The 72089-nt window shown below is 48.0% G+C and overlaps 1 protein-coding gene across 1 annotated transcript; it reads right to left on the reverse strand.

Annotated features, from left to right (window-relative positions):
• Nucleotides 1-1723: 1723 nt before the first annotated feature.
• On the reverse strand, nt 1724-41599 carry Lpin1 (lipin 1). Its single transcript, NM_001244017.1, is given in 20 exon segments — nt 1724-1923; nt 5383-5486; nt 6449-6563; nt 9311-9463; nt 11321-11407; nt 12024-12172; nt 13446-13572; nt 18471-18550; nt 21646-21738; nt 23252-23321; nt 24492-24585; nt 26492-26682; nt 27508-27601; nt 28387-28693; nt 28780-28909; nt 31400-31516; nt 34486-34611; nt 36966-37273; nt 40639-40734; nt 41408-41599. Coding segments are annotated over 20 exon segments (2793 nt in total). The 3' UTR covers nt 1724-1763.
• Nucleotides 41600-72089: the final 30490 nt, after the last annotated feature.

Below are 72089 nucleotides of genomic sequence, written 5' to 3' on the forward strand. Positions count from 1 at the left end.
GTGAAGGGAGATTCCAAGTTTCTCCCAGGCATGAGGAGAGGCCTTCGAGCCTCTGCGGACCAATGAGTTCCTCTCAATCCACAGCAATCCAAATGCACTCAAAACACCCCAGTGGCAGGACTAACTTGGCCTCTGAAGGTCACCAGAGGACAAGCCATGAGCTCACTGTGGCAGGACTATGCTTACTTACTTCCTTCGCTCCCAGAAGGGAACCTGCACACTCAAGCCCATGTTCCTCCACCCGTCTGTGATCCACAGCAGGTGTGCTTTCCTTGTCCATTCCTATGACTTGTGAGAACCACATCCAACCGTAACAGAACCCAACAACTGCAACAGCAGTAGTGACTCTAGGTTTTCTTTCACGGAAAGAGTAACAGTCCATTTTTTTCCACCCTCTTTCTTTTTTTTCCTTTTTCATTTTTCTTTCTTTTTTTTCCTTTTGTCTCTTGACTCTTTTTTTCTTCTGACTCAAACAATGAAATTTAAATAGGAAGATCTTTCAGGAGAAAAGCACTCTTTAAAAATATAAAACTTCCAAAAGTAAAGCAAAAATCTTTTACCAAAATACTTCTTTCCTTTTTTTTTCACATTTTTCTGAGACAGTTCAACAACTACCCTCTATCAACTTAAAGAACATCACTCAAATTCCTATTTTTTTTTCTTGCCCTTAGACTGAATGGAAAAAGCTAAGGAAAATTAATGGTTCAGAATTCCAGAAGAACATTGTGTGACATAGACAGAATAAGGCTCTTTGGATTGTCTAGCACACTTAACTTTTAATGTACTCATAACAGCTGCAATCCTAAGGACGTGGCTAGGATGAGCACAACAGCAGCCTGGTGAGATCAAAGTAATAAATAATATCTGCAAAGAAAATAATTTAACTTCTGGAGACTACATTTCTTAAGCCAACCAGTTTCTTCAGGGGCATCATTCTCGTCTGGCCTAGGTGCTGCTCTAGTCCTCATTAGTGGTGCTTCCTGGCTGATGGCTGGTGGGATGCAGACATGAGATGCTGTGCAGATGCTGCCTCAGGGACTATCATTTTAACGTAAGGCATCACAGTTATGGAGAACTAAACAGTGCACTCGAAGCAAATGCCTGCTGCAGGTGTGTTAAGGCATAAACAGCCCAGCCTTGAGCTATGAGGGATAATAGGGAGAGATGCACCAGTGACACAGGCCATCTTTAACCAGAGCAATTAGAGAACATATAACACCTACAGTGAGACCAAGTCAGTGATACCGCAAGGGACCATCTATAAAGTCAAAGCCTGAGGGCTGGGACCTAGCGAGGCCCAGGTTCCCTTCAGACCACTCAGACTCGGAAAAGAGCCCATCCCTATGTGTGGAGGCAGCAAGGATGTCACTGTCATGGAAATGTGCCTCTTAGGCTACCAAAAACTGCCCATCAGAGTTCCTGGGGGTGAGGGCGCACTGACACTGAGACAGCTCTCAGATGGCTGGCCCACTTCTGTAAGGGGTCACCACCCACACTGCACACTAATTTCTGGCATGGGCTGAAGAGAGCAGCACTGTGTATGCTAAACCAGACGGAGGACTGCTTCGCACACTACTAGTACACCCAATCCTCACGCAGCCTATGGGATGAGATGCAGCCTCCATCCGACCTCCATGCTGAGAAAGTCACCCCAGGGTGGGTGGGTCCAGGGAGAAATGCTTCTCTCCTAGGCAGATGGCCACACATCAGCCTTCCCAGCAGCTCCAGGGTTCCCACAACCTATCCTTTAATGCTTGGTCGTATCAAGCTGAGGCTGAATGTACGTCCTGGTTTTCAAAGGGTGGCAGTGGCTCTCTCCAAAAGGTGAAGTTACTGAAAGTGTCTGAACAGGGGAAGTCGGAGGAATGGCTTCTCTTCAGCAATGGGAAGACATGGTCAACCACTTCACAGAGCCTCACATACCTGCCAGGTAAAAAGGACAGTTGGTTCATTACCCACGGAGCCACACCCAGACACACGAAGGGCTGGGGAGGAATATACTATCCTGACCCCTGTAAGCAGCCATCTACCCTGCTTCACTGGAGCCATTCTAGCCTCATGAATTAAGTGGAAGTGAGAGGGGAGACAGAATAGGCAAACATGAGAAAGCTCCCAAGAGCAGACAACCTGACTATGCATGAAGAGCAGATAATAGGAGCAGAGAGGTACCAGGGATGGACAGAGGGAGACCAGCACCATCAGGGGTATTGGCCTGCCATGAGACCACATGTGGGGTGCCTGCTATGGTAGCCATAATTGGAGTACCTGCCATGGTGGCCGCAAGTGGGGTGTTAGGAGAGGAACCATAAACAATGCACATCTATAGAGCGCTGAGACTACCACATTCACAGTGAAAAGATACAGGGCCATGGGCTTATCAAAACACAGATTTGGCATGAATCCTGCCCAGTGCCAGCTGTGTGATCTCAGGCAAAGGCATTTGCCTTTTTACAACCTGACTCCCTCTACTACCGTAAAGGAAGGAAAATGAAAACTGCCACTTGCTTAGCATCAGAAACAGAATCGCGTGGGCAATGATTGAGTATCCTGTACTGGAAACTCATCATTCAGTGGCAGATCACCTGCACAGGAAAACGTCCCAGGCCACAGGTCAGCAAGCTTGAGGCCTCCTCTAGCCTTACGTACTCTGTGACTCTGGGCAAGCGTCTTGTCCTCCCTGAGCTTCAACCCCTTCATCCTCACAGTATGTGGGGCTGGACCACACAGGAGTTTCTAGCACTCCCTACCTCAGGGCTTTTCCTCCATCGCCAGGAAGATGTTGCCTAGCCACAGCCTGCACTACAGAAAGAAGGCAGCTACATGAATTGACCTGGAAGACCTCCAGGCTCCTCCACACAGGGCTTTGGACAAGCACAACTCTCTCCCACATAGCCTAGACTCCTGTGTGACAGGCCCTGGGCCCCTCTCCACACCCTTGTGCCGAGAACCAAAAGGGGCTTTCAAAATCCAAACTCCAGGAATTAGCATGTTCTGAGGCATGAAATGACTTATTCAATAAGGCTGCGTGTGTGTTTAATAAAGGGCCTCCAACGGACTCGTGAGAAACAGTGTACTTGCACAGAGCAGGGAAACCTCTCTCAGCAATACGCTAAGAATTATGTCTTTCCTGGGGATTAAAACAAACAAACAAATTTTTTAAATACCTCCTGACTTGAAGGCCTATTAGCCTGAGGTTTGTGGCTATGGGAGGTGGGAGGAGAGAGCTGTCCCCTGCCAGGCGGTGGAAGCCACCAGAACCAAGCTGGCAAGGCTCACATGCCCTGGCAGCAGTGCCTGCTCCATCTGGGTGGCCCATTCCACCCTCCAGGCATGGGGCTCCCTAGAGCAAGGACAGGACATTCCCTGACTATAAAGGGGGGACCTGAACTCGGTCCCCCACCCAGTGGGGCTTCACTACATAACGACAGTCCACAGAACATCCCAGACTCCAAGGGACAAGACAAGCACCTGCTTGGCTAGAAATGGTCATACCCAGGGGCCTGCAAGATGGCTCAGCAGGAAAAGAAGTGCTTGTCTGAAAAATCTGGAAGCCTAAATTCAAAACCTGGAAGCCACATAAAGGCAGAAGGAGCAAACAGCCTCCACTCTGACCTCCACATGCACACTATGGCACATGCATGTACTTGCTTGTGCACGCGCGCGCACACACACACAGACAAATACACATATGTACACACAAACATGCATTCACACACACAAAAATGCATACACACAAACATGCACACACATAAACACACACAAATTAATAATTAAAAAAAAACATCATTCCAAGTTCTGGGCTTTGGTATACCTGCTCCCTGAAGACAGAGAATTCACCTCAGAGCACCTGTCTCAACACCACACAGATGAAAGGATCCCAACTGACTGCTGCAGGATAGGAAGCCACAGGCTCCATCTTCTTCTCTTCCCACACCTACAGAGCTGTCAGGCCTGCCCTCTCTATGAAGCCAGGAAGCCAGGGCTCCCTCACATCTGGAACTGCTCTAGTCAAGCTGGACCCTAGTCCAGCTGCAAAAAAAAAAAGACCATCTTCAAAGTGAGAAACTGCTCTGGTGGTCTCATCTGGAAATCCAGACTGGCCTGAAACTTGCTATGCAGCCTACAGCTGGCCTCAAACCAATGGCAATCCTCCTGCCTCTGCTTTCCCAGGGTGCTGGGATTACAGGTGTGAGTCATGACCATGACCAGCTCAAAAACCATGGGAGGTGCTTGCAAACATCAAGAGGACTCTGACAGCCAACTCCCCAGATCCAACTCTCCAGTTTATGGCAGTGTTGCCATCACTCAAGCCAGAAGCTATTTTCCAGTTTGGTACAGATCACAAGAGGAGCTACGCAGCCTCTGCAGTGGAGGAGGCAGAGGCAGAGTGTCTGCCTGGGCTGATGTACCCAGTAGGGCTGACATGAGAGACCCATGTGAGGCGAGGCAGAGGCAAGAGTGACACTACATGTACCACAATGCCTCATTCAATACAGCAAACCAGATGGGTGTCGTGGCACAACCCAGCACTGGGAAGAATGAAGGAGGAATGCAAAGTTCAAAGCCAACCTGGACTCCATGGCAAGATCCTGTCTCAAACAAAGCAAACAGCAGTAGGCTGTGGACAGGGAAGGGCTCTGTAGTGCAGTGCTCCCCTAGCATGGCCAAGGCCCTGGGCTCCGTCCCCAGTACCATGCAGAACAAAGTGTGACTTCCCATGGCACCTGGGCTACATCCGTAAGTGACAGTCTATCTCTGCCAATTGAAGGTCTAGTTTCTGAACTCATTCAACTCCACTCCACAGATGACTGTAGCCTCTAGTTGGGGCTTTACACCCTGAGGGAACTGTCCCAAAACTAAGCTGGAGACTAAAGACATGGAGTTGAGCTCCATTTTTAGAAGAATTAAAGATTACAACAGGGGCTGGAAAGATGGCTTGGCAATAAATTGCCTTCCCTAAAGAAATGAGAACTTGAGTTGAGATTCTCAATGCCCACATAAAAAGTCAGGTATCATACAAGCCTGCAACCCCAGTGCTGGGTCATTGGACACAGGAAACTCCCTGCAGCTTGCGGGCCAGCCAGGCTAGCCCAATGGGTAAGCCTCAAGTTCAATGAGAAATGCTGTCTCAAAAATTAAGGGGAGAGTAATTGAGGAAGATGCATGACATTGACCTCTGACCTCACAGATATGAACACATACAAGTATGTGTACTGCATACATGCACGTGTACACACACACACACACACACACACACACACACACACACACACACACAGATGAAAACAAAGGTAGCAATAGCTAAAAGTGGCTGCAATAGATGGTGATGCTGGCTTTGGGACAGGGAGGGGGATCCAGTTCCTGGGAGGCTGATATACTCACGAGCTGATGTTGGTCTTGGCGTGCTCCTGCACCAGCTCTCCCTTGGGGTTGACAGTGAAGATCCTGTTCAGTGACACTCCCACTTGCTTATAGGAATACACATCCTGTGTACAGAAAAGGTGATTTGACATGTCAGGTAGGGCGGGAGGGGAGTTCACTGTACAAACAAGCACACAGCACCTTTCACTGAATGTCACCTTATCCAGTTTTCACGAATGGGCGCTGCACCTCAGGGAAACAAGGACACATTCAGCTAGCTTTCCTCCCTGAGCCTCAGTTCTTCCAACTCCTCAGGAACTAAGCTACCCTCCTCCATCCCCTGCCACACTGGCTGATATTCCTCAGGCTTGTTTTCTAACCCATTTTCTCATTGCATAATAATCTGCCGCACATTTTAAAAGCAGAATTTTCTCTTTTTTCAACTTTTTTATTTGAATTAGAAACAGGATTGTTTTACATGACAATCCCAGTTCCCTTCTCCCTCCCGTCCTCCCCTACCACCCTACCCAATTAAAAACCTATCTATCACATATCTTATCTTAAAAGCAGAGTTTTCCAGTTGACTAGTGAATACCCAGCTACATTCTACAGGATACAGAACCTTCTAGCAAGAGTGGATCGAGTACACAACATCTCTACACCTTCCAGTCACCCTAGATGTCTTTGCTGCAGGCTTCAAACTGAACCTTCCGAAAAGCTTGGGTCACACACACCATCTCCACTCATTTCCTTCAGCCAGGGAGATCTCACTGCATGCTTCAGGCTGGAGGCACTGGACCCAACACTGCCATCAGGCAGGGCTAGCATGGTGGGCCTATCTCTCGGGAAGGACCCAGTACCTCAGAGCCCTGTTTTACTCATTTAATGAGTAATGCACAATTGCAAGTTTGTGGTCCAGGTCACCAGCTTCAAACTTAAAGACGACCAGAGGCCACGTCTGACATGATCTTTAACCTCTTTGCCTTAGAAGGACATTCACTTTACAAATACTCCTTGAACAGCCCTTGTGAAAACTGCTAGCACCAAGGGCAAAGTCTGAGGCTCCATGGACCCCTCAGGTACTTACAGCAGGACGGTTCCCAAAAGCAGCGTAGAAGGGTTCTGCGTTCGGGAAAAACAGGTTTTTGATATCTGTCAAACACTGGACTTTGAACTTTTCTGGCTTCTTTTCAATCACTTCTCTATTAAAATAAATAAATAACTGGTGAGCATAGGAGGACTTAAATTTGCATTAAAGTGGTGTGAGGGCCACAGAAGCTGCATAGTGGGCAATGAGGCAGGTTAGAAGGAGGGAAGTGACCCCTGCATGCTGCCCTCTGACTTATACACACACACACACACACCAAGCTCACTGGTGAGCACACAGGCCAAGTTCCAAGGACATCTGCAAATGAAAGGGAGACAGTGTAGAGGACTAGGGTCATTACAGGAAGTCAGGAGTCATGTGACATTTCAAACTGATCCCTGCAACAATATGTCACACATAATGAGATAAGAGAAAGGAGGTCACCTCCGATACAAAGACACTGGACACTGTTCGACATCTAGTTAGGGTGAAACTCTTTTTTAAAATTTATTGTTACTTGTATGTATGTGTGTCCATGTGCCAAGTGTGTGTGGGTGGCCTCTACAGAGAAATAGGTGATGTCCAATCCCCTGGGGCTAAAGTTACAGGTGGCTGTGAGCCATCCAGTATGGGTGCTGAGACTCAAATTCTGAATCTCTGCAAGAACAGGAAGTGCTCTTCTTAATTGCTGAGCCATTTCTCTAGCCCCAGGATAAAAATTCTTAGATCAAAAATAGAAAGAGGAAAAAAAAAAACTACTACAAAAAATCTGGTTGTGGTGGCAACATGTAATCCCAGAACTAGAGAGGTAGAGGCATGGGGATGCCCAAAAATGCAGGAATTAGCGTGATCTACCGACTGAGTCCCAGGTCAAGACAGGGCTACAAAGCGAGACCCCTCCAGAAGGCCCTTCTGAAAACCTCCTATGGGGAGTAAAACAATGGTCTCCAGTAACATTGAGGTTTGGTGCTGTGCTTTGGGTGCTAGCCAGAGAACAAAGTAAGAAAAGGTAAATAAAAGCTATAAAACTTAGAAAGAATTTAGGGGTCAAAAGGATACAATGTGCCTTCTTGATGCTAAAAACTCAGGGCTGGAGAGATGACTCATCGGAGAAGAAAACTGGCTGCTCTTCCAGAGGACGGGGGTTCAATTCCCAGCACCCACAAGGCAGCTTGTAACTGTCTGTAACTTCAGTTTCAGAGGATATGACACCTTCACACAGACATACATGCAAGCAAAAACATGAATGCCCATGAAATAAAAAAGTAAATAAATTATTAAAAAATAATAAAAACTCACTGAAATGGGCAAGAAAAAACTAAATAAAATAGACAGCCCAGATTCTTGAATTGGATGATTCAATATTATATTGAGCTATTAATTCTCTCTAAACTGGCCTCTAGTTTCATTGCATTTTTAATCAAATCATAATAGACCTTTGGATGCTTTAATGAAACTTGGTTCTGAAAGCCACATGGCAGAGCAGCGGGCCCGACACAGCTTAGACACTACTGAGTATGGGATACAAGCAGCACTGGGACCATGGATACTCGTCAGAAGAGACCAGCTAAGAGGACTCTGTGTGTGTGTGTGTGTGCGCGCGTGCGTGCGTGCGTGCGTGCACACATATGCATCTGTGTGGATGCATGCACAAGTGCAGAGGCCAGTGGTCAGTCTCCGGTGTCATTTCTCAGGTGCTGTCCCCTCTTCTGTTTTTTAGACAAGCTTTCTCACTGGTCTAGAATTCACCAAACAGGCAGGCTGACTGGCCAGTGAGGTCCAGGGATACACCTGTCTCTGCCACCACACCCATTATATCTAAAGCGCCTGAAACTTGTGCCAGACATCACAGTCAGAGTTAATAACACATCATGAGGTCACAAGACTCAAGACTGCCACCCTACTGTGTGCTCGCCTGTTTGTTTGACCTGCTTTTAAGAGAACAATGTAATATCAACCTTAATTGCCTTGGAGTTCCCATGTGATCAGTTTTTACAACCTAAGCTAATGGATAGCTGCAATCTTAATTTAGGGACTCTTCCATGCTCCTGACCCAAAGTAGCACATGTATGTTTGTGTGTTGTGATAATAATTTACTGAAAACAGCAAAAACAGAGGTTAGAAGCAATCTTATAAATTGAATATCCACTATAAGTGTTGAGCACGATGACATTTGGATACTGTTTGGTAAGCCATTGTGTTTGTTATCTGGGTCAGTCAGGGTCAGTTGGAGTCAGTGACTTAATACCTTGTGAAATTCTGTTTCTGTAAAGTGTCTTCCACATACACACACAGGGACAGACACAGACATATACACAGGGACAGACATGGGGACAGATTCACAAACCAGGTAGGACAGATTCAGACATGCAATAGACAGACAAGAGGACAGAGCACAAATAGAGAAGAAAGTAGAGAATTCAAATCTAGGCTCATTCTTGGTTAGATGACACCAAGAGGAAGTGTCACACTGAAGTGTGACACCAAGGGGAAGTCTTTCATTAGTGTGATACTGGTGCATTATTGGTGACTTGAGTTTATTATTAATGCATTCAAAGAGACTGTATTTTGGTACATTGTGCAAGGAATCAGTAATGCATTTAACACGCACACACACACACACACACACACACACACACACACACACACAGACACGCAGGTTCTATGGCTCAAATTTCTCTTCACACTTGCAAGGCAAGGGCATTTATCAATGGAGCCACCTCTCCAGTCCAACAGTCTACTCTTTCTACAAAACTTGCAATGAGGAAGAGAGAACAGGGCTGGCCAGCAGGTCAGCATATGGGGGTTGGCTGGTAGGACAGTACCTGTGCAGGGCATGGGGATAGGACAGCAGGGCAGTACCTGTGCAGGGCAGAGAAGAGGCTGCTTGGGCTGAGCAGAAGTGGTCCCTGTGGCAGCACCGTGCCCCTCTCATTGACCCAGTGCAGGTAGCCTCTTGTCATGTCTGCCATCCCAATGGCACGCGCAGAACAGTAGAGAAACTTGTAGCCGTTCCTGAAAGACATAAAACATCCACTTTGAATAGCATTGTGGGTTGGAACTTTGCAGCATCCCAAACCCTTACCTCCATCTGCCCTATGAAGAAAGGCATGGTTGCAAGGCCCCACATGTGAACACTATATTCTATAAAATGTTATTTCCAGTTGACAATGAGCCTGAACGCCTCTCACTGCATCATAGACAAGCTCTCTGAGTCCGAGCTAGAGTAGCTTTCTGTTATGATAAGCCACCATTCACCTCTTCTGCATACCAGACCACACCATGCTTCCCATAACTGGATGGGCAGTGGTTGCAGAACCCTTGGTAAGCATGAGAATGGAGGGACACTTCTGGGGGTAGGGTAGGGTGATAAGACTCATCCACCACTGAGAAGACTGTCCCGCCCATGTCTCTGCATAGTCTGAGGCTCTCCCTATCATTCCTCAGCCACAGCAGCGTGGGGTACAGGGAGATGGGGAAAGATGCACAGTACGCCATCTGCTCTTGGTGTCTGGAAAACACTAGAGCAAAGCATGGAAAAGCATCCTGGGCCCAGGTTTCTCATTCTGCCCCAATCTCTACAGCCTGCTTTATTAAACAATGCAGGGGGTGGAGAAATGGCTCTAACAGTGGAAGCCTGACTACCTACAATACACCCAGAACCCATAGAGACTGATGCTCTGGCACCCATCTGCAGTCCAGCACTCCCATGGTGAGATGGAAGGCATAGACAGGAGAATCAGGCCAGCTAGCTGGAGTACACAACAGTAGCAGAGACGAGAGAGACCTTGCCTCAGTGAGGTAGGGGGTAAGAACCAACTTCTGAAAGCTGTCTGTCCTCCACAATCTGTGGCATGCCACACACACAAACACACATGCACAAACACATGCATACATATGCACACACACACACAAACACACATGCACACACACACAAACACACATGCATACATATGCACACACACAAACACACATGCATACATATGCACACACACACACACAAACACACATGCATACACACACACATACATAAATATGCACACACAAACACACATGCATACATATGCACACACACAAACACACATGCATACACACACATGCATACATATGCACACAAACACACATGCATACATATGCACACACACAAACACGCATGCACACACATACATGCACACATACACACACAAACACACAAATGCACCCACACATGCAAACACATACGCACACATACATATACACACATGCACACACACACACACACACATACAATAAAAAATAAAAAATTTCAAAGCCCACAACCCAGACAAACTTAAATAGTATTGAATGGTTTACCACCATCAAATTTTCCAAGATAAGCTTTTAGACTGGGGTTCTCAGCACAGCTATCTTGGAGAAGGTAGCTGTAAGACGCCTACAGTGATGCACTGTGAGACACAGCATCCCCAGCTTCCACCCACCAGGTACCCATAGCACACAGTAATCATGACAATCAAAAAAGCCTTAAAGCACGGTCTCTCATGCCCAAAATCCTTGTGCTTGGGAGACAAAAGCAGAGAGTTCCAAGCCAGTCTGGGTTAGATAGTTACCCTGTCTCAAAATTAAGTCTCTAGGCACGCACTACTGTATATTCAAAAGAGGGGAGAGTAAAGGGAAACCCCAAAGCTACCCTCAGTTGAGGGTCACTGTTGTGGAGAGAAGGGATTCTGGCCTCATTTGTAATCCCAGTGGAAAGACAATCTTACTCACCACCCTAAGGAAGCAAATTCTATGTCTTTGTAAATTACTCCAGGCTCAGAGGGAGAGATTCTGTATACAAAGTGTGGGGCCGCAAACTGGCAGTTACTAGACGGCAGTCGGACCCTCTATACTTACTGGCTTACTTTATGGTACAGCTTTGCAATGCCCTGGTGGGTCCAATCCTTTCCCAGCGTGGGCAAAATATGACCAAGGGTATCCGATCTAGATAAAGATGAGAAATACATACATAAGCCAAAAGTTACTATAAGAGGAGAACAGAAAAATGTCCAGTTGGCTTAGATATACTGTTCAAGACCCATAAAAATACTATCAGTAAGAGTTGGCAAGATAGCTCAGAGGGTAAAGGTGATCGGTGCCAGGCCTGATGGCTCGAGTTTGATCCCAGGCACCCACATGGCAGAAGGAGAGAACAGACTGCACCCAGGTTAACCCTTGAGGTCCACACTCATGTGCATGCATGTACACCCACAAAAATGTGTGGAAAAAATAAAACTAAAAGAAATAATAGTATGAGTAAGATCCATGGCCTTCTCAATATAAAGCCCCAGCTCACAGAATCAAGTGAGGACACTAAGGGGAGCTGTGGTGAGTCACCATGATGACGGTTTGCCAAACCCAAGTGAGGGGCTACTAACTATTCCAGAACAGCATTCTCCAAAAATCACCAGGCTGGAGAGATAGTACCCAAACAAAAACAAGTCAAGGAGCTTCCCCTATCTGCATAGTTCCAAATACACCAGAAACTGTGCTCCAGTTCCCATATGCTACCCAGAGTTAAGATGGAAGCCAGCTCAGACCACCCTGCAGTCAGACCCACCTCGTGATGGTCCCATCGATATCTGAGATAATGACTTTATCATCCCAGTTCCACAGGTAGATGGTGCCTTCACAACGACAGGTGCCCTGGTACTGTGTAGTGACACTAAAAACCACATCATTGGGGCCATTCTTCAATTTCAAGCTTTTCTGAAAAAACATGAACCATTTGTGTGCTTGACAAGGGGGTCCAGATTCAGGGGTTGTTTGGTCTCTGTAGGCTTTAAAATCAAACCATTTCCCCGGGCTACTGTGAAGTTTTCACTTCTGTTTCTCAATCTAGCTCTTTCCAGGGCTGGACGGGCAACCTAAGTCAGACTCGGTTTGGCCCCACTGGTGAAACAGTCACCACTCTTTACAAAGCAATCTTCTTCTAAAAGCAATGCTAACTTGATCCAAAGCTTAAGAGAGTGTGTACATGGAGTTAAGTGACTGGCTACCAGGCTTCCCCCAAGTCACACCAATACACAGGAAATGTGAAGGGTCTTGGAGTGAGAACACAAATGTAAGTCAGACAAAAATGTTTCCCTCAGTATTGTTTTTATCCATTTTATAATGACACAGAATGGAAAAAGAGGCCTTGAGTCCATAAAAACATAGAACAGGCCCAAACACATCATTCCAAATTCAGAAAACAAAACTTGGTCAGTCTTCACTCTTTGCTGGTATATTCCAAGACACAGCAGCTAAGCTGCACAGACCCACAAGATTGACTTGAAGTGTCCCCCAGGGCCCTATAAGTGGCTAACTTGGGGTTATCTTTTCCCATTAAATACCATCCTATCAAAACCTGCTCCCCATAAGTTCTTACAATAGATACACAAGGCTTTATTTATAGAAAAGCAGAGATACCTACACTGATGACCTTGATTTCAAGTAAGTCTGGGGTTGGAAAGGCCTCATTAAAACTACACACACACACACACACACACACACACACACACACACACACACACACACACAGAGGAAGTGGGCTCCTTTTTTTCCTAAAATACTCTAAACCCCATCACACCTGCTTGATCTCCACCAATTTTATAGATGCTTTTGAGTTAACAAGCATCTCTCTCAAATCAAAAACACTCAGGAGAGACATTCCAAAGACTCTTGACCACTGATAATGAGGATAAACGGGCTCAGGCAAAGCCGCCTCCTCCTCCTAGGTCAGAAAAAAAGCAACTCAAGAGTGCAAAAGTCATGTAGCAGGTCCATCCTAACAGATACAAGGTCAGTTTGGAAACACAGGGTACCGAGGTGAGGGTGTGAGGTCATCAAAAGGCATGCTGGCATAAGAAAGGCCCTAGAGGAAGGTCTAAGTGAGCAAAATAGTAGAAGGAACCCTCAGAACTTCAAGAAAGCCCCACAGCTCTATCTGGTCACAACCTGAGGACTAAAAATGCAGCTGTACTGAAAGCATGGGACTCACCAACTGCTCTGACGTGAGCCGCAGGGTCTTTTTGTAGCTGACATTCGACAAGAGAGAGATGTGGCTTGAGCTCGACGGCTTGGCAGATGCGTGTTCTTCATCACTGGAGGATGACTCATGCTTTATTCTGGAACACATGGTGATGTGATTAGGAAACGCATCTGGGCAACCATTAAAAATGCATTAGGACGGAATCAATGACTCCGTCAATCAGGTCTCCTGGGTGGTCATTTGCCATATGGCTTTAGATTTATCAATGAACTCTCCTATGTCCCCATTCATACATGGCTTCACTGATGAGGGGGAGGGACTGCCTCTCCTCATTCACTCCCCCATTTACCAACTCTCATCACTCACTTTTAACTAGTATGATTCAACTCCTGATGAGTAGGGCTACACCCATTCTGGCCCAGAAAGACAGACACACACACTCATCTGCCTCTTTTCTCTTTCCACTGGAGGCTGTGGGCCAAGCCCTATGAGTCCAAATGTCTACAGTCCAAACAACACCAGTTGTCTCCGATCCAGTTTCATCAATTCCACAGAGCCAATTCCAAACAATTAGGATACTCCCTGGGCCTAACATTTGCCGCCCCCAAGACTCCTGGAAGTCACTATGAGCCAAGAGGACACTACCTCTTGCCCACAGTATGCACAGACCAATGTTCCAGTTCTTCTAGTGGCTCCTATAGGCAGGGGCTGGGAGGCAAGCTAAGACTCAGGCCCACAGTCTCTAAGTACCTCACAGAAAGCGAGTCAGTAAATTAGTTGTTCCCTGAGCTCAATTCTGTGGCTTCATCCTCCAACCTAATAATGTTCATTCTACTTCCCCAAGTCTTAGCACCCCGCAAAGTACTTAATAACGGGCTTGGACTGAATGGAAAAGGCCAAGTGCCCCCAAAGCAGGCACTCCTCTGATGGTCTTTCTGTTGCTGTGATAAAACACCAGGACCAAAAGCAACTTCAGGAGGAAAGGGTTTATTTCAGTTATCACTGTTTGGTCACACTCATCACTGATGGAAGTCAGGGCAGGAACTCAAGGCAGGAAACTGGAGCCAGAAGCTGAAGCAGAGCTCTTAGAGTAATGCTGCTTACTGGCCTGCCCCTCTGGGCTTATTCTTCAGCCTACTTTCTTGTGCAACAACCCAGGGCCACCTGCCCAGGAATATATGGCACTGCCACATCAATCATTAAATGAGGCAATACCTTACAGGCTTGCCTATAGAACAATCTTATGGAGGCATTTTCTCAGTTTTAAGATTCCCTCTTCCCAAACATGCCTAAGTTTGTATCAAGTTGACAAAAATAAATAAATCAACCAACTTTCACATCCCTTTATAAAGACAACACAGATCTCCATCTTCCTTACCTCAGGGAGTGCTCCCTTCTCCTTCCAACATCCTCTCAGCCTGATCCTGCTTCCATTTCCTCTGTCCTGCCTTATGGTCACCCAGATAGCATCCCATACAAGCCTTCCCACCATGGGTACTCATTCAAGAATGATTTGCATACCCTGACACTGACTGGGACTGAGAAGTCATCATGGGGAACACTTACACAGCACCCCCATTTCTGTGTTGAGACCTGGCTCTGTGTGGATCCAGATATTGAAAAAAGGAGACAATATAGCCCAGTCATCCCTGCTCTCTTCGGGTTTTGCCTAAAAAAAAGTCAGTCACAGCACAGCCACCAGGGCTGGAGGAGCGCTCTTGGCAATCACAAAGCTTGTGAATAAGTTCTGGGATCAGTGACCATGTCAAAGGAGACAGGATATGCACAGACTGGAATTCTGGTTATCTGAGGCAGACCTGAGCTCTGTGTGAGTCGGCGTGTAGACAGCAGCCATGATCTGAAAACCCAAAGTTGCCAGCTCAAGGAAATGCAGACTGCACTAGTTACGATGAATTAATTATTCCTGCCTTTCAGCCTGCTTCCTTCCTTCCGAGTTGCAGACACACTGTCACCCACCAAAGCTCAGGTTGTGGTGACAAACTGTGGGGAGAATGAGACAGACATCTTAGTCCCATGCCGACTGACAGCAGAGGACTCCTCTCTGCACCTCAGTCAGCTCTCCCATAATGCTTAACCAAAGTCCCTTCCTGCTCCAGTATTTGCAGACCCCACAGGAGCACTCATCCTTCTGAACCAGCATCCTAGAGGTTTCTAGATGGGGCAAACCCAGGCCTGGAGCCTGAGCCACGTGACCAGTGCTCCAGACAAAGGCCCTCTCATCAAGTGGGATGCGGCTGGAGGCCCCTCGCTGAAGAAAAGCCCTTCCTGCTCCAAGCAGTCTAGAGAAAAATGAGATCCGAACGTACCCACGGCTCTTAGTAACAACAGATTGGTGTGCGCCTCTGCCAGAGGGGATGTGCGAGCAAGTGAGAATAGCTGTGATTTCCATCTGCCGCTTAGGAGGAGAACGGCCCACTGAATTCATTCGGTATGCCATGTTGAAGGAACATGGGAAGGGAAACACAGACTCAAAAACGAAAATGGGAGTTGTGCAGTTGGCTGCTGGCAGCTCTCCGAAGGGCACATGGACAGCCATTAGAGGCTGCCACCTTACAAACCTCACCACCCTGAATGGAACAAGGATGCTCCTAGGCAGAGCCCCCATACCACTCTTGCAGTGGATCATTAGATGCCGCTTGCTCCATAGTGGCTGCAAACAGCAACAAAAGGGCCCCAAGTCATTTGAAAATCTGTGTTGCAATGAGGAACTGTGAGCATTTAAGCTAGCGCTTGTCACAGTGCACATTTTTCAAATGGCATTTTAATTATTTGTATGGTGACAAGTTGTTTGCTCAATTATGGGACTTTGGGGACTAATCTGTCAATCAAGTCTGTCAATTAGGAAAACATGCTGATACCAATTTTTTTTGGGGGGGGCATCTAGGTGACTCTGTAAGACGAAGTCAAGGATGCTGCCACAAATGAAGAGATTTCCATTCCTCAAGAGAACTTCTACATGTTTGAGTCTCAAATGCCATCACACATAAGCCAATTTACAGCTTTCCAGGTTTGATAAATGTAATTTAGGACAGGGCAGGGTAGGGGCTGCCTTTCTGTAAGAGGAGAGGCACTACACAGTACAGACGGGAAGGACACCTGTCAGAGCACATATAAACTCCCAGAGCTGTGCTTGGCCCAGGAGGGCTCCTTAGTGTCCTGCTGTCCCTCCACCCTCAGCCCACCCCTATGTCCCTGAGTTCCTACACAGCCAGAAATAGAAAAAAGGAAAGTAACAATAAGAACGACAGGTACCATGTCCTCGGTGTCCTGCCCCATTGTCAAGGTGTCACAGCCCATGCTTTGTAACAGCTCACTGGGCCTCGGGGCACCATCTCTTCCAGGTCTAGGCCTGGGCTATAGGTTTAGAAGACACCTAGCACTTGGCCCCTGTCACTATCTTAAAATAGTTTAAAATGTCCAGATGCTCATATGTCCTTCAGGTGGCTTCGGTCTGGCCTGGGGGCTTGTGCATTCTGATCACCTAGTCTCAGGGTTATTGTGAATATTCATCGTGGTGGAAGGGGAAAGAAGATGCCAGGGTGTCTGTCATCCTGCTTCATAAATGGTGATGCAGAGGTGTCTTAATGAGTCAAGGACCACAGAGACACCACCCCTGCTCCACCACTACAAAGAGACAGAATTCTTGACCAGAAGGTCAGGAAAATAGTGTTGAGGCTCACACTGCTGGGCATCTCACCCACTCCAGGCACAGGAGAGCACAGAACAGCAAAGCCAGGTAAAAGAGCTTCCAACTGGGCACCAGCAGCAAAAAAAAGGGAAGCCTCCTGCTTCAAGAACATCCCAGTTGAGAAACAGTCCATCTGTACAGAACTGTTGTATTTCCCATACTTCATTTCTTTCCCACCCCACCCCCAGTCAGTCTTCTACAAAGCAGATCTCTCTTACCAACGGTATATGTTTCTACTTCCAACAGAAAATTCTAGAAATATTATAGTCTAAGGTTCAGAGCTGTGGCCAGGATCCGAAGGATATGAATCCCTCATCAGGTCAGGTAGAATTCAATGTTCTCAACGTGCCCCAACTGTAACTTGCCTGGCTTTGGCCTCCAAGGCACTAATATGATGAAGATGTGGATGGGACCCACAGTGGCTCTGTCCACGTGTTCTATCTGCTGAGTGAGAAATGCATTCTCAGGTTCTATATAGCAACAGGAAGACTGTAAAGGTGAAGAACTGGCATTGTCTGTGTGATACTGGCACAGACTGTCCCATGTCAGTCTCGGTTCCAGCATCAGCATCATGGACCAATGACATCACCCACAGAGTCAAGGCACCCTCAAGTTCATATAGAGACTGACCTGAAGACAGACCAACTAATGCTGACTCCGGTGTCAAAAGCTAACCAGAAGATGGCTCAGTGGGTAAAGGGCTTGCTATACAAGCATGAGGAGCTGAGTGGGGGTCTCCAGCACCCACTTAAAAACCAGGTGCAGCAGCTCACATCTGTAATCTGATTGCTGAGGGTGTGGGTTGTCGAGACAGGTGGATCCCAAGGTCTCTATGGCCAGGCAGTCTAGCAGAAAACAGTGAGAGACACTGTCTCTGAAGACATCCTTTAAAGTGCAGAGCTGTGGCTAGGAGCCAGGGGACATGAAACCTGAGCCAGAAAACAGAGAAGCTCTCCTCAGCTCAGGAAGAGTCCAGTGTTGACCTCTGACCTCCACACATGCACTCCCAGACAAGTACAGTTGTTTATGAGCACACCCCCACGCAAACAGACAGACAGACAGACACCACTTGCCAGGACCATGGAGATTCATTTTTACCTTGAACCTCAACTGTCTGAGAGAGAAGCTGCATATACAGGAGAAACGAGAAAGACCATCTCAATAAACTGCTCCTGGTCTTGGTCACCTAGTGACTCCAGAGCCAGTGGGAACCGAGACGTGAGCCACTGGCTGACCTTGTCAGTGTCTGGTGGGCATGCACATGACCCTAATTCTGCCCAAGAAAGGGGTGGCATCATTGTTAGAGGGCCACCCAGCTCCCATACCTGGTGGCCAGGCCAAGCTGTGCAGGCTGCTCTCCCGTATTGTGGCCCTTCCCTGGCAGGCACTGCTCAGGTTTGCTCTCCTAGGGGAAAGGAAAAAAAGCCATCAGAGAAGGAGGAAGGTTGTTTCCCAAAAGCTTGGATCCCACCATGGGGCTCCCCGAGGCCCAGAGCAAGGCAGCAAAGGCACACACCCTGGATGGGGACCTCCACCCAGGAGGCTCTGGAGGGTGTCTGTTTTGGCAGGTCCCCATTACTTCCTTGCCTAGAAATATCATAAGATTAAGCTGAGAAGCATTTTTGACAGAAATGAGTCTGTTAGTTATCCCTAAGTGTTCCTGGCACCCGACCAAATGCCATCATCACTGTCACAGAGGCACGTGCGTTAACAGGGGCTGCCTGGATTCCTGAGGGTTTCCACAATATTTTCTTCTAATTGCCAATAGAAATGTTCGAAAATATTTGCACACCATATTTTTCTCAGGGAAAATGAGAAAGCATTTCTCTCTTCCAATGCTACATAATCCCAACAGGAAATACTTCTGGGATATCTTAGAGAGAGCCTGGTGTGTCTAAGAGAACCCTGAGCCTAGGTCTACTGCTCGCTCGCTCTCTCTCTCTCACTTGGGAAGCCTACGACAAGCCTGCTGACTGTTCACCTCTCAAACAGGAATGAGGGTGCTGATAACACTGGCTACTGATCCATAAACCAGAAAGCCTGACACACAGCAGGGAGAGGAGAGAGGCAGGGAGGGAGGGAGGGAGGGAGGGAGGGAGGGAGGGAGGAAGGAAAGGGAAAGGAGGGAGGGAGGGAAAGGGAAAGGAGGGAGGAAGGGAGGGAGGGAGGGAAGGATAAACCAGCGGACTACCACTGAGTAGCCCTCTGGTAAATACACCAGAAAGCCCCTTGTGTTGTACGTCTACTGCAGGATAGCATCCATGTTCATCCTGACTCGCTAAGACCCTTGAAGATAATGTAGCAGGTGGCGATACGCAAATGCATTAGCAGCATGTCAAAGAACAATTTGATCTGCGCACAGCACTTCAAGGCACCTTCTCCCTTTGACCTCACAGACTCAGATGAGACCAGTGATGCTTCTGGAAGGCTATCTACATAGCCTTTTCATACTGCCTCCAGAAGCAACTGTTCAATAAATATGTACCGAATCCCTACACCAGCTCCACAGCAAACAGAGCTGTAAGTGGTTTCTATCTTCATGGAGCTTAGGAAGTGGAGGAGATGGGAAATGTTAGCCAAACAGTCTCACTAATGAGTGTACAATTGTAAATCCTGACAAAAAAATGCATGAGGAAACGGTCATTGCCCTTGCGAGCACGATAGCAGACTAGGTTGATCTGGCATAAAAGGAGGAGTTGAACTGCTGGTTAATTAAGTGAAGGGGGATCAAAGCAATCCTGGCAGCACTAGACTTCGGAAAGAGCATGTGCAAAGGCCCTGGGTAGATTCAGCTTTAATCAATTATGCTAAAGTGTAGAAAAAGAGAAGACAGGACTATCAAGGGAGGTCAGAGCTAGAACACACAAAGCACTGTAGGATGCTAAAGACCTCAGTCATCACTGTGGGAACCCTGGAAAGCCGCTAAAGAGGTTGAGCAGGGACTGAAGACAAGGCTCAGTGGGACGAGCTCTTGTTTCACAAGCATGAGGATCCAAGTCAGCTCTCAGAACCCAGGTAGAAGCCGGCCACAACTATGCATGCCCATAACTCCAGAACTGTGGCAGGGGAGGCAGGAGGCTCTCTGGAACTTGCTAATTGCCAGCCTAGTTCCAGATTCAGTGGGGGACATGGTCTCAAGGGAGTAAGTGCTCGAGAGCGCACACACACACACACACACACACACACACACACACACACACACACACACACACACACCAATAACTAAAAATGTTTTAAGCAAGGGGCAACATAAATTAAGATCCAACTTAAACAGGCCAGTCCAACTACAATAAAGAGAACGAGAAAGAGGGCGACAACGGACTCCATACACAGCCTGAAGGCAACCTGGGAGAGGGGAAGATGATCTTGATTGGGGGGGAGAGGAGCTAAGAGGAAACATTAAACCTGGAACAACACTTAATCCGCAGCCTCGAAGGTCTCCATGGAGGGAGTCTGAATAAGGGCCACGTCCAGCCATAGGGGGACAGTGGAGCCCTTCCCTATACACTGCTTCATGCCTTGAAGCTTCTGTTTCTCTGGCTGAGTGATAAACAGGTGTGGAGTGCAAACGAACATCTGATTTGTCTGGTTTGGAATGGAGTAGGTAATCAGGGAGAACCAAGAGGTCAAAGTTGAAAAGAGGGACCTAAGAGCCGCTGAGGGACTGTCCAGGGGAGGAACCATTAGGAGACAGTTTGAGAAAAGCCTGGAGGGCGCTGAACTGGAGGCCAAGCAGGGAAAGAGCTCAGGACAGGGGCTGAGAGGTGGAATGAGGCCCAACAAATCAGGGGCTTTTGAAGATGGCACACAAATTCTCGTGTCTGAGACCTGAGCCTTTAGACATGTGGCTAAAGAGGCTTAGTCAACAGCCATGGGAGACTCACTGAGTTGTCCTCATCAACATAAAGTGTTTTAAAATGTAAGCTATGTTGAAACCCTTCTGTGATGGATAATATTGTCAACAAGATCTGGGTCAGGTTCTTTAATCAGCAAGACCCACCCTAAATGTGGGCAGTGCCATGGGGGGACAGCAGCTGTGGCCCTGGATGACTACAGGGGAGAAAGTCAGCTGAGTCTTTACCCCTCTGCCTTCTGTGGACAGACTATGATGGGCTGGTTCACACTCCCCTGCCTTCACATGTTTCCCATCATTGGCCACCATGTTCTCTAACTGTGAGCCACGTCTCTGCCTCCCTGAAGCTGTCAGGTGCTCTGTGCCAGCAACAAGACTTGTACCTAGTACATCTTTTTACTGATACAGGAACCTCAGAGTGGGAAAACAGCTTGACAACCAACCAGGGTCTACAAGCCAGAGGGTGGCAGAGCCAGGCTCTGCTGGCCCCTCCTCCTTCTTGGCCACCTTCTGCCCCCATCCCCTTTCTGTAGGGCCAGCTTACCGAAACCCAGTATTACAGTGTTTATTTCACTTACACAAGCAAACCTGACTACACAAAACCAAAGCACACTCAGTGCAACTGCCACGCCCCGCTCCCTGCTTACCTCTTTGATTGTGGCATTTCTTCCCCTCCAGGAAAACCACCATCTTCCTCCCTTTTTGGGCATCTTATCTCTCATGATGGATTCCACAGTGGCCTGTTTTAAATGGATGGTAACATAAATAATGGAACCAAAAAAAAAAGGGGGGGGGATCAACTTAGCACACTCGATACAAAAGAAAATGTACTTGCAAATCAAAGGAGGAGACGGGAAAAGTAAAATATAAATAAAAGCGTAACGCAACATACTGTGGGTGGACTGAAAATTTTAGAAAGGCAAAACCTAATGGCGTCCAAAATCACGTGAAGGTAACTGAGGCAGGAAGACTTAAGAAGATGGGAAAAGAACCAACGAACAACAAACAAAATACAACACAACAACAACAGGAAAAGAAAGCATTAGAAATCATTAGTGGTTAGTAGATCTTAAGTTTTCAAATTAAAATGGCTGTTTATGATGCTATTAGCCTCAATATGATTACAAAATGAAACAGGAAAAGAAAAAAATGATGGCTATGGTACAGGATCCAACAGCTGTAAGCAAAAGTCAAAATACATGGCTTTCTTTCTTAGTCAATATAAGTTTTCAAAGCTTAACCAACTAAACTTTAGCAGGCTGATTTAAAAAAATCAAGGGTTAAAAATAAAATTCATATGGATGCCTTGAATAATCAAAGTTTGATGGGGAAGATTAAATATGAAATAATACTTTTATAGACATTTCCAAAGAACAACATCTGTCTTAAGCCTATTTGGGGCCCAGGCAACTGTTATCTGATTTTCCAACCTCCATTTAGACTGATTGATTATAAGTAGCTATTACCTCAGCTAGTGAAGAATGACTTAGTCTCTCAACCTAACAGGAACAAGTAGATAGACAAATGATTCACAGGTTTAGCCTCAAGTACGCAATTAATATTTAAAAGATACTCAACTAACAAAGAAGACAAACCGAGCCCACTAAAAGGCAAACCATATATACGATGTTCAGGGACAGCACAATCCACAAATCAATTGTCTACTCTTCTCCTCCTCCTCCCCCACCAAATTCATCTACAGATAATAAGCCCCAGATGGAGTCTAAAGTTCTTTTAAAGAATCAACAAACAAAAACAGCACAGAAAACCCTCTGACGGGATCAGGGTAAGTAGGCGCCAGTCCTGCAAGGGTGTTAAATCTACATCAATCTAAAAAAGCTCATGTTGGCTCATGAGCAAACCCATCCCTGAAACAGAAAATCTTAAGTTCAGTGGAAGAAATTAGCCTAAATTTATAGATAAACGGAACAACCAACACCAGCACCAAGAAGAAGGCCACCTAACATGGGACACCAGGGCGATCCTGAGGTGATTCTCAACTGTTTTGGATCCTGGAAGTGGACCACCTGCCTCCCTCCAAACTGTGGTCCAGAAGCAGGCTGCCACATGTTCAGGGAGCCTTTCAGGGGAGGTGGACTCAGATCCAGGGACAAAACCCACTTGGACTGTACCATCCATGACCATCTTATGGCTCTGCCAAGACCCAGTTTAGAAGAGATCAAACTGTGAGCAGTGATGCTCCCATTAACCTGTCCCAACTGGGCCCCTTTTCTTAATCGCATTAGCGCTCACCTTTGGCAAAGGTTTCTGGAAGGCCTGCATCGCCAACAGCAGAGGAGCTGCTGTTGTCCAGTTGTAATACCTAACAAGATGGAGAGATGGTGTCAGGAGAGTGAGGCATGTGGAGTGTCACAGAAAGGCTGGGACCCCAGCGGGGCCCTTTAACAAACCCAGTGTGATTGCTCCCTTCCCAGACCTCCACATCAACCCTGTCTACACAGTGTCTCCCTTTCTCCTGTTCACTTCATGGCCATGGTACAGGTGAAGAAGGGTCAGCAGCAGACAAGGCACAAGGGTGAACATGCCACTAGCAGCCAGTGACTACGTGGACAGCAGTCAAGTTCCCTGGGTGGTCCCTGACCCAAGCCATATCCTACTGAACTTCATGGAAAGGGGACAGACAACTCTGTAACCTCCTAAGTCAATCATAAAACACTTGCAGCGCCCTCTCAGTGAGAGTCTCCAGAGTCCACTGCACACCACAGACTGATCACATATGGTGATGTTTCCACGCTAAAGGGCAGCTGCACCCTTAGACCCAGGACAAGATAGGGTCGGAGTCCCACAGTCCAAGCACCACGCCTGACATGGTCAGTTTCATGGTCTGGTACAGGCACATATTAACATCCACAAAGTGGGGCTGGGGAGCCAGATCAGTAGATGCCTGTCATTGTCCTTTCAGATCCCCAGCACCCACACTGAAAAGCCAGCCCTGTGGCACAAACCTATAAGTCCAGTACTGGGAGGTGGAGACAGGAGGATTCCTAGGACTTGCCTGTCTGCCAGCTAAGCCAAACCAGCAAATTGCAGTTGAGTGGGACACTCTGCCTCAAAACCTAAGGTAGAAGACAGGGCACTGTGGGAAACACCTTTAATCTCATCCACTAGAGAGGCTGAGACAGGAGGATCTCCGTGAGTTTGAAGTCAACATGCTCTACATAGTTCCAGGACAGCCAGGGCTACATAGAGAGATCCTGCCTCAAAAAGCAAAACAAAACCAAAAGAAGGGGAGAGTGATCAGACAATATGGATCTCTGGCCTCCACATGCATACATATATGCATATATACACACCATGTACACCACATATATACACTTACACTGAATACACACACACACTCCACAAGACTCTCAATTATCTCAGCCCATCAGCTGCACGGGGGCATGGAATTTTACAAATAATGAAGGGCAATAATTAAGTTTAACAAGACTTCATTAAGGCTTGACAGAAAGGACTGTCAGCAGGAACTTACTTATTACCGATCTTGACCACGAGATTGGGGTCATCGATGATGGCGGGGTTGTCAGCGAACTGCTGATAGGACACAGCTTGTTCCAAAAACGCATCTGTGGTGGGTGGCAGCAGGAGCACAGGAGAGAGAGAATCACAGAGTGTGTTTTTAAAGAAACAGGTCAGTTTTCAGGTTGCTCATTCCCACGTGTTTGCCTGAGAGTTTACCAATGGAAGTCCTACAGATCCTATGAATGAATGCACTTGTGAAGAGGGAGCTTGAGCCTGGCAGGGCTTTTGCTGCTGTGTTGTTGCTGTTGTTGCAGGTGGGAGTGGAGGTGGGGGGGGATTCTCTTAAGACATCATGACACGGACAGAACACATGGGGCATGGAGCCTGCATGCAGCAGTAGAGTCATGCTTGCCAAGGATACCGGCTTGAGTCACCTGGGACAAGTGACTGGGTTCAAATCTCAATCATCTCTTCTCCTCCATCCCCATCCCCCTCCCCACCCCGCCACCTACCCAGCTAGCATACACATGGCCACTTCTGGTGGGGGGGGGCCGGTCCTGAAGATGGGGGAGGAGGGCAGTCAACACACTGCCCAAAGTGAGGGCTTGATCAATGCAGACAGCTACAATGCCAACTGCTGCCATCTATGCAAAGGGTGGGAGCCAGGGCAGTGTGCTGCCCATGGTGCTGCCCATGCCCATCCCCCTCCATCATCAAGCTCAGAGCAGTCCCTCTGGGCAGGAAGGCTGTAGGATCAGAAGGCCCAGTCCTCAGCCTTCCTGAGATGAGTGTCCCTGGACAACACTGACTTCCCTCAGCTTCCCCACTGAGCTGGGCCATGCCCTGGCCTCTGACTAGAACTCAGTCTCACTGACTGGAATCCACTCACACTCCTCCCCTGGGGAACCCTAAAGCTCTAGGTGGAACCAAGAGCCAAAAGACAGCAGATCACTCCTGTCGGGAAGAAAAGTGCCCCTTGGTCCTGTCAACCCAGAATGGAGGCCCAAAAATGTACTCCCCCGCCCTTTCTCTGGGGCTTCCAGTCACATCTGACAACACAGGGCCTCTGAATTCCCACCACTACCCCACTGTGCACGCACAGGGAAGGAATGTCAGTAAATTACCAGCCTCCCCGCTCCTCTAGTGAGTGAGGGAGCACACTACCCCATCACAGCTCAGGAATATAATAGACACAGTAGTCAGAGCTGTGGTCCTAGAAGATGCAAAGGATAAAAGAAACAAGTTTCTAGGAAGGGCTGGTGGCACCCAGGCTGGAATAAAAGAATCCAGTCTGTGCATAAGAAGTCTGCAAAGCCTAGGAGGGACTTCCCAGCAGTCACTGGAGCAGGAAGAGGAAGTAGTGTGGTTGATAAGAGCATCACCACCCCCTGCTGGAAACACAGAGAAAATGGTGGTGGAGGGAGGGGAGGAGGAGAGGTGGAGGGAAATTGGGTCTGGTTCAAGAATTTAACAGCCAATAGCTGCTGTTGCACCAGCTAGGAGTCTCAGGCACAACTCACCATGAACCTGTCACAAGGTATTCAGCCATCACTTGCCAGTATGGCAGATGGTATGCATAAGTCATAAGACCTACCAGCATGGCAGCCTCTAGAACCCAGTGGGGAAAGGTTGCAGAATTCCCCAAACTGATTCGACCTCCCTTCTGTCCTCTACAGCCACAGAGATTTCACAAACACTCCCAATGCTCTGTTACAGGAAGGACTGATGGGCCTAACTGGCCCTGCCCCACCCCACCTCCCACACCTGCAGGCTCACCATGAACATTCTTCAGGGCTGGCCCTGAGCACAGGGACAACCAATTGTGCTCCATGATCACCTCTAAGGATAAGTGCCTCCCAACAGCCTTCTTGCTGCCTGAAGGCCCTTGTACCCTGACCTTGCTCTATGAGGACAGCTAACTGAGCTAACATCAACCACAAGCATGAGCCTCAGCTCCAGGGCCTTCTGACCAGCGGCCACTAGAGGGTGCTGTCCCATATAGCCTAGTACCTTTGGTGATGTCTCTGTGGTCACTGAGGCCACCACAGAGGGAGATGGCTATGGACGGCAGGTCCCTCAGGCCATCCGAGGTGCTCTCCACACCGCTGTCGATGCCCGAACTGCCCACCGACTGTGGGGACTGGTTGGCTGACCTGGCTCCAATGTCACAGGCTTGTTTGGAGAGCCCAGCAGGATCACCACTGAAAGGAGGGGAAAGAGAAATTGTTCTGAGCACCCCACCATCATCGTCACTCCCACTATTGAATCAAATAACCACCCCAGAAAGCTGAACCACCTCAGAGAAGCAACGACTGTCACTTTGGGGCAGCTGTGCCATCAAAACACCATACAGATGGCAAAGTCAAATGACCCACCTCTGGAGGGCCTGTCACAGTTTCCTGTGACACTCCAAACGCATATGAAGAAAACTCCAGAGACAGCATGTATCTGGGAGGCCACTGTTACCCACTGACACTGGCCCTCCCTATATCCCAAGAGAGCTAAGGCTGGATTCCCCAAGGCCTGAGTGTGAATCCCTCCAAGGAGGACCATACAAAGGTCTCTCTCACTTGGATCATAGGTCACTGGTCACTGCAACCCAGGCTCAGGCTCCTTCATGAGGTAGCCTTGAGCCCACATTCCTATAAAGAGGGTATAAGGCAGTCACGTGTCCATTAGTCCTCCCCAACACACACACACACACACACACACACACACACACACACACACACACACACACACACACACACAGACTCTTACACAGAGCACCCAGAGCTGAGGCTGTGCCCAGGTTAAATGTGAGCCTTCGGTGTCCCTGCTTCCCCACTATCAGCCAAGGTAAACTGGGCAGCTCTATAGAAAACGGTATCGGGGCCAGATGTGATAACTTAACCCTGCACTCCCAGCAATCAAGATGCTGAGGCAGGAGGACCACCACAAGTTCAAGGAAACCCTAGACTACATAGTGAGACGCTATCTCAAAAATCAAAAAATAAAGTAGTCTGGGGAATGAGAACAACTGTTACTTCTTTGGGAAGTACAGGGCTGCCACTTCAGGATCCATGTCTGTGAGGTCATCCAGATAAACACCATCAGCTCCGAGGTGTCGACTCCGTTTATCTGAAAGAGTACATGAGCGTGTCAGAGACCAACTGAGTTTCCATCTGCCCAAAGCACAGATCTTCTCCCCGGTTACCACAGCTACCCCTGGCCCAAGAGCCACAGGGAGAGAAGCCAGCAAGCACATCACTGCCGATCTGGTGCTCCCTTCCTCCTGGAATCAAGTACTAAGCCTCAGCCTTTATCCACAGAGGGCCTGACAGGTTCCAAACCCTCCACTGAAGCTGCTGCCATGATTACTGTAATTATTAGTTGTGGGGTTCCAAGCCCTCCACACTGAAGCTGTTGCCATGATCACCATAATTATTAGTTGTGGATGACAAATTCTTTCCTGAATACCCCGCTGCTGACCCTCCAGGGCACAGCATACCTACAGGTGCATGATGGGTCCCTGCGTGCCACGCCCATAGACTCCCTCTCCAGTCCCTACTGAGAACTGTGTGACTGGTTCATACCAACCCACGGTGTTGCACCAAGCTACCTGTTTAACTAAGGTGGGGCTCAGCTTCATCACTAGTCAGAATGGATGGTGAGCTCATCAGGCTACACTGTCACTGACATGATCCAGGGAAACATAGAAAGACCTCTAACAAAGCTAACCATGTCTGGTCCCACACTAGCAAGGAACACTCACACTCCTCACTTTGCAGAAGAGCACAGATTAAAGATTCGATACCACAAATGCCATGGATGGGGGTCTTTGCTGATTTATTTGAAATCTTGGGTGGAGCTGCAGTGCCTCCGGTGTAGGCAGCATGTCTAGGAGTAAGCTGGGAGCCCCATACCTTTCTTCCTGGAAGGGGAATCTGTCTTGCTTGTCGTCTGTGCTGTGCTGGCAGCTGGGGGCTTGAGCTCTTCGGCCACAGGTAAAGGTGGAGCTGCAGCTCCTAAGGCCTCGAGGTCCTCCTCGTTCACAAACTGCATCTCTGTCTGAGCCTTGCTCCGGTCCACCAGCGGCCCCTGGGCCAGTGTTGGTGACTGGTCACTAAAAGTATCTGAAGACTCACTACAAATGGCCTGAAAGTGAATTTTATCAGGGATCTTCCGGCTCCCTAACGGACTGGAGTCCTTCATCTTGTGTGGGGAAGATGACTGGAAGAAAGGGGAGAAACAGATGAATGTTGAAGCTGACTCAGACATTCTCAATGTGCCACAGAACTGAGTTTAAAGGCATTTACCTTTGCAGCCTGCGGCAATTCACCCCAAAGCCAGAGCATCTCCAGGGTATTCTTTGGTGTCGACCTGTCTGAAGACTTACTGACTAACTCAGAATCACTCTTGGGTGTTGAGGGACGGGAGCCTGAAGGACTTAAGAAAATACAAAGCCATCATTAGAGTGAGAAAAGAAAAACCTTTGTTTTTGTCCCAGAGTCATGGTTCTAGCAACTGAAAATTACTTTCTGCTGCCATTCCCTTCTGACAACCCCTCCTTTGGCCACCAGAGGTCAGTGTACACCATGTCCAATAAGGTGACTGGCCTTGGAGCCAAATTGAAGGGCATTAAGAAAAAGGAAGGAGCTATATAAAACTGGGGGGGGAGGGGGGAGATAGAATCAGAACTTGACACTCTCAGAGAACTAATGAAAGAAGGGAAGAGGAGGAGGAGGAAGAAGAATCAGAGAGGCAGAGAGAAGGAAAGCAGGGGAGGGGCTCTTGGTTACAAACTGCTGTCCTTCATGACACCTGGCTTCCCCTGTGATCCCATTTTGCTAGCAAGCATCTCAGCTTTCTTTCAGGTAGGTGCAGAGGGGTCCAGTCAGCTGACACTGCACCCCAGGTTTAAACACTGGCTTTGAGAACAGGGAAAACATCTTGCTTGCCAACTTCATTACGCTGGATCACGAGGCAGCTGTCTCCAGGAACACATGAAAAGGCTTTCTGTGTCACCCACCACACCACTCAGTCTCAGGCCAGTTTCTAAGTGACAGCGATGCGTCTGCCTTCCACACTGCACATTTTTACGTCTAACACTTGAACTGAGTCCTATGTCTATTCAGCCAAATTAATGGGCTGAAAGAATCAACTTAGGTCCACTTTCTCAGACACCAAGCCGAGAGACAGGAAGAAGTGGCCTTGAAGTTCCCTTTTTCTGTATGCTCCCACACCACTTCCTTAAGAGGAACACAGCAGCCCTCTTACATAAAGCAGGAAACAGCTTCTCCACAGACCTTATCTGTGTCCTTCCCTCCCCCCACCCTCACCCCCACCCCTGCTGCACCAAGTCTCACTTATCTAAGTCAAGTTCTATCTCCAACTCAAGATGGGGTTTCCTGTCGGCATCAGCAGAGATCCCTTGGTAATGCATCCAATACAGTGGCCACATGCAACTGAAGGTTTTCTACATTGCTAGCCTGGCCCTGACGCTTCCATGAACCCAGACTACGGGCTTTTGGGCCCTCATTTCACAGGGATATACAGAGCCCCCTTTCTCTCAGCATGTGCTGACCACTGACTTTCTCAATGAAAGCATACTGTCATAGGGCAACCCTCACGTTCTAGGTCTGTCTGTGGGGAGGAGGTTCCGGGTACATCAGACCATGAGAAATTCTACAATGGAATCCTACAACACACACACACACACACACTCACACACACACACACACTCACACACACAGAGAGAGAGAGAGAGAGAGAGAGAGAGAGAGAGAGAGAGAGAGAGATATTTAAAAATAAAAATAGTTTGAAGCCACAGTGGGGAAAGGGAGGTTGGCATCTCAGTGTGCATCTCTAACCCCAGCACTTAAGAGGCAGAGGCAGGTAGATCTCTTTGAATTCTAAGCCAGCCTTGTCTACATAGCAAGTTCTAGGCCAGCCAGGGCTACATTAGTGAGATCCTGTTTCAAAACAAACAAAATCCAAAGGTTTTTTTTTTTTGGGGGGGGAGCAGTAAATACAATTAAATGTGAAATTAAATTTTAAATTTTAAGTCAAATGAAACTGTAAAAGTTATGCTTCCCAGATAGAAATTAATCAATGCTTACACTGATTATTATTTTAAAAGTAGATGAGGAATGGTCACAAAGTTAGCAAATACTGAGGAATGAGAGGAGAGATCTCAGACACCTGATCCTAATATAAAAAAAAAACCCTAAGGCCCATCCTATGCCATTCTTCTAAGTTCCGGTCTAGAAATGCTGGGAAGAGTGTCTGAATCCATTATAGAGACAGCCTAATAGGCTGTTTAAATATTTATAGTAAGTGGCTTGACTTATCTACTAAAGTGGCATTCTAAAAATAGCTTGTAAACTTGTCTATCAAATGACCTGCCACAGGAAAGACTGTACCTCAGTCTCAAGTTCCTTGTCCTGGTTTTCAAGGCCACCCAGAGAGTGGGGCAGCAAGACAGCAGAAACCACTAGAGGGATTTTAAACAAGCCAAATCAGGACTCAGAGGTTAAGAGCACCTGTTGCTGCTCTTCCAGAGGACCTGGCTGAAATTCACAGCACCCACAAAGCAGCTCACAATCCTTTGCAACTCTAGTTCCAAGGACCCATCGCCCTCTTCTGGCCTCAGGGGGCACTACTTGCATGTGGTACATGAACATGCATGCAGGCATGCGTTCATACCCATGAAAGTAAATAATCTTTAAGATAAAATAGACAAGTCTAATCACTTATGGCTTACAGTGGAAGGAGGTACATATTTTTTCACAAGTAAGTTGGTTAGTGAGTAAAATTGATTTTAAGTGTTAAATCAAAATTTCTATTTCATATCATCTGTCAGTAAGTTGTACACAAGTCACTGGGTTAAGGTAAGGCTTAGAGGTTAGATGACGGCTTCCATAAGAACTGGTCTACCTTTCCGAAGCACAGAAGTGGGAAGACTGTGGAGGGCAAGAGCTAGAAAGAACTCCCTCGGCCACTACTGCAAGGTGAGAGGGAGTCCTCTGGCAATCTACCAGGCTGCTGGAGGCACTGAAAGATACACCACAAAAAGAAAGAAGAGAAAAAAAATCACAGGTCAGTTCAATGCAATTTCCTATCACTACTTCAGCTGCTCTCACCAGAAACGAAACCATTCGGCTGTTAATCAGCAAAGGGCGAGTCTATGTTGAGATAAGGAGGAAATCAACATGAACTTTCTTTTGAAACAGAGTCTCCTGTTCCCCAGGCTGGCCTCAAACTGGCTATGTGGCTGAGGATGACCTCTTTCCTCTACTTCCTGAGTGTGGGGGCTGAGGGGGAGGTGGGGGATCGCAGGCATGGACCACTGTGCCTGGTTTTACCCTGGGATGGGGAGTGAAACCAGGACTTCACATGTGCTAGGCAAGCACTCCACTAACTTGAGCTACTTCCCCAGCCTTCAACATCAACTTTCCGGGTCTGCAAAGACAGGAAAGTGCCAAAAGACCCATCTGGCTTCCCCTTTCATCCTGTGCCCTTAGTTAGCCAAGACATGACCGCTCAAGTCTAGCTGAAGCTGGGCGCTGAATCAAACTACATGATCTAAAGACATGAACATGGCTTCTGTCTATCGCCCCCTTAATAAAAACACATCACTCTGGGTGAGGACATAAGTATCTACTAAACCTAATGAGTGATCCATTTGACAGCAGTCACACCATCTGATGCTATCAGTACCCGGGACTCACGTTTTACATTCCTCGGGTTAATGAATAGGCTTTTCAATGGATTAGCAGTTTCTGCGTTGTTTCCTCCCTAAATCACTGTTATCTCTTCGTGGGGGGTCATCTCCCCTGAACCAGGACAAGAACACATCAGGTTCCAGGCATCTTGGGGATGACCTGTCCTGTACAGTGAGCCAGGTGAAACTGACATGCTCTGGGGACGAAGAGTGAGTGAGTCACTGCCCTTAAAGACTTATAAGTATCTCACTAATGTTTTCGCTTTTGTTAGTTTGGGGTTCCTTTGTTTTGTTTTGTTTGTTGGGACAGGGTTTCTCTGTGTAGTCCTGGCTGTCCTGGAACTTGCTCTGCAGACCAGCCTGGCCTGGAACTCACAGAGATCCGCCTGCCTCAGCCTCCTGAGTGCTGAAATTTGTGTGCCAGCACAGCCCAGCTCGAAATATTTCACTAATGTTTTCAAATGGACTAATCTACAAAATATAGGTCAAATGAAACGTACCTTTGAAGTAATGTTTTTATAAAGGTTTATTTTATTTTTATTTGTATGTGTGTGTGCACCATGTATGCATAGGTGTCCACAGAGACCACAAGAAGGCATAGGATCCCTGAAACAGGAGTTGTGAGGCACCTAGAATGTGTTCTAGGACTCAAGCTCAGATCCTCTGGAAGAGTGAGAAGCAGTCTTCACACCTCTGAGCCATCTCTCCAACCCCAATTACACCAATTTAAAAAAAAAAAAAACAACCAAGCACACGTGGTGGTTAAGTGTTAACTGTCAGCTTAGCAGGATCTGTAATGACCTGGGGGATGGACTCCTGGTCATGACTGTGGAGGATTATTTTGATTTGATCAACTGGGATAGGAAGATCTACCCACTGTGGTGGCACCATTCCCCATGGGATACTGGACTCTATGAATGGAGACAGGGGGCTGAGTGATGCCATGCATTCACCTCTCTCTGCTTCTTCCCGATGGTGGATGCTATAGGACCAGCTGTCTCAAGCTCTGCCTTGACCTCCCTGCCATGACAGACCAGACCCTTGAACTGTGAACCAAAATAAACTGTTTTTTTCCTTAAGTTTCTTTTGTCAGGGTATTTTATGACAGCAACAGGAAAAGAAATTAAAACATGATGTCTAGCAGAAAACATTTAAACTACATACATGTAGCCAAGAGTTAGGTACCATCCCTTGGTAGACCAACATTTCCTGTCAGTCCGAGCTGGAATCAGGCATGGGACACATTACACTTCCGCCCATGGTGCTGACTGCTGCTGCCTCGTTCTTAGGATGATGCTGAGCAAACTGGAGCCAACAGGGGGCGCTTTGACAAGACTGACAGTCCATGCCACAGTCCCAGGGTGGGAGCACTTTCATTCTAAACTACAGGTAAAGCTACAGCATCAGGCAGAACACGCCAAGGATGCCAGAGCCATTTCGTTTCTCAGCTTCTTTTTCACTATTTCCACATCCCAAGCATCCTGAGCCAGTTAACAACCTGTCCTCCACCTGCCATGACATTTCAAGCTGTGGTCCCACAGAGGCCACAAACCATTACCATGCCAAAGATTTGCCTGCCACCCAAGAACCAACCAGTTTTCACCCTGGGATGGGGTGAGCCTGTGCTGTGGAGAACACAGGATTTAGACCCATGTCCTTCCTGGATTCTGGGCAGAACCACGCCAAAGGCCATCCTGTTCTCAAAGGCATAGGTGGCATGGCTCTGAAAGTGTCTGGAGTTTTCGGGAAAGTCACTAGTACTCCATGCAGCTGCAGCTCACTTCTCAGGTTCACGTGGGCACTCCAGGACAAGTGGAAATGGCATTTCAGGGAAGAGTGCAGTCCTGAATCCAGCAGTGTGGATTAGCTGTAGGCCAGCATCCCCTGCACGATCCTTAGTGACGTCAGAACTGCCCCCCCCACCTCCCCCCCACGCCCCCACGCCCGCAGCAATGTCCCTACATTTGAACTTCACTTCAAGGCTAAGGACCAAAGCCAGGTTGGCCATGCTGCCCTCTCCTGCTGCCAGTGGGCATTGGGTAACTCGGCAGGCTTTTTTTTTTTTTTTTCTGTTATGCCTTCCCCACAGAACCTTGCAACATGTCTGTAGATGGAGAGTATAGATTCAGTGCCAGTTTGAGATTTGCTCACCTTCCATATTTAATTCCCACACACAATGAAGAGTTTCTGATCATAATGGTTTAGAGTTTTAATTTCTATTTCACTATTTTCTTAGTCATGCGACTTCTAAATGGTCTGGACCAGAAAAGACAACCTCCGACACACAAAAGCAACTTACCTGGGACTGGGGGACCATTCTCTGTCTGAATTGGGGTATGATGCTGACTGGGAATACGATGGAATCGAGGGGAGGTTTTCCTTAGAAATGTCATCTTGGAATGGTGGTACATCATTAGGAAGGGTTCTGGAGAGATTAAAAAAAAACAAAAGTCAAAACATTACCCAGAGCAGACTCAAAGTAAAGCCAAGTTTCTTCTTGATTACATCTAAGGGCTTCTTTAATTAACATGACCTCTGTCACACTCAGGTACATCCTAGAAATTGAAGATGGAAATGGAAAAGGTGAGATGTCAGCATATGTAAATGTGTGTGGGTACATCGGCCTCAGGTAGATTGTAAACTTATAATGGCTTCTTCGCCAGAGCATGAACACGATGAGCACACCAAGGAAGGACCACTGATCCTCAAGCATGTGTGTGTACTTTTGTAGCACCCTCAAAAATGTGTGTGTGCCACTGCAGCACCCTCAAAACACGTGTGTGTGCTACTGTAGTATCATCAAGTGTGTACATGTACCACTCTAGCATCCAAGGACTCACACATGGTAGGCAAGCACTCTACCACTGAGCTAACTGACCGACTGCCTATTTTGCATATTTAGAGATAGGGTCTCACTTAAGTCACCCAGCCTGGTGATTCTCCTGCCTCAGTCTCCCCAGTTCTGGGCTTCCTGGTATGTGCTACCACAGCTGGCTACTATCACATCTACAGCATCTTGTTGTCACCTTTCACATGACCCCTCCTAACCAGAGCCTGAGAAGCAGGTCAACCAGAATTGGATCCAGATGTTCCAGAGCATTGTCATGTACGAGGGAATTGCCACTCAAATTAATAAACACACACAGAACATGCTGCATGTCTAGCCAGATAAATAAACGGCATGGATCATGTGTGTCTTTGAGTTGAACACAACTGTAGAACTCCCTAGCCTCAGATAGGAGTGCAGACATTATAACACAGGGCTTAAAACCCCACACCTTCAGAAGCCACTGTTCTGTACTTCTAGTGCTGCTGCAAGTGCCTGTGGCCAGGCTCTGGAATTGAAAGCCACAGAGGAAAGGCCATTATAGCCAGCTCAAGCCAAACAGCCCCAGTACCCAACAGTAGGTTAGAGGCTACAGCTAGGGAAGGCAATGTTGCCAGCCAAGTTCTAGTATAAACCAGGAAAAAAAAAAATACATTTGAGACTGGGGATACGGTTGTTTGCCTAGCATGCACAAAGCCCTCAGTTCAATCCCAGCACCACAAAATTTGAGTGTGGTAGCTTATGTCTGTGATCTCAACATTTGGGAGGTAGAGGCACAGAAGGATCAGAAGTTCAAGGTCATCTTCAGCCATGTATAATCCTGTCTCAAAAAACAAAAAAAAAAAAAAATAGTTTACTCTGAACAATGAAGCAGAGTAACAATCCATCCCTGGTGTTCTTTAACCCTTCTTTGTGTTAAAGAGACAAAAACTATCAAAAGCTACATGGAACTATATAAAAATCTAAAACAACAAATATTCCTTCAAATTTAGTTTTCAAAACTGGCTTTTGGCACCAAAATACATACTTACAAACAGAGTTTTGTGACAGTCTTAGAAGCCAAGAAAAATAAAAAGAGATGAACCCATTAAATCTGGGCATAATTCAAATTAAAATGGAAAGGTTTGCTTGACATAAAGTGAGTGTAGGCTCCAGTCACCTTTAACACTGAGTTGACCACACACCCTTCTGACCTTTAGATCTGCCTTTAGGCCATAGGCCGAGTTGGGGCTCAGGCAACAATAGCCAGATCCTGAGCAGCCAATGAGGGAGTGAAGAGTGGAACTCCATGACACGGAGAGGGCTTAACATGCACTATGCCACAGGCTTGATCCCCTGAACCAGTAAATAAATCACAAGTTCCAAGAAGACAGTTTTGTTCATCAACTACTCATTTGCTTCTCGTTTCTTGATTCTATTTCTGATAGCTCAAGTTATCAGCCACAAGAGCAATGGCATGACAGACTGTGTCTTAGTTAAAAAAAACCTAGAGCAAGGCTCTATTCTTCTCTAGGCTGGGTCCACCACTTGACTGCAAAAATTCAGTCTAAGATGCCTAAGAGAAAAATGAAGCATTTTTTTAAAAAATTTATGGCTGGGCAATGGTAGTGCACACCTTTAATCCCAGTACTCCGAGAGGCAGAGGCAGGTGGATCTCTTGTGAGTTTGAGGCCAGCCTGGTCTCCAGAGTGAGTGCCAAGACAGCCAGGACTATACAGAGAAACTCTACCTTGGAAAAAAAAATTATGAAAATCACTTTTAAAACTAACTTACTTAAGACTAGAGATACAGTCCAGTTGGTCCTTGCCTCGCAGGCATAAAACCCAGGTTCAAATCCAGCCCCATTTAACAAAGCCTGATAGCACGGTCATCAGAAGTCCGAGTGATCCTCAGCTACAGATTGAATGGCTCATCCTCCTCCAGCAGGGAGCCCGTCTTCCCTCACTGTTTACCTGCTCCCGTCCATCGGTGCAGTGTCCTCATCAGAGCTCATCTCTATGGGAAACATGTCCTCATCCTCAGACGTGTTGACGCTCTCATCTCTTTTGAGATTGTCCAGCTGAGACTTCCTCCTCCGTTTCCTTCTCTTCTTCCCCAGAGATCCAGTGGATGGGGTGTCGCTGGGAGGCAGGACCTGGGCAGCGGTGGAGGGATCCAAGCACCTGATCCTGTCCAACGAGCTCCTTTTCAACTGGCTCTCCATTCGAGACGCTCCTTCCGACAGGATGGGGGACGTTGCCAGGTATGTGGGGATGACTTCCTAAATGGGACAGGTGTTCAAGAGTCCCCCGTTAATGCAGGTGGAGGGGGGGGCGTGACAAAGGGACACAGCCACAGCAGGACAAGCCAACATTTCACAGACGCAGGTAGACATCAGACAGACCACCAGAGTCATCAACTCCTCAAACACTGCTTTGTACTCAACAGAGGATTTCTATCATCGTCTCAGAGTCAGGCCATTACCAGTGACTTCAAACCATCACAACTCATCTAAAACACCCAGGGCAGAGAAAAGTGAGGGTAAAGCCACTGGACCTGGGCACAGTTTTACATTTTATTTTGAGTGTCAGAATAAGTGTGAGTGGGTTTCAACAGGTGAGTGGGTGTGAGTGGTATATGTGTATGTTTTCACTTTCCTGCATGAGGCCCTGTCTCATTAAAAAAAAAAAAAAAAAAAGACAGATGGCAGCTCTGACTCCAGGCCTGTCCCTCCAGAGCACATCCAGCTTTGAGTTGCATAGCCAGTGAGCTAGGAGACAGGACCCCTCAGAGAGCAAGGGAGAAGAGTAGAGCTGGCACAAGTAGAGGGGGCAATTGGTGATCAATATGCAGGTCGCAGCTTCCAGCAGGGTCCCAGGCAGCCACAAATGCTGAGCTGGCTGGCTACTACACTGCCTCTGTGGCATCTGGGCCCCAAAGAACTCCTCAGCTCCCGGAGCCCAAAATGGGCCTCAGCCAGGAGCACTAGGAGGTTATGATAATCTCAACTAGTAAACTCGGAGCTTCCCATTTAGACAGGAGTTGCCTGGAGGCTGTGGGCGGCAGCAGACAGTGGGGCAGGAGCTGCCCTTGGCTTGTAGCCCAGAAGCTGTCCCCTCCGGTAGATAACAGGGAGGCACTAGCCTGGGGCAGTCTAATTGCAGATGCTGGTTTCAGTGCTTAAGGAACCAGCTTAAGTTTAGCTTTAGGTATCCCTGCACAAGATTGATTCACGGGGGACCCAAACAGGCTGTCGGGTATTTCACTCTGTCACTCTCCACCTAAGGCAGTAAGACACAGTCTCTCTCACTGAGCCTGAAGCTGCTCTTTTAGCTAGACTGGCTGACCAGCCAGCGAGCACAGTCTCCGGATCTGCCTGTCTCTGCCCTCCCAAAGCTGGAGGTACAGGCAAGTGCTGAGTGTTTCTCAACTCAGGTCTTCACACTTGCAGGGCAAGCATTCTTAAACCACCAAGTCATCTCCTCAGGCCCAGACCCTCAAACTATTAAACATGAAGTTACCACACGGATCAGTAATTTCACTCCTAGGCATCCACAGGGGAGGGGCGGGAGTGGGACCAAAACCTATGTTCTCACAGAAACTTGACTAGGAAGATGCACAACGCCATTACTCACACTAGCCACAAGGTCCCTCAAGAGATGACCTCGTGAATGAAATGCAGTACATCAAACTACTGAGCCACTGAAAACACTAGCGTTCGGGCCCAATATATGGCTGGCTCAGTTGGTAAGGTACCTATTTCAAAGCCTGACATTCCCAGAGTTTCATCTTTGGGATCCACACAGTGGATGGAGAGAACCACCTCCCAAAAAGGTGCCCTCCAACGTTGGCACATGCTGTGGCACAGGTGCACACAAATATAAACTAGTAACAAAATTGAAACTCGGACATGGCAGCACCACCTGAAGCACTGCACAAAGTGAAAGATTGTCAGACACAAACACAGCATTCCCTATTTGATTTTGTCCATATGAAAGCTCAAAAAAAGGTGTGCTCCCTGGTTTTGTGTGTCACCTTGACACAAGCTAGAGTCATCAGAGAGGAAGGAGCTTCAGTTGAGGAAATGCCTCCTTGAGATCCAGCTGTAAGGCATTTTCTCATTTAGTGATCAATGGGGGAGGGCCCAGGCCACGGCTGATGGTGCCATCCCTGGGCTCCTGGGTTCTGTAAGAAAGCAGGGGGAGCAAGCCAGTAAGCAGCACCCCTCCATGGCCTCAGCATCAGCTGCTGTCTCCAGGTTCCTGCCCTGCTTGAGTCCCTGTCCTGACTTCCTTTGATGATGAACAGCAATGCTGAATTGTAAGCTGAATGAACCCTTTCCTCCCCAACTTGCTCTCTGGTCATGGTGTTTCATCATAGCAACAGAAACCCTAACTGAGACATGGGGACATTTATACGCAGGTAACTTAGCAGTTGCTTTGGGCTCCGGAGCTGGAAGATTGGCTGACTATAAAGAGGTGGTACATTTAAGATGAGATATTGCTTTTTCAGGTGGCTAAAGCAATTCTGAAACTGACCAGAGTGATGGCTGCGTGTATCTGTGAACAGACTGAAAACCACTGGACTGCACCTGTGGTAGCCAAAATGTGTGGGTGTCTCAATACAACTGTCACGAAATCATGGGTAAGACTGCTTGCTTGCTGTAAATGTAAGAGCTGTAAAGTAAGAGAACTTGAGTTCAGATCCTCAGCATCCTTGTAACAGCTGGACATGACCACACAGCGCCTGTAACCCCAGCATTGGGGGACCACAACAGATCAGTGCCCCTCCAGATTCAACAAAGCAACAAGCTTCAAACTCCAGGAGAGAGCCTGTCTCAAAAATAGGATGGAGAGTGACAAAGAAAAACACCCGATGCCCCCTTCTGGCCTCCACATGTATGTGCATCAGCACCATCACTAGTGCACACACATGCATATACACCATACACAGACATATGTGGTAGTTTGAATATAATTGACGCCCCCATAATCTCACAGGGAGTGGCACTATTAAGAGGTGTGGCTTTGCTGGAGTGGGCATGGCCTTGTTGGAGGAAGTGTGTCACTGTGGAGGCAGGCTTTGAGGTTTACAATGCTCAGGATACCGCCCAGTGTTTCAGTCAACTTCCTGTTGCCTTCTGATGTAGCCAGCATCATGGTCGCCATGTTCCACTCCATGCTTCCCGCCACCACAATAATGGACTGAACCTCTGAACTGTAAGCCACCCCAATTAAATGTTTTCCTTGTTAAGAGCTGCCATGGTCATGGTGTCTGTTCACAGCAATAGAAACACCACATATACACAGTAACAATAATAGAAAATGAAAAGGCCGTGGTCACTTACTAAATTAAAATGAGGATACTCAGTCATTTCAGATTTGTCACACCAGCACAGTTTGGCCAGTGTATAATACCAGCCCCTCTGTCTCCTGGAAATGGCAAGTTAGTTGAAGTGGGCCGGGACTGGGTCTCTGAAGTCTCAGCACACACACTGCTTGCCTGGCTCAGTCCTTCTGAAGGAGAGCAAGTACTCTGCTCTGATGCCAACATGTACCCAACAAAGGACCCAGAATCCCACCTGCCTGTGCCTGTCTGCTGTGTCTCCAGACCCTGAAGTGACCCTGGACACCCAGCCACCCTCACCTGATCATTGTCAGTCTCTTCAACGAAAAATGCTTCTCCATTGTCTCCCAACTTCATGTGCAGGTCCACAGACTCACCATTGATTTCTATGTCCACCTGAAGGGAGAACACAAAGAACAACACAGTGAGTGTCCAGTAGGTGTCCCTATCCAAGCACCCCTGCTCTGAGCACTGGGAATGGAGGGAGGGAACTTGGCTTTCCAAACATGGCTATACTGGTCCTTTTTAATATCTCCATTGCTGTTCCAGAACCTTCCACTCCCCACCAACATGCATTACTGCCCCCTGGAGAATGAGAGAGGCTTGTGACTGAAACCCAACCAGTAGAATACCATTGGAAGTAACTACATAGGACTTCTGAAACCAGCTCATAAAAACACTATGTTCACCTAATGTCCCCCGAGCAGCTGCCATGCAGTAAGGGGGCAATGGGGTCAGACCACATGGCAGGGCTCTGGCTGGTAGCCTCAACCGAAAGCACAGAACCAGCCCCCAGGCACAGAAGGGAGTGGGCACTCCTCTCTTTGCAGCTCCAGGCCCCCTGCCATGCCCTGCCCTGCCCTGTCTGTCGTGCCTTCTGAGACTCCGACTTGATAAGCAGGGGTGTGCCCAACATCTTGGAGTAACTGACACTGCCTTAGTAACCAGAACCATGGGATATAGGCGAGCATTAAATTATACAAGGAGGCATGGTAAGTCCAAGAGCTCAGGACAGGAGACAGTGCCCTTGTGCTGCTGTTCTCTGTGGAGAGGGGTACCCAGGCCTCACCACTTTCTCCCGAGAGCGCAGGACGCCCATCTTCCCAAAGCGCACGTGGAAAGGAGAGCACTGCAGGCTGCCATTGGGCTGGCGGACGACAATGATGTCAATACATCCTGACAGCGTGGCGGGGTTCAGTCCCTTGTAGAGCTCCTTCACAGTCACAAACACCTGACCCGCCAACTGCCCCACGTAATTCATTGTCTGAACCTGAGAGACAAGACACATCATACAAGTTCACAAGGGCAGTTAACACGGGATGGCCACTCAGAGCCTCCAGCTCAACGCTCAGCCATGTCAATGTCAACGATGTAGTGTACACATTCTTTCACACTTAGACCTCATCATTTGTTTCTGGAATGTTCTCCACAGCACCCCTGGGATGGTCCATTTCTCCCACTCCATCAAGAAGCTCAACATCCTTCCCACCACAGGGTCCAGCACAGAGAGGCCCAGAAATCCTAATGGAGGGTACCACTGGGCTCAGTCCCAGCATGACTATGGATGTGATGACCTAGAACACTTGTTTGGCATTGTTGTCTCAATGTCAAACATAAGAAAGCCTGGGACCCTAGAGTAAAGAGAGAGCACCTCACTTGTGTGGCTAACAGGAGGGAGTATCTCACAAGGGAAATATGGGAAATATGACAATGCAGGTAACTGTTTTGGTCTCCTCCTCATTCTTCCATTCTCTCAGTCCTTCCATGCTCTCTTCCTTGATGTTCCCTGGGCCTCAGAGGAGGTGACATCGATGTCCCAGTTAGGGCTAAGCACTCAGCACCCACTTATTCTCAACACTTTGAGTTATGAGTCCCCCCATCTTGAACAGTGCTCACTGAAAGGTGTCCCTAACCTAGTCTGAGAGCTGCACCTGCCTGTGTGGGTGAACATTAACTGTTCAGGGGCTGGCCAGACGGCGCCACTGGTAAGGGCACTTGGCAACAAGCCTGAAAACCTGAGTTCATTCCCTAGGACCTACACGGATGAATGGGAACCAATTCCCACAGATTATCCTCTGACCACCATATATTCACAGTGGCATACACACCTACACACACAAAGTAATGTCATAAAAACGACTATTTAGAAAACATTCACAGTGGCATACACACCCACATACGAAAAGTAATGTCATGAACATGACTATTTAGAAGGCAGTTTAATCATGTGTCCATTTGGCAAAACAAAGGGCCTGTGACCTCCCTAGCCGTAAGCTCTTGACCAGTTCTACAGTGTTAGGTAAACATTGTCTCCATGGAGCAGACTTCAGACCCAATCAGGAAGCAGCTGGCTTCCTCACAAACATGCTACTACTGCACCATGGGCATACCTCACATGGCAGTTCAGTGTTGTAGCACATAGGGTCTGTAGTCCAGAGGGATAGCTGTTGACTTTTCCTCCATCATCAGTCTCCCTAGCATTGACACTATGAATGCTAGGCAACAGACAGACAATGGCTCTTACCAGCTCCCATCTAGACCCTGCCTGCCCAAACATTCTCTGACAACTCCAGGGGACACATATGTTAAGTCATTTACACAACCAGCCAACCACTTGCCATCCTCAGCACACATCTGGGACTTCTACCCTACCAGACTTAGCACTAAGGCTCATAAAAAAGACACAGTCCCTGGCATAGGTTTGTAAGAGAGAATTGATACACCTGTAATAAAAATAGAAGCCAGTGGTAACACATCACTATAATCCCAACACATGGGAGGTGGAGGCAGGAGGATTGGGTTTCCATGTAACCAGCCTGTGCTAAGTCAGATCCTGACTCAGAAAACAAAATAAAACAAAAAGAAGAGGGGTGGAGTTCCCAAAAAGAACTACAATTTAAAAAGCACAATGTTGCAACCCTCACATTCTTATGTTGAGTGTTGCCCTCCACATTAAACTTGAGATTTTAACTTAGCTGTGTCCAGCAAAAGAGGAAAACTTCCAACTCTCCATCCTTTTGGGAGCATTTTTAAGGCTGTTTTGCACAATTTTTGTTATGTCTCATAGCCCTGTGGCTCTCACAATAACCCTGTTGGTAGGAGGCCTTTCACAGGAAGAAACCGAAAAGGAGGTCCCAGCATCACAGAGCTGATGCCCATGGTCCCAGGTTTGGCATCAAGCTGCCGGACTAGAAGCAGGCTCACTGGATTCTGAATCAACTCTATGCTAGTTCCGTGTGACGTCTACCATGGCCTCCCCTAATCCCACCCTGCTCCCACAGGGCCTGTGCTTATCACTGCAACAACAGACCAAGTTCTTTGGCAGGAAAGTCCCAGCCCAGGCCAGCTAAGACCCACCTTGCTACTTTCCACATTGTGGAACACACACAGCTCTCATTTCAAAGGGAGTAAGAGAAGGTTTATTTTAAAGCAAATACAGGTGAGCATTGCCCATAAACACAGATTCCGGTTGCCTGGAATGCCGGTCCTGGGTGCCACCCTTAGGAAATTTACATGAGATTGTAACTCACCAGACAAAGAAAGGCATGCATCAAGATATTTACCTAATAACTGGCAGGGACCACATACGCAGTGTATACAGTAAAGAGAGAAAACTGCTACAGGCTTCAAGTGTTATCCAGTGACAATGCTAACATCTGAACTGGTGGGAGCCAGTAGAATACATTTGCAGGGTACTGATAGTCAAAAAGGAAGTTAGATCAGTGTGGTGGTTTGAATGATACATACTCCCCACCTCCCACCTCCCACCGGCCCCATAGTCTGGGCATTTGAACACTGGACACAACAGCTGGCAGCCCTGTTTTGGAGAAGTCTAGGCAATGGAGCCATGCTAGAAGTACATTGCATGGGGGAGGGGGGAGGGCTTTGAGATGTAAAAGCCTCCATCACTTCCAGTTCATTCTCTCTGCTTCCTGCCTGCATTTGACAATGTGAACCCTCAAGCTTCCTATTCCAGCCACCTGACCTGAGCTTGCTGCCATACTCCATACTGTGAGAACTCTGTTTCCCCTGGGACCACAAACCAAAACAAACCCTTCCTTCTGTAAGTCATCTTGGTCATGGTGTTTTATCACATCAACAGTAAAGTAATTAATATAGTCAGACAATGGTGTGGACAATGAATGGCTGCTAAGAATACTAAAAGTAGCCCAAGATAATTCAGCTCTAGACCAACAAGATTCTAACCCTCCACAATCAGTTAACAGTTTAGCCTTCTAGAATCTTTAGATTCTGGGTGTTTCTCTTGGGGGGGGATGGGGAGGGGGACCAGTTTACTCTGTGTAGGAAAGAAAGTTTCTCAAAGTTGTGGGGGGGGGCGGTTAACCAATCTCAGCATCCCAGCTTCCCAGGGTCCTGCTGAAGGGACCAGCTCTTCATTTCGGCAGCCGTAACAGCTGAACATGTACTTGCCTGACCTTGTCTTGGTCACTAGGAGGTCAGATGCCTGCCTCGTGGCAAGGAACCAATCAGAAGTTAGCTGGTGACTCTATGCTTTATGGCTCTGGGTGTGCTTTACGGACAAGTGCACAGCAATGACGCGCAGAGCATAGCAACCACCCTGGGAGGGCCTATGGGCCATAACAACCAGTTAACCAATCAACACAGGGCAAACCCTCCAAGCCTAGACACTCCCCTTACACTGCCCTATAAGCTCTCTATGCAGTGGCTTCTTGCCATCTTTACTAGCCATCCGCCATGGTGGATGGATGAAAGGCCCAAGCTAACATGGGGTTAGCTTGTTAAACAACTGCAATAAAGCCTCTTGCTATTTGCATCAAGCTTTTGCCTCCACATGGTGATTGGGGTGGCAGTGGTACTGAGCTGAGATCCTGGGGGCCTGAGCCTCAGGGGGTCTTACACTGCAAGACCCAATTCAAGTTCTAACAGGTCACAGAAAAGGAGAGATGAGGGGAGATAAGGGATTTTCCCACTCGGCTTAGCACCCCAGAGAGGCACCCTTCATCACCAACACCCATGTCTACTCTGCCCTATGACCTCAAGAAAGCAACCCTCCCAGGCACAGAAAAGAGTCCAAGCTGGATGAAGCCCTATAGCTTTGTTGCTACAACAGGCTCTTTTTAATGGGAAAAACCTAGAAATGGGAAGTCTTAGGTGGAGTTCCCTTGCACACCCTGAGGACTCCCTCCCTGGGTGACTGTCCACTGTGTGAGCAAAGGGTGTGGCAGGCATGTTTTCTTACTGAAAATAGCCAGAAGCAGCTGTCTGCTGGAAACCTGTGCAAGTGTTAAAAAGGTCTCTGTGTGGGCACCGAGACACTGTTCATAAGCCCCATGGCACAACAGTCTAGACAATCTGAACTGAGCTTTTTTTTATAATAATAACAACAACACGCTGCCCCCACAAACTCATAAAGCTTACTACCATTAATAAGAATATAGGAAGTACTGTCAAGTAGGTGGGGGGCTGGGGGCCCTGTGCCCTGTTGCTGGGAAGGGAAAATGATGTAGCTACCTGAAAACAAGCATGGCAATTCCTTGAAAATGGAAAATAGAGTTACCCTCCAATCTAGCAATTCAGTGTCGAGGTGTATCTTCCAATTAACTGGAATCAGGGCCTTGAGAAGGTATTTGCACACTCACAACATCCAAAAGGGAGAATCAAACCCCGAGATCCATCTCCAGGGCGACAGCATGTGGGAGGATGGACAGTTTATTTAGTCTTCCAAAGGAGGAAAACTATGGTGGCTGAAGAGAAGGCTTGGAGGAGAGAGTGCTTGCTGTGTGAGAGGGAGGAGTAGAATCCCGATCCACAACACCTACATAAAGTCAGTCAGGCTGTTAGACCCCTGGAAAACTCAGGCCTCCGGGGTCTCAAACCACAACCACGGTCACCCCATCACCAGGCGGATTCAAAAACTTGCTGCAAACTGCATGAGGCTTTATTGTTGTTTAACGAGCTAACCCCATGTTAGCTGGGGTCTTTCACCCACACGCCATGGCGGATGGCTAGCAAAGACAGCTCGAAGGGGCTTCAGAGAGATCTTGCAGGGCAGCGTAAGGGGAGTGTCTAGGGGTACGCACAGGCTCAGGATTGGTGTGCCTCCAGGCTTGGAGGGCTTGTCCTGTGTTGATTGGCCAACTGGTTGTTATGGCCCATAGGCCCTCCCAGGTTGGTTGCTATGCTCTGCCCATCATTGCTGTGCACTTGTCCGTAAAGCACACCCAGAGCCGTAAAGCATAGCGCCACCAGCTAACTTCTGATTGGTTCCTTGTCACAAGGCAGGCATCTGACTTCTAGTAACTAGGACAAGGTCATGGCAAGCATGTGTTACTGTCATGGCTGCCGAAATGAGGAACTGGTCCCTTCAAGGCATGGTGGCACACCTGTAACAAGAGCTTAGAAGGCAGGGAAGGGGATCCCCAAGGCAAGTTGGCTGGCTAGACTTGCCCAATCAGTGAGCTCCGGGTTCATCAAGAGACCTGGATCCAGCATCTACCCTTGGCCTCTACATACATGTACACACACACACATGTAAGAAAAGGAGGGGAGAGGATTCTGCAAGCTGTCACAACACAGACTGGATAAGCCAGGAGGGCAGAGAGGGTGGTGAAAGAGCTATCTTGAGAAGACACGAAGGTAATTTGAGTAGACTGGAGGCTATGGGGGCTGGGAGGGGACAGAAATGTGGAGTGAGTGACCTCTGGACAAAGGGTTTCTGTTCTGGAGGAGTGCAGTGATAAAAATGACTTAAGGGCTGGAGATGCAGCTCAAATGGTGCAACATTTGTCTGGCATGCACAAAGCCCTGGGTTCGAGCCCCAGCACTGCGTGCAGCCAGGTACAATGCAATCCCAGCACTGGGGAGGTAAAGGCAGGAAAATCAGAAGTTCAAAGTCAGCCTAGGATTGATTGGGGCCAGCCTGGGCTACATGAGACACGCCCCCCCAAAAAAATTTTAAGTAAAAGACTTTGAGATGCAGGGGACAGCTCCACCCCAGAAGGCATGTGACCTACAGTGGCCTTTAACAGGCAAGATGGGTGGGGCGGGCATGGCTCTTTCTCTGGCCCACCCACACCCAGTACAAGGCTCTCCTCTCAATAAGTCCTGCACAAACTTTTCTTTAAAAGTTCTACGCTATCAAAGCACTAGATGGAAAGTCCCAAATTTCACTTCCTTCAGCTGCACTGCCATTGAAAAACTCAAGGAAGACGCTAATTCTATTAGCCTGAAGATAAGCAGCCAGAATAACCCTGCCAGGGCAGAGGTGCCTCCCACGGGGCCAGGGGTCATAATCCCATTACTGGTGTTGGAGCTTCCTTGAAAGCACGTGAGGAGGCAGAAAGGGAGAGCTTTGGTCTGAAGAATAAAGCAAGTGTCTGGGATAGTTCCAGGGTGAGGGGAGATCAGAGGAACCAGAGAGAGCAAAGAGAGCAAAGCGGGAACACTGACGTCTCTGGTGGACCTGCTGGAAGATGCTTGCCTCCAGACTGCTTTCCAGTCTGCTGCCTTTTATCTTGAAATTTGGCAAGATACTGCACCTGGCAGGGTTCAACATGCTGGAGACAGGACTCTGTAGTCCCTGGCTCAAGCATATTTTGAAGGAGAACTTGACCAGTTAGTTCTCAGAGGATCCACTGATCTGCCTGGAATTTTCTAGAGCAATAGTTCCTAATCCTCCTTATGCTTTGACCCTTTAAGACAGTTCCTTGTATTGTGGTGACCCCCCCCAACCATAAAATTATTTTTGTTGCTGCTTCATAACTAATTTTGCTACTGATATGAATCATAATATAAATCTCTGATGTGTAGGATATCTGCTATACGACCCCTCTGATAGGGTTGTTTGGCCACCCAAAGAGGTCATGACCCACAGATTGAGAACCACTGTGCTAAAGCAATGTGGGACTTTGTGGAACTCTGGAGTCACAAAATATACAGACTCTTTTTTCCTTAGATGGCTTCTAGGTTGGCATTCTGAACCAACACTAAGTTCTCTGAAAAGCCATCTCCAGGTAAGAGCTTCCTAGATAGATGCGGAGCTCACATGGGGAAGGGAACCCCACTTTAAGACCCCAACCTGCAGCTGGAGGCCACACACCCTCCTGCATCAGTCCTGACATTCTGCAGGTGCGTGGCACAACCACCACCCCAGCCTCAGACTGTCCCAGAAGTGGCCTAGGTACATCATCAAGAAGTTCCACAAGTCTCATGACTCCAAATCTAGTTATGACATTAGAAAAGTCTACATTTAATCCAAAATTGGCAGAATCCATCAATCAGTAGCCTTCATGAACTCCAAGAAATGCTTTTTTTTTTTCTTTCTCGGTTTTTTTTTTTTTTTTTAATCTGCCAAAATTCAAAAGCCCTGCCATAGCTCTCTTAACCCCACCATTTTATTAATGCCATTCCACCCCCTGGAATATTAACATCATTTGAGGGTGGCTTCGGGTCAACTCCACTGAAAACTTGTCACAATAACACAAGGCACTCACAAGACAACAGAGGATACCTGGACAATTATGTACAAGGAGGTCATAAGCCCAGATTCACACAGACATTCAAATCCAAAGAGAGATGGTGAGGTCCACAAAGTATGATTCTCAAAAGCCAGAGGACTGGAGTTTAATCTCAGCACCCACAAAAAAGCCAGGCACATTTGAGCAACTGAGGAGGAGTGGGGCACACTGAGGAGGAGTGGGGAACACTGGGGAGGAGTGGGGAGCATCAGAGAAGAGTGGGGGACACTGGGGAGGAGCCGGTGAAATCCCTGGGCCTCACCGGGACAGTCAATCCAACTGAACCAATTGTAACAGGTTCATTTAGAGATCCTAGCTCAAAAGATAAGGTAGACCTAAGGAAGGTCCACGTCTGGCCCCTCATGTGCACATGCACACACTCATCTGCAAACACACTTGCACACAGACATACCTACCTACACACACACACACCTCTGCATGCACACACACCTGCAAACACACATGCACTTGCACGCACAGACATACCTACCTACACACACACAGACACTCCCACTTGCACACACACATACCTGCACACGCATACATAAAAATGGTTAATTTTTAAAGCCCCTAAAACAAAACATTCCACAAGTACTCCAATAGTGAGAGTAGTATCACAGACCATACACACTCAATGCTCCGGTCATTACCAAGACAAAGTCCCAGGAATAACTAACCATTTGGCACATATTAGCAGACCCCAGCAATTCCACAGCAAGAACTGATTCTTCAGATAAAGAAGATCATGTTTTTAGCATGTGTGTTCACACAAGCACATGCATGCATGCATCACAGCACATATGTGGACCTCAGAGGACACCTAGAGGGAGTCCGTTCTTTCTTTCCACAGAACTAGGGAGAGTTTGTTCTTTCTTTCCAGGAATGTGGATTCCAGAAAGCAAACTCCAGTCATGCTGTCTGGCAGCAGGCACCTTTACCAGCTGAGCCATCTCACCAGCCCCCAGAAACAACACCATCTTTGTGAGTGGCAGTAATGGCAGACCTGACTGTGATGGGGGAAAAGCCAAGGTCACTTTGAGATCAACAAGACCCTGGAGTAATAAATTATGGACCATCCACATTATATATGGAACACTTTGAGCCTATTAAAAGTGGAAGGGAGTTGCAGGCTCTATATAAACACCCACACTCACAGGGAGCGGGCAGGAGACCTTGGCTTTTCCATCCACGGGTAGCTCTTCCACATCAGTACACTCGGTCTCAGGGTCTCCATGCCAATGAAAACTACTCAGCAGAAAAGGGATGTGAAGGGGCTGGTGAGATAGCAAGCCTGAGGACCTCAGTTCAATCCCTGGAGCCCATGGGGGAGGGGCAGAGAAGAGACTCCATGAAACTGTCTTCTGACCTCCACACTCATACGGTGACACACATGCATGCATGCATGCATGCAGACACACACACACACACACACACACACACACACACACACAGAGAGAGAGAGAGAGAGAGAGAGAGAGAGAGAGAGAGAGTTTTGAATATTGCTTCTGATAAGGTTGCCCAAGTGGCAGGGACATGGTCCCTGCCCTGGTTGCAAGGTTGGAAGGTCGGGCTAAGTGATTCTTCAACTTCTCAGAACAGAGCTCTGGCAACAAGGGGGTATTATTATAATCCCAGGTAATGACTGTCCTTATGTCCCTGCCTAGAAGCACTCAGGGCCTAGCCAGCAGGAAAGGGGGACATAAAAGATACAATGTGGCCCCTGTGCTCTGCCACACTGCCTGGATGGGGACTCAGAACCTCGGCCCTTAACCGTTAGCTCCTTGGCAGGGCACAGGACCTTTGCTCTCCTTGGAAGTGCCAATGTCTTCTCACACACTTGCGACAGCCCTCTAGCCAGTTGCACATCTTGGTCAAAGATACTCTGCTCCTGGGACCTCTGGACCTCTCTGTACCTCCCCCTCCAAACCCGCTCCAGCCATCAGTAATGGTCACATATCCCCTGCCTGTCCAAGAGAACTGCAGCTCCATTCTGAACCTGTAAGATGAGTGATTTAAACAGCACCCATCACCCAGCGGTACTAGGAACTAGCCTATGAATGGTCCTCTCCACAGTCTACACTCCAGGCAAAAACTGGGGACTGACCCAACAGTGACAAACAGCTCCAATATATATATTGCAGCAGAGTATTTTTGAGTATTTAAATTTAAAATATTCAGATTGTACCAGGGGACACTACTGGATCAAATGAATACGGAGGGATTGGAAGAGTGTACTCATGTTCCATAATAAACACAGTTTCAGGCAGGGTATGATGGCCCACGCCTGTGATTCCAGCATCCATCAAGAAGGCTGAGGCAAGATGATCCTGAGTTCCAGGTTAGCCTGAGCAACACAGGTCAAGCCCGGCCTGGGCTACACAGCAAGTTCTGGCCCAGTCCAAGCTGCAACAGCTCCGAATTCACATGAGGACATCTGAGTGTAGCCAGATCACCCGCCAGCCTGCATCACTCACTCCTGGTTGTTTTTTAATAGGCTCCAAAGACCAGGGCTATTAGCGCACAGGACACCAACCCCATGCCCAGCCATCCTAGAACAAGGTATCCATCCGGGTAAACATCCCCACCTACGTACTCGCTAAAATCAATTCATATAATTATTGGTCCCTTTCAGAGAGAGAAGACACCAGAAAAAAAAGTAGTTCATTTTTGGACCTGAAGCTAGCTAGCATCAACTAGCCAGGACTAGCCCAGCTCTACAAAGGGTCCTCAGTGGTACCCTGAGCTCCCCGGCTTAGAGTAACAATCCGAAGTGGCTCTGAGGCATCTCAATTCATTTGGGCAACAATCTGGTTAAATGAAGTATGGTTTGGTTGTTTTGTGTGTGTGTGTTTTTCCACTCACTCTAGATAGCAAAACTGATAACCAGGCTCCAGAAGTGATGTCTGTAGCCCAGCTATCAGTGGTCAGCTGTCTTGCCATCTCCTGGTTTTTCCCTCTCTCTAGCCCGAAGCCCTGAGAACACCTGACTGATAAGCCAAAGGCCTGACCCAGCCCCACCCAGCAGATACCTCTCAACTGGGGACAGGAACCAAGGATCCCATCTCCTTCATCTGAAGCCCGAGTTATCACCGAGGCAACAAGACAGGGCATGCTGTCCCTTTCACTGCCACCCCCTCTCCAAAGTGACAAACATCTTAAGAACTTTGGCAACTGCCACCTAAAGAGGGTGGAAGTCACTCGGGGAGTCATAGCCACCAAGACAGCACCAAGCACTGGACCCAGGCTTCCCAACCCAACCACCAGGCCCTGCACAAGCAAGGATAAGGGCCAAAAGCATACACCCACACACACTAGCTAAACCCGTGACAGCAGAGGCCAGCCTTGTCAGCAAACAGGAAGCCTTGTCAACATGGGGGACCAAACACACTGGATCATTCAGCCTTCCTGGGGACACCGAGGAGTTCCCTTACTGGGGTACTTGTTAGTCCCTGACTATTATGCTGAAAACTGAAAACACATAGTACAGAACAAGGGATGGATAGTACATGTCTCAATCTTCCTGGGTCGCCATCCACTCCTCTAAGAACCGTTAGAGGCTCATCTTTCCCCAACTTCACTACCCTGTGGAAGGCCACGGTGTCCCGCACTCCCCAGACCAGCCCTGCCCATAGCTTTCAGCTGGCTTTCCTGCCAAGGAGGGTAGGTATCTGCAGCAACTACTGGCCACACAAATCACCAGCCAGCCACCCTGACTCTAAGCCCCTATTACCTAAGATAAGTTCCAAAGCGCTGCTTTTTCACTCTCCTGTTCCCCTGACCTTCCCCCAGGTAAAACCGTCCGTAGCCTGGCAGGTGAAGCCGCAGGCCCTGAGCCCACCACACCGCAAAGCAGCAGCATGGAGGCCTGCGGGGGTAACCTGAATATCCGGGCTCCCAGCTCGCTGCCACCCTGCGGAGGCGTTGCCTTGGGCTCGCAGATCAACCTCCCAGTCTGGCCCCAGTACCCTAGGCTGCAAAGCCTGAATCCTAACCCCTGGGGATGAGTCTCATCCAGGTCCCAGCCTCGTGGGGTCCCTGCAAGCTCCACGGGAAGGAAGGCCCGGGAATGCGGCGCGCGCGGCCCGCATGGCCTCCTTGCGGGTCCCCACACCCAAGAATGGGCCTTGGGGCGTAAGCTAGAAGCCAGATCCCCACTACTACTCACCAAGAGAACAGGCACGCTTCTCTGCCTTTGTATGCAAACACCAGGCCTGAAGCTGCTGTCAATTTAGCACACGGTGAGGGGCGGGGCCTGGACGGGGGCGGGGTCTCCGGGGCCGCGCCAGGGGGACTTGGAGGAGCGTGAAGCTGGGATGCTTTCAGGGCCCAGTGACCTCCCCTTCACAGGTCCACCTCACCCATCTCACCCCACCCCTCCTTACACTGGCCTGAGTAGGGACCCCAAGTCTCCTCCCCAGAGCCAAAATCTTCTATTCCAACAGCCTGACCCCTTCTTGACCTTATTGCAGTTTATACTTAGTTCTCCCCTGATGTGCCTGCCACAAACCAGCCATAAACCCCTACTCTTAGCGCCCCATACCCTACCTCCCTCCTGGCTTACATTCACCACCCACCGGGGAGCAAAAAACAACTGAAAATAAACTACCAGCAATGCCAAGTCTGGTGGTGGAATGAGCCAAGTCAGGTCAAGTCACTCTCAAGCGTCACTGAGACCCCAAAGGACACTAAGTGATGTCTTGCTTTGTTTTGGAGACAGAAGGTTCATGGAACCCAGAGACTAACCCAAGGAGTCGACACTCTGATGCAAAAGCAAACGGTTTCTTTTTATTTCAAGCTGGCCAGCTAGGATCTCACTGCATGGTGGGCAAATGAGATGCCAACCAGCCAAAAAGAGAAGCTTTTAAAGGGGCAGACCATAAGCTTGAAGGCCACAAATTACAGAGTTTTTGGTTACTTAAGGTCATACAAAGTACAGAGTTAGTAAATACATTTTTAAGATACATTTTACTGAGAGAGAGAGGGAATGGGCTTGCAGGGTTACAGAGTCACGGGGTCTGTCAGTTATCCCCTGGGCTGGGGGGGGTTCTTTATGACCAGCAATTAGCAAAGGAATGTTAACAGGAGTGGTGGACAGTTACCTCTCCTTTTTTGATAGCAGGAGATCAGGCGCCAGTCATGGCACTCCTGATTTAAGGAGTTAAATTTTCCTTTATCATTAAACGTTTCCTTTTCAGGGCCTAAGTTTTTAAACTTTTATTAATTTGAATTTTTGGTCCCTCACCAGGAGACCAGGGAGGAAGAGGAGATGCGGTGCTTTACTCTACCTTTGGGAAACCCAGCATTTTATGGGGGGAGAGGGTCTTGTGTATCTATCCCAGGCTGGTCTCAAATTCTATGCATCTCAGAATGACCTTGAACGTCTGCCTCCTCCTGCAGTCTCCAGAATGCCACACTGGGTTGGAGGAGGGGTGGAGGAAAAACTCAGGGATTATGCAAACCAGGCAAATGTTCTACCAGCCAAGCTGTGCCCCCAGTCCCAGTCCAGATCACTTGTGAGGTCCGGGCAGACCTGCAGGGGAACTGAGCCAGGCTGGGCTGGCTCCACCCAGGAGCTGGAGAGGCAGCTGCAGTATGGCAAGGCAGGGATCAGCACAGCCAGGTGTGGAAGCGCTCCAGCTGTGCTCGGGGGCAACTGTCAGCCAGCCACAAGGATTGTCTCTGCTGCCCATGAATTCCTGGGGCTCTGGGCCCCAGAACATGGACATCCTGTCCCCTCCCATACCCTCCAGGATTTCCAGAAAGCAAGTCCTACGTTCCCTTGTTTACCTGAAGTCTTTCAAGAATTTTTTAAATTATTCAGCTCTAAAGATGGGAAGATTATAAACACAAAATTCAATCCAAAGCCCTTACTCCACAAATGAACGTGGGGATTGGTGCACCCATGGGTGCACACACACACACACACACACACACACACACACACACACACACACACCCTCATAAAGCTCTGATTAGCAAAGGTCTGGCTGAGGGGCTTCACAGCAAGCTAGGTCCAGTTTTGCTTGCAGTTTAGATCACACACACTGGTCAGTTTTTTCAGAAACATCCAGAGTCACTATACAGAAAACTGGATTCTCTGAAGCCCGGGTGCTTTAGCCCAGCAATGTCTGGAGTCCCCCTGGTGGGGCCCCAGGCTGTGTTGTCAGCAACCTAGCTAGCCATCCTGGTGACTCAGCCTGGGAGCTGAGGTGATCCCCTGAGCCAATCCCTGCACCTGCTGTGTTCAGCCCAAGTCGGAAGAGGGGAAATAACCTGATAAGTGTGGCTAGAGGAGAAAGAAGCTGAACCTGGGCTAAGCAACACAGCATCCTAGATTCCAGACTCAGTTTCACAATCCAGGAAGTGGGTGGAGGCGCTAGTGAAACAGGTCCATTTTGAGGCTGAAAAAGGAGCCTTTTAGGTTTCCGGGGCGCTGTTGCTGACTAGATTTCCCATTCTAAAATCCTGTACTCTGAGGAGAGGGAATTCCATAACAACCTGGTGGCTGTTCCACCCACTGGCTGTGGTTCCCTGATCCCTCAGTGGGGACAGGCATCATGAACTGGTCCCTGCCCTGCAGATGAGACTATGAAACGTCCTTTCTCGTTGAAAACCCACCTCCTTCCTCTCCAGCAGTGACAGTATCTGTTAAGTCTTTGGGTTCTGTTTCCCTGACAGACTGCTCCTCTGCTAACAGCTCTGACCCAGGGTGCCCGGGAAGGTGTGGGCAGAAGGGTGAGCAGCATACAAACCCCACAGCCACCCCACCCACCCCCACCCACAGTTGGCAGACAACCACCTGACATCTCCATCCAGAGGTCAGCTCTGCAAAATCCCAGCAGAAAGCATCCCAGGGTACTGTCCCAAAGGACAGCCTAGGGCTTCTGGGAATGGAAGGCTCTTCAGAGTCTAAGGCTAGCCCTTAATGGAATGCATTAATGGAACCACACTGAATGTATTCCCTTTCTGCTTTTCCCTATTAACTGTCTAATTGTCAGACAGGTAGCAGAGCCTAGCTTGTCAGGGTACTGGGACCCCAAAACATCCAGTGATACAATGAGACGACATCATCTCAGGGATTTCCTTACTCGGGTCCTCTGAAGCATGGAGGGAATCACTGGGCACCTGGTGCCACTTCACTAAGGTGTGGGAGGACAGACGACAGAGCAGTGAGTGGGACAGAAGACAAAGCAGTGGGTGCAGCCGGCAGAGAGAGAATGTTGCCCATGGCACTATGGCTGGCCTGGGAGGATTTCTGGGGAGCCACTGTAAATGGCTCTGGTTCCAAAGGCAGAGGAGGAGGAAATTAATCCAGGAGTGCCAAAGGGCAGGGACAAAAGCGTCAGGGACAGAAGACTTTTGAAGGTCACTGGGGCCATCTTAATTAGGGTGATGCTCCAGAAGAGCAAAGGAAGTGCCAAAGTCATATAGGGGAAACTTCTAGTTGGTGGCAAGTGGGCATCTTGGAGCCTGTGCTACTCCAGTCCATCCCCCAATATGTAGGAAGTGAACAACATTCAGGGAGCCAGGCACACAACATGGCAGCCAACACACACAGCCTCAGGGGTGTGGGTACACCCACACTGTGGCCTTGCTCCCTAATCCTGCCTCTGGGAAGAACAGCCACATTGTGCTGTGTGTTCAGCACAATGGCCGGTGTGGTAGGTACCCAGGTTGCACCAGGGTTATATGCCCTCAGGGGACACACAGACTCAAGTTAGTGATCCCATGTTCAGTGCTGCCATGGAGCCAAGGGTTGCCCACTGATGAAGGGTTTGGGAAGCCTCGTCTCCAAGCAAGAGGATCCGGAGTGGGCACCTATCTAGGCAAATCCAGGCCAGATGGAGGAGACCCTGAGGTTCACCAGGTCTGACAGAGGCTGTGGTTGGCCTCAGGTGGTCAGGGACATTCATAGCTATTTGATAAGTTGTCTCTCCCCTGAGAGAAAGCAAGAGACGGTCATGCTACCCTTTCCACTGTAGTCACCTGGGAAAGAAAAATAATGAGCCAAGCAAGAGAGATGGTAAGACACAACACAGGAACAGAGGTACCAAGGATCTGAGGAACCCTGACAGCAGTCAGCATCGGCATGGAGGAATGAGTAGCATGACTTGGGGACAGTGGCTGCTGCTCTGCGAAGCTATTGACTGCTCTACTTGGTTCTGGTCTTAGGAACAAACTAAACAGACTCTGTTTCCCAGTCAGTCCTGAGTCACCCGTGACCTTGTCAGGCAAATGTAAGGGGCAGTAGTCCTTCGAGCAATGTGTCTCAAGTCTCACGTTTCCCAGCTAAGAAACCAGGCGCCCAAAGGGAGATCAACAAGGGTAGAGATGCAGAGAAACCTTAAGAGTTTAAAGTTGGGGGTGACTATGGTCAGAGTATCTGACACGCTTGAAAGAAAAGAGCTCCATGAAACCCATAGCTGTGTACAATGAATATAAAGCCAATCCTTCAAAAGACAAAAGTTTAAAAGCAAGAGTTGCCCGGTATAGAGGGTGGCAGAGAGACAGCCAATAGTGATAAAGTACTGACAGCTGTGGCTAGCATTTAGCAACTATTTACAAACCAGAGCCAGTTCTAGACGGTATACTATGTTTCTTCTTCAACAAGTCCTATGGGGTAGATAATACTGGCTGACCCAGACCCTTAAATGAAAAAAGTAAGGTACCAAGAGATGGCTTAAGTCACACAGGGCTGGTTAGCCATCACATGGCAGTTGCCAGAAATGAGACCTCATGGCACACACATGTCCAGAGTTCTATCTTACCCTAGATCTTTCCCTTCAGTCTGACTGCCCCCAGGCCAAAGGAGTTTCATGTCTCCTAGGCCCACAGGCATGAGTCTCTTGTCCTTGCTTTGGCCCAGGATGAGAAGAGGCCAACTCAGTGACATGCTGTATTTGTGACCCTCCCACATGCTGGCATGTTGACCCCAACCACCCCGCAGAAGCCACTGATCTTTCATCTGAAGTCCACAAGTATACTGCTGTCTCCCTTGAGGCAAAGGCCTTCGCCTACAACCTCGAGAAAACAATAAGCAATATCCAGGGCCTAAAATATTGTGGGCCCAGTCTAGTCATGGGGCAGGTGTGGCTGAACCTCAGCTTCCTTGGCTATTCATTGTGAGTGACCAGCCTTAACTCAGCATGTTAGGGCAATCAGGTGAATGTATTTCGACATGGATGTCAAGTAAAACTTGTCACTGGACCAGCCTTCGCTCTCACTCAGCATTCATAAAGACATATTGCCGATGGATGAATAACAAGTATTTAAGAAACAATGTCTACATGTTGCCAAACTGTTGCCTACAGCAGGGCCAACCAGGCAGGAGTCTATTAAGAAAATGATCTTCTCTCCCCAATACCAATGGAAGTTACAAGGCCAGACCCACCCTCACTTTCAACAGAGTCCCCAAGCAAGTTAGTGGCATAGCTGAGGCAGAACTCTGGGGTCTGGGTCAGTCAGTCCTCTGGGCCTGTGAGGCCCAGGACTGATGTCTTGATGGCTTCTGCCCTGTGACCAGACTGTGCATCGAGACACGGCCATGGGATAGTGGCGAACATCTTCCCTCTTGGGAGGAACAACCCTGGGACTTAGGAGTTCCCATTGGTTGCGTCTGGCAATCAGCATAATTGACTTCAAAACTATCTTAATAGCTGGGAAAGCTGTCCTTTCTTTGGCTTTTTTCTTTCTTCCTTTTGCGCAAATCCCTGGAGGGTGTTTCTGAGAGAGAATGGCAACCTAATCAATGGGTTGAGTGAGAAAGATGTTCCCTCAATGTGGGCAGTCACTATTCCTCAGCTGAAGGTCTGTCACCATTGCTGTGATAAAACATCATGACCAAAGCAATCTAGAGAGGGTGGCAAGAGAAGGGTTTCGTTGGCATACTCTCCCACATCAAAGTGCATCACTGAAGGATGTCAGGATAGGAACTCAAGCAGGGTAGGAACCTGGAGGCAGGAGCTGATGCAGAGGCTATGGAGGGTGCTGCTTACTGGCTTGCTCCCCGTCTTGTCAGCCTGCTTTTTTTGTTGTTTTGTTTTTTTGAACAGGTTTTCTCTGTGTAGCTTTAGGAGCCTTTCCTGGCACTCGCTCTGGAGACCAGGCTGGCCTCGAACTCACAGAGATCCGCCTGCCTCTGCCTCCCGAGTGCTGGGATTAAAGGCGTGTGCCATCAACGCCCAGCCACCAACCTGCTTTCTTATAGAACACAGGACCACCAGCCCAGGGATGGCTCCACCCACAATGGGCTGGATCACTAATTTAGAAAATGCCCTACAGACTTGCCTACAGCCCAGTTTTATGTAAACATTTCCTGAATTGAGGCTCCCTCCTCCCCAATGACTCTGGCTTGTGTCAAGTTGGCATGAACTAGCCAGCACATACACAAAGGCAAAGGAAAGTAGAATTCATTATCTCTCCCTCTTCCTTCTCTGCCTCTCATTCTACTGCCTTTGGACATCTGAACTCCAGGTTTCCCTACCCTTACCCAAAAACTGAACAGTCCCACTGACCTCCCTAGTCCTCTGCTTTCAGACTGGAGGAGACTTCTTAGCATCTGGCACCCCATGAGCCAGTCCCCACATAACTCTCTCATCTGCCCAAAACTGCCTGAGTTCCATGGGCTCTGTTTCTCTGAGGAACACTCACCAACTCCATATGTTCAGATTTCACATCATTGGTGGAATGGTTGTTATTGGAGAATAGTTACTTTAGGGGCTAGAGAGATGGCTCAGGGGTTAAGAGCACTTGCTACTCTGGAGGAGGACCCAGGTTCAGTTCCCAGCACCCACATACATTATGGCTTGTAAACATCTGTATCTCCAGCTCCAGGGGATCTGACACCCTCTTCTGGCCTCTGTAGGCTCCAGGCACGCACTTGGTACATGTACATACATGCAGGAAAACACTTATATACATATTTTTTCAAAGAATAATTATCTTAGCCAGGTTTGGGAGCACAAGCCTTTAATCCCAGCACTTGGGAGGTAGAGGCAGGCGGATCTCTGTGAGTTCAAGGCTAGTGTGGTCTACAGAGCAAGTTTCGGGGCAGCCAGGTATACACAGAGAAATCCTGTCTTGACGAATAAATAAATATATCTTAGCATGCTTGTCTACTCTTCTGCCACCTCTGATGACCCTGTGTCTGCTTGTGTGGTTTGAGCATCAAACACTCATGTGTTTGAAAACTAGTTCCCTAGATGGTGGCAACAAATGGGTGTGTGACCTTTGGGACACAGAACATAGCCAGTGGACACAGACCAATAGGGGCACTAACTTGAGGGTTGTAATGCTACCCATTTCCCATTCCACTAACTCTTTCCTGGTGCTGCAGAACTATGATGTCACCTCCACATGTCCCAGTAGCCAAACACTCCCCAAGCATGCCTTTCCCACCACGGTGGGCTGTATCTTTGGGAGCTCCAAGTCAAAGAACATTTCTCCTCCCTTTCAGTTGCTTATGTCTGCTGTTTGGTTACAGTCGATGCAATTCCTGCGTGATTTCTCTCCAGACTGCAGTAATGCTGCTCCTGCCTCTTCAAATGCCCCATGTTTTTGCAAGCACATTCTGCACTGTTGGTGGCCAGGTTCTGTTTCATTCCTTTTAGCTTTATTGGGCTTTGCTCCCAGATGCAGGTAAGACACTTGAGATTAGATGAATCCTTCTGAGGCATGACTTCAAACCTGGATCCTGCAGATTTGGCACAGTCCTCGTGCTAGGACCCATCTGTCACTGATGCTGTGGGACTTCCCTCCTGATCATCTGTCTGTCCAGTGAACTGCCTTGTAGGGGATCCTCCTATCCTGAAGGGTTATCTGATGCTGCCTCAATACTAGCAGAGTTAGCCAATGGGCATCGTCAAGATCTGAGGAGCAGCCCTACAGGGCAATCTTTGGAAATTGTTATATTTTGTTTATGACCTATAACCTTTTTATTTTAGACAAAAAAGTGGAAATATGGTGATATTTTGCTTGCTATAATAAAGCTTGCCTGAAGATCAGAGTGCAGAGCTAAGCCACTAGTTAGCCACACACACACACACACACACACACACACACACACACACACAGTCACTAGTTAGCCACACACCTAAATCACTAATTAGCCATGGAGGATAGGCAGTGGTGTCCACACCTTTAATCCCAGCACTCAGGAGACAGAGGTAGATGGATCTCTGTGAGTTCAAGTCAACACTGTGCTACATGAGAGTGAAGCAGTCTAAAAAAGAAACAGAGCTCAAGCCTTTGATCCCAGCACTTGGGATGACACACCTTTGATCCCAGCACTAGAAAGGAATATAAGGCTGGAGGAGACAGGAGCAGTCTAGGCAGCCTGAGGTGTGGTAGAGACAGATACAGTCTGGAGACACCATCTGAGGACAGGATGACCCTTGGGTCTGAGCATTGGTAGAGGTGAGGACTCTCTAGTGGCTGGCTGCTTTGCTTTTCTGATCTTCAGCCAAGCTTTATTAGATCATAAACAAAACATCACCATAGGAACTCAAACTGTAACCTCTGGGAGGGTCATAGTCATGGTGACTGGGGCTGGGACTTGCTTCCAAAAGAGCTTTCTTCCCGTCTGTTGGTGAAGGGCTCAGATCCTTTCCACAGGGACCTTCCCCATAGGGTGGCTTGAGTGACATAGCTCTGGCATCCCCCAGAGCAGTGGATCCAAGGGAGGGCAAGGTAGAAACCAGAATACTTGTATGACCTAGTTGCTGAAGACACCCCCCACAATCCTCCCTGTCATCACATTCTGTTCCTGAGAACTAAGTGAGTAAGTAAATCCAACCACACTCAGGTGAAGTGAGATAGGACCAGACTCCTCATGTTTAAAAAAAAAAATCATCAAAGATTTTTGCAGGCCTGGTATAAAGTCACCACTAACCCAGATCATCCCAGGCCTGCATCATCTATGGAGATTGTTCCACCCATAGGAAGCCCCTTTTGTGGGTGGCTTCAACCAACCATGTATAGACTGAGGCTCAGTCAAAAGGCAAGGGAACTCCTCTGCTGACCTCTCTGGGGCACCTTCCTCTCCACACTCTGCCCTGCAAATTACAGCACCATCAGCTTCAAACTCTGCTTTTCTTGGGGAGTGCTTGGGTCCTATTTAGGACAACTCTTCCCCTCTGAGCTAGTGCATGTCTGTTTTTTAAAGGGTGTGTGTGTGTGTGTGTGTGTGTGTGTGTGTGTGTGTGTGTGTGTGTGTGTACACATATGTGTGGTACGGCACATGTGTGTAACTTTCAGAAGAGGTCATAAGATCTCAGCTGGAGTTCTGAGCCATCCTACATAGGTGCTGGAAATCAAACACTGGTCTCTTCAAGAGCAGCAAGATATCTGCTAAAATCAGTGTCCCTTCTCCCACATCCTGGCCTCCATTAACTGCTAGCTTGGACTTCCAGCCTCTGGAATGGTGAGAAATTAATTTATGTTGCTAAACCACCCAGTTTGTGGGTTTCTTCCTTAAAGCCTGGAACAATTTAACAGTCTATTAAACCAACCAGAAAAGAAGCTCGTTCTAATAAACACATACATACATACATACATACATACATACATACATACATACACCCAAGCAACTCTACATCTGCAAAGCCAACCTGTCCAGAAGGCACCGATGAAGTCATTCAGTCCTTCCTCAGAGCTGGTCAGCAACCTGGGGAACCTGAGCCACAGCCTGGGTTGTCAGTCAGTGAGCCTCCAGCCACTGGACTCATTGAGGGAAGCTGGCTTCCAAATAAAAGCAGGTTACTGTGCAACCTGTCTTCAGTAATAAGACATCAAAGCCACCCCCGGAATAATTGTTCAGCTACTGGGAGGTGGTTCAGTGGATCAGCCTTTGCACCACTTAAGATAAAAATCTACAAAGCCCAGGGACAGAATCATGTCCCATCTCTAAAGGAGTGACAAGGGAACTGTGAAGGGATGGAGTTTTCCAGCAAGTGATAAAGAGTTCCAAAGTTGCCTGCATAATCCCCAGCTGCCAGCTTGCTGCCTGGACACCTGTCATAGTTGACCTAGAACCTGGGATGGGTGGGAAGAGAGACTTCTTGCTCTTTCCCCATCCCCACAGGGTCTGCTGTGTGCTTGGCCCATAGGTGAGGATCGGCAGACTTTATGAGTCCTTATGTCCCATGAGCAGTGTAAGGTTGCTTGGCAGAAGAAAGAGGCTGGTGATGGTATAGGAGACTTAGGGCAGCTTCCTGGACTTAAACATATTCCTTTGTGCACAGAAAAGCTACATGAGATTTACATAAAGCACAGAATTAATGTCATATACAAATAACATACCATACATCTAAAAGGAGAGTCAAAAACACTAGTCAAACATTATCCTCTATTTCAAAGCCTGGGAACACTTTCTCAGCCTTCAGGCCACCATCTCCAATCCTTCACCCTACTGTTTTGTGAATGGAGCTGCAAGGTGTGGGCTCAGTGTTCTGACCTTCCTTTATTCTGGTGTATTAAAGGAAAGAGACTGCTTTTCCTGTTTTCCATGGGGTGTTTATGGCAACTATTTAAAAATTCTTTCCATGCCCCTTTAAGAGGCTGGAGAGAGAGAGAGAGAGAGAGAGAGAGAGAGAGAGAGAGAGAGAGAGAGAGAGAGAATCTATACACATATGTATTGCCACATTAAAGCCAGACTCATCTGAGCAGCTGCCAGGCTCTGGTCTATGTGAGGTGGGGAGCTTTGCTTGGGAATACTCTACAGGGCAAATAAATAAATAAATAAATAAATAAATAAATAAATAAATAAATAAATAAATAAGAAAAAAGGCAGCTTTGCCAAGCTCTGGTAAGGGGGGAGGACCCACAGGCAACCTACCTAGATGACTTTAAGTGACTATGGAACTGAAAAAAAGGTGGATAAGGGTTTTGATGGAGAAGTTAAGGCTGTGGCATGAAATCAGTAAGGATAAAACAGCTAGAAGTCACAGCCACCCTCCTGCTCTCCTCATGAGGGTCTTAGTCAGGTTTCTATCACTGTCACAAGACACCATGACCAAGTCAGCTTATAAAAGGAGCATTTAGTCTGGGTCTTGCTTACAGTCTCAGAGGGTGAGTCCATGATCATCATGGTGGGGAGAGTAGCAGCAGGCAGACAGGCGTAGCTGAGAGCTCACATCTGATCCACCACTTTAAGGCTGAAAGAGTGAGACTGGGCCTGCCATGGGCTTTTGAATCCTTAAAGTCCACCCCCAATGGCCTCCAACAAGACCACACCTCCTGATCCTTCCCAAACAGTCCACCAATGGAAACCAGACGTTCAGACCTGTAAGCCTATGGGGCCATTCTCATTCAAACCTCCATAGTGGGTAGCATCTGCTTTCCTTCCTGGCACATGTTGAAATACTGATCAGAGAGGCCCATGAGGTTGGGGTTGGCTCCTGTATGCAACACACACATATGCAGGCATGCATTAGCACCCACACACATGCACATACATGCACATACATGCACACACACATATGCAGGCATGCACAAGTACCTACACACACCCACACACATGTACACACATGCATGCACACATGTCATTCTCATTATTGTCTGAAACAGTTCACTTTGAAATTCAAGTGACCTGTTTTTTGTATTTCTTTGACTATGTTTTTGAGGGAATATATACTGTATATATTCCCTCAAAAGTTATGCTTTGCCACAGGACATAGATCCTGTTTTCTGTTGTTAAAGCACAATACCTGAGCCTAGTGCTTGATAAATTAAAGGAATTTATATGGGTCGCAGTTTTGGAAACTGGAAGCAAGAGAAGATGGCCCCTTCAATTCAGCAGCTATTGATGGCCTCCTTGGCTGGGTCACAACATGGCAAATGATCAGAAAGAATACAGGAACACATACATGGGCTGTCCTTGCTTTACAACAACCCCATCCCATAACAACTAACTCTCCCAAGTCAATCAACATGAACATCTTCCCAGGGTGGCACCTCCAGTGACCTAAGTTCCTCTAACTAAGGTGCCACAGGCACACTTTTGGGTTCTGAACTATGAAAGGGTAGAAAAGGAAGGAAGGAAGGAAGGAAGGAAGGAAGGAAGGAAGGAAGGAAAAATCTATATTAAAAGTTCAGAGGAAACCAATTAATGGAATGAGAGACTCCAAAAGTCTCAATGCAGAGTTCTAGCTTCCTCAAATTCTCTTACCAGTTATCTTCTTGAGTTCATGTTTAAGAAGCCAGTGTGGGAGGGGAGCAGAAGAAGCCAGTGGGAGAGATGAGGACATCCAAAGAGCTGCTGAGCACCTAGGGAGATGGCCCTGTGCATCAAAGTGCTTGATATGCAAGCAAGAGAATCTGGGTTCAAATCCTCAGCACCCATGTAAAAAGGCAAGTGTGTCTGCACCAACATCTATATCCCCAACCCTAGTGTGGGGAGATTAGGGACAGGGGGCTCTCTGGCTGCCAACATAGTTCCAGATTCAGTGAGACCCTGTCTCATGGAGAAGGGGTAGAGAGTGATCGAGTAAGACGTACAGCAGCCCCATCTGACCTCTATTCCAGCACAGAGGCTCCTACAACCTTGCACGGAAGTGCATATACACCACCACAAGCACACACAACATAAATAAAATCAAAAGAACCACTGAAGACTCATCACCATCCACCCTCCCTGGAGCCGTGTACCTTAGTTGCCTGAAGAAAGCTTGTCCTCCCGCCCCTGAAGAATAGACTGTGAGGACCCCATTTGTCTTCCATCAGTGTCACTCGAAGGTCCCTGCTTGTAAGCTGTTTGGTAGCCCAGTGTCGGACTGTTCTTTTTTCTCACTGCTCTGTAGGTATGTCTGCTAGTGCAACCCCTTGTGGTTGTGGTTAAGGTAGGCATGACTGGCTCCCCAAGCCTCCCTGTTCATGCTCTCTCCTCCCCATCCCCCTCCCCCGTCCCCCCACACGTATTGTCTCCCCTTCACCAGGTCTCCTTCATGAGCACTCTCTGCTAAGGCTCCAGGTTCACTGGTGGATGTTGGGATTGTGATGTCATCACTGGGGCTGTGACATCAGCATCTGATGGAGCTTAGAACAGAGAAGTACTTGCGGACTGAAGCAAATGCCCAGAGGGATTCATTCACCTGGGCTTTGCTTGAGATAGATGGATGGGTCTCTGCCCATCTATGAGACTGGAGCTCTCAGTGGCTTTTGAAATCATAGAAGTCATTATCCAGAAAGTGGCACCCAATAAGCAGAAAGTGTCAAGATAGGAAAGGTCCACTCCCACTTTTCTTCACAATTTGTGTTTACCAAGTCTCATACTGAGATTCTTATAATGGATGTTGACTAAGACAAGCACTGATTGCAGGAAATGTGAGCTCTCAGAAATGCCTAAAGCTGGGGCCAGGGAGATGACTCTGTCAGTGACTAGCTCACCTCACATCCACCTTTAAAAAAAAAAACACAGGGTATGGTAGCATGATTTTGTAATCTCAGAATGGTGGAGACAGGAGGAACCCTGGGGCTTACTGGCCAAGGAAATCAAGACTGATTGGTTAGTTCCAAGTCACTGAGAGACTGTCTCAAAGGAGGCAGACAGCCTTCCTGAATCCATTGGCATCTGAGGTGGTTATCTGGCCTGTGTACCCCCATGTGTGGGCGCACACGTGCGTCACACACACACATACACACACACACACACACACACACACACACATACACACACACACACACACACACACACACACACACGCACACACACACACACGCACGTATACAGATCACACAATTTCTGCTAATAACTCAGAAAAATTGTCAATACAGTTCTTTGGGGGCTGAAGAGATGGCTCAGTGATTAAGAGCGCTGGCTGTTCTTGCAAATGACTTGGTTCAGTTCCTAACATCTGCATGGTGGCTCACAATTATCTGACTCCACTTCCAGAGGACCAAACACTTCTTCTGGCCCTCCATGGACACTGCATGCATATTATATAGATATTGGCAAAACAGGCTGGGAGGATAGCTCAGCCATTAAAGGCTAGGCTCACAAGCAAAATATAGGCAAAACACTCAAATGCATACAATTAAAGTAAGTAAATCTTTAAAATAATAGTTCAACACACATATAATTTCATAATTAAAGATGAGCAAATTTGCACACTAATGTGCATGCCCTTGTTTGGTTAATACAATATAAAGACATGCTAATTTGATATTTACATTCAAGGACTAGTGGGATAAAATACTGAAAAATCTTTATTTTCTGTAATTAAGCCATTATGTGTCTATTAACATGATAGCACAAATTTGTACATACAAAAAAAAAAAAACAAAACAAAACAACCCACTGCAATTCACAAGACAATAGCCGTGAACCTGAGCTGACGTGTTTCAGGCTGCATTGTTTGCATCTGCATAAAATGACAGCACATGCTGTGCAAAGCACACACATTGTGTGTGCAGTGAAGTCACATAATGCCATAAACACCTTGAGGTCCATACACATTTGATTTTTTTTAAAAATTAATTTCCGGTAGTCCCAAGTTCAGAAACCCTTAAGAAGCTTGGATGTGCACGCCTGTGCCAGCACTTCATGGGATGGCCTATCCAGCAGCCTCACCTCACGCATGCATGCCCTCCCCAGCAATCATCAGCTGCCAGGTTATCTCTAACCATCGGAGAGGGTGGACAACTTCAGAAGACAGAATTCTCATCAAGTCCCTATAATTTTACAATAGATAACACTCCATTCAATTTCTTCTCCTTTCGCCTCTCTCCCTGGTCACTCACACTGAGGAACGAAGAATGGGCCAGCCAACGAGGGTTTGAGCCTGCCCTTAGACCCCTCCCTGAGAACTCTCCTCTCTTCCATTTGCTTTGTGGTGTCTGCCTGACCATATCACCATGTGAACCATCGAAGCCACCACTCCACCCTGCTGTAGCCAACAGCCCCAGGGCTCTGCAGCTCCAAGAGAGCACATGGCTCAGAGAGACACATCTCTACATCTTCGTCAAATGTCTGGACTGCCAGGCAGAAGCCACCACTGCCCTGCCTTCACCACTTCCCCACCAGTTCTAGGCTCAAGCCCTTGTGAGTCATTTTCATTCTTCACACCTGCCAGAGCCCTTCTTGTCACATCTCTCTGTGCCTTCACCCATGCCACACCCTCATACTATCAATTCTATTGGTGGATAGTCACACATTTGTACTTGGTGAAACAGGCTCTGGAGGTGAGGACCCCTCCACCTCCACCCCGTCTCAGACTTGAGCGTGTTTATATTCAGTGTCCTCTAAGACACCCTGCCCTGGGACAGGTGCCCTGGTCCTAAAACAGGGAAGTAGGGGACAAGCAAACAGCTGAGGGTATTAAAAAGCACTGCACTCTGGAGAACAGCTAGAAGGCACAGCATTTCCAACTAAGGTCACCATGTTTATCCTGGGGTATAGAAATGCCTGCAGTGGGAAACGCACCCACAGAAAGACCACCCTACTCTGCCTAGGAATTTCCAATCAGGACCTCCCTCATGACTTCAGCAAGCTGTCCCCAGTCATCTTGGCTGAATGTCATTAAGCCCCCTGATTGGATGATGTTTTTGTCATAAGCCCCCTGATTAGATGATGTTTTGCCTAGCTGTCATAAGCCCCGATTGGATGATGTTTTGCCATCTGCCTGTTGCGTCCATCTGTCTGCTGCTATTTGTTCTTTTGCTTTTGCTCACTTCACACTTAATAAATTCCCTCATTCGAAACCAAAAGCATGGCTGTCATGGATCAATTTCCTATTCAAAACAACCCTAGGCCAAGTGTCTCCTCCCTCTTTGCCATCTTCAACCTTCCTTTAAGCATCACCGTCCCGTCCGCACCCCTGGCAAATTACATGGGATCTGTTAGAGACTGTCAGTGTGCTGCGCATCTGAACTCTATGTGCAATGTTCCATATGCATGCATGACTGTTGTGAACCACTCTCCAGCAGGCAGCTACAGCAAGAGGATAAAGACTATTGATTTTAACATATCTAACATCATACCTGACACTCAGGTCTCAACAAATTATATCCTAAATGAATGCGTAATAATCACATCATGGAGTGTCATGCCTGGTTGCAAATAGGCTCATCATAACTGCAAGCAAAGCTATGATGAAAAATATAGTCACCACACTAAAAATAAATGAATGAGCCCTGCCATGGTATGGAAGGTGTCACCACCCTTGTTAGAGGCCATCCTGGTGCGTGCAACATGCCAGGCTCAGTGGCAAGTGAGTAAATAGGAGATGGCCCTGCTCACAAGGAAGTTAAGACCCAACAGACCCCCAGGCCTCTGGCAAGAGACAGCAAGTAGAGTCCAGGGCAAGGTGCTCCCTAGGATAGGAGAAGAGATGGGTGAGGTGGAGGGAACAGACAGCAAACTAAACTGTCACTACAGTGTTGTCATTGACATAGGAGCCAGCACCTCAGGGCATCTCTAGAAAGCCCAAAAAGCCACCACATAGAAAACGAATGCTCTGTGTGCAGTGTGAGGCTCTAATTAAATACAATAAAGCAACACCCCTACAAACCGATATTAAGAAAAAACAGCAACTGGCTATGAGAGCCACACAATGTGTTTCTAGATAAGAGTGCTTGACTACCACGAGGTACCTGAGAGGACTCTATTCACAATGCCTGGCAAGGAGAAAGTCACAGAGCAGGAAGCAGCAGGACAGCCAACATGTGCTATGTTCCCTTTGCTTCAAAAGGAATGTCTTAGGGTGACTATTGTTGTGATGAAACACTATGACCAAAGAAAGCTGGGGAGGAAAAGGTTTATTAGGCCTATGCGTCCACATCACTGTTCAGCATCAACGGAAGTCAGGATAGGAACTCAAACAGGACAGGAACTTGGAGACAGGAGCTGATGCAGAGATTATGGATTGATCTGCTAGCTGACTTGCTTCCCATGGCTTGCTCAGCCTGCTTTCTTACAGAACCCAGGACCACCAGCCCAGTGATGGCACTACTCACAATGGGTTGGACCCTCCCCCATCAATCACTAAGAAAATGCCCTACAGGCTATCCTACAGCACGATCTTATGGAGACATTTTCTGAATTGAGGCTCCCTCCTCTCTGATGACTCTAAGCTGTATCAAGTTGACATAAAACTTGTGCAAGGCGAGAAAGCTTTTAGAACTTAAAAAAAAAAACCACTGGAAACAGGAGGGGCATCATCACCTGTTTCCTAGTTTCACGTCTGTCGCTATAACAAAAACCGGATGAAAGCAACCTAGAAGAGAAAGTGTTTGCTTTAGCTCAGGTGACAGTCCATCACTATGGAGAAGTCAAGGGAGGGACCTGACACAGCTAGTCACATCCACAATCAAGAGCAGAGAGAGAACGAAAGTATACATGCTTAGTTCCCAGCTCGCTTCCTCTACTCTTACACAGTCCAGGACCCCTAACTATGGAATGACATCACCCACAGTGGACTGGGTCTTCCCACATCATTTAACATTAGTTATCAAAACAACGCCCCACAGACACACCCACAGGACAACCTGATTTAGGCAAACTTTAACTGGACTCTCTTCCAGGTTGACTCTAGGATCTGCCAAGTTGACACACTAACCATCACAGCTGAAAGAGAGATTTAATCAGATCTGGAGGCAAACAGAGTTGAAGTAAGCACCCCACTATCAATGGGATAAATATTTTGTCCTCTGTCCCTCACTATCAGTGAAGTCACTAGAAGACCAGGTAACTTCTCCTGGCCACCAGCATTAGCTTCTGTCATCCCCTCCCTCTGTATCTCTAACAGCTCCCCTCTCCAGTCCTGGGGTCCAGTGCCCCAGAAATATCTTACCCCATGCTCAGCCAAGGTTAGGGTTCTTCTTTTAATCCTTAGGAAACTCACCTTATGTTGGAGGCTTTTCTCCAAAATTGCTCCTAAACCTTCCACACCCAACTCAGCCAAGCTGTTACCACCCCTATCTCTCTCCTAACACAGAGACTTGTTGTAAACAGCAAGGACTAATGTGTGGGATCAAGAGAGTGCCTACTGAACACAGGAGCTACTGTTCTGTTAGGCATCTTGCTCAGGGTCTCTCATAGACTGCAAGTGGCACAGCAACAGCCACAAGCTTTTCATCCCCTACCACAAGTGATGTAGGTGTTCTGCAATTTCACCCTTTAAAGCAGGATGGTGTCTTCTGCCCACTGTCTCCTGATCTGTTAGGATGAGTTCTGGGAATGGAGCCATAACTAGGGCTAGTTGGCTGTTTCCCTCACCTGACTTTCCTGTGAACCATAACCATTGGCCTGCAAGTGGGGCCAGAGGTGAGCTGGAAACCTGGTAGCCATGGCTTCTACCCCAGGGTCTGCAGAACAGGGAGTTGGCCACAGGAAGCAACGTCGGGCTACTTCCGTGACCACCAGCCCACGCAGCCACCCACAGAAAGAGGCGCCGCTTACCCAGAAACTTCCTGCCCCTTCTCACAGAACACTGGCTCCCCATTCTGGGCTCAACTGCCACTAACTGCCCACTCCTCAGGCTTCCTGGCCTCTCATTGGGCCCATTCCTGTCTACAGCTTAGATGTAGAACTTCAACCCTTGCAGAGTTCCTGGAACTCTGCCTCCTTCAACTGCCTTCCTCACTCACTCCATTAGGGCCTCCGGAGCAATTCAAGAATAAATCCCTTGCTCAGGTAAGCTCTTTGCTAGACCTCTAAGGTCCTGTGTAAGCCTTAGTCTACACTTTTCTCCTGAGCCAACTCTAGCCTCTGAGTTCTTTAAAGGCAGAGCCAATGTGCTATTTTTGTTTTATGACCTCAAGGTGAGAAAAAGCCACATCAGAGTCAAATACGACTAAGGAATTGATTCTTCCTTGGACTAGCACAACAGCCTCCCAAATAACCAGGGGCTGTAATATGCTGTGTGATCTATTGAAATTTATACTAAGCACCAAGACAAAGGGGCTACATGCTAAGAAAAAGACTCGGGAGGGAGCAGAACCATTTCCCAGAGCAGAGGTTTGCAGCAAATCGTAAGGAGAGAGAGTCCAAGAGACCTTGAATGGGCAGGAGAGTCAGAGGATGGGGTGGACATCAGGCTCCTGAATGTGGGGTTTGAGGGAGATCCACAATGATAAGCTCCATGGTCAGACAGAACAAGGATGGAGTATAATCCTAGAAGTGACAGGAAGGAGTGGGACCTAAGGCTTGGACCAGCTACAAGGAGGAAGGAATCCACAGCAGAACCCATAGGATGCTGGGAAAGCTCAGGTGTAGCTACCAAGACTATTAGACATCTCTGACCACAGCTAGGGACAGCT

This window comes from Cricetulus griseus, chromosome 7 (genome assembly GCF_003668045.3).
Source record: "Cricetulus griseus strain 17A/GY chromosome 7, alternate assembly CriGri-PICRH-1.0, whole genome shotgun sequence".
NCBI classification, from domain to species: Eukaryota; Metazoa; Chordata; class Mammalia; order Rodentia; family Cricetidae; genus Cricetulus; species Cricetulus griseus.